Genomic DNA, 72,089 nt, shown 5'->3' with positions numbered 1-72,089 from the left:
TTACTTGAACGATGCTTGACAAATCTTCAATGTTATAGCCAAGGTTGCTATTACATTACTTGCTTAAATTGTAAACTTTAATCAATCTATTAAGGACTAAACAAATGATTACGAGCAAGAGTATATATAATATAAGGTACACACTTGTCATTATCAAAACTAATCATATGTCAATATGGTCCAACAAATTCCCCCTTTTTGATAATGACAAGTCTCTTACGATTTGTGACTAAGTGTAAGGTCCCCCTCAACATAATACTATAAAAGTCATAGTCAGTTGAACGCAAGAACAATCCACTTATAAACAAAGTATAACATCGAAGGACCTTAAGAGATTAAAGGTTTTGACAAGGAGCAAGCTTAGGCAAATACTTAAGTCACGGACATTTTCTTCACCCTCTTGACATCATCGAAAAGACGAGAAAAGACATAAAACAACTAGAATAATATAGATCGAGACACGTATTAATCATGCAAAGAAAGATTATAAAACGAGAAAGTAATCTACGATAAGCATGTAAAATATAAAATACGTCTACTACAAACCATGGAGTCTAATGCCAAAGGGCCAAATAGGTAACAAGATTAATGCCTAATGGGCCGAATAGAGAATTAAGCCAAAATGGGCCTAATTAGACAAAGTATCCAAAATATAAAGTTTAATAAAGGCTAATAAGGAAAAGAGCAAGGAAGAGGATTTTGGGGCGGGTTTAGGGATAGTCGCATTTCACAATATTGGGGTTCACATAAACGGGACGAGTCCTAAACTCAAGAGAGTCGAGACGATCGAAGCAAGAACGCAGATTATTGGCTTATGCCGTGAGACACGCCTCAAAATTAAGCACCTTCATCGACAAGGCCTTATTAGTTTCGAAAATTAGTCCCATTTCCGAACGCATAACTTTCCCTTCATGCCAAATAGCCCCTCCTTGACTAGCCAAGTTAGTCAATGATCCGGAATGACGAACACACTCATTAGACGCTCTAGCTGCATCACGGGCCATATCTTCAATACGCCCTTCTAACCCATTTAAATATGCAAGGACCTCGGCATTACCGAAACCCTTAGAAACCGCAGCCCCATCTTTTTCCTTTCCCATTCCCGCGACCAATTCCGCAATCAACTTATTTTTAACATCTATTTTTCACAAATACTCGTCATAAACGAGTCCAATTTCTGTTCCACAACCACCATGACATCCGGCGACTTTTCCACCACATTACCTTTAGACAAGAAGATCAAGTCGGGTCCAACCACAGCAATTTTCATTAATTTGAGATGAGTATCACACATCTCGTCCTTGACCATGATCCCCTAGCTAGTAGGACCGACAACCCCCTTGTGTTCCAAAATCCGAGAAATCCACATCCCAAAAGGTAAATCCAAGGTAGTATAGAATTTTTCCTGGGTGACGGAGATACTCATTTGGACAATGCGATGAAAAATAAGTCGGGGAAGACTAACTTTAACACCTTCGAGCCACTTAGAGACCAAAACCATCTCATAGCTCGACAATTTATCACGACCTCCTCTTCTCGGGACAACCGTATTCCAAAGAAAATTTAAAAATAACTTTAACTTAGGAGTAAACGGACCCGCCAACATGTTACTTGACCCCGTAGCATCGTCATCAAAAGACCTCTTAATTTGAAGTTTCTCCTCCTCCGTCACATCCCCCCATTCTGCACTTGGGTTGATTTCCATCCCATCTTCAGGGACGGAAAACAGAGTACAAAATCGTCAAGGGAGATGGTGACTTCAGACTCATTTACCATTGCATGCAACACATTCTTCTCTATAGAAACCGAAGCATAAAATTGAATTACCTCGATAGGATAGACGGGACCGATTAAGGAGAAAATCTTTGTCCATTGTTGATAAGTCAAGAAATCCTAGAAAAATTGTAAAGCTTCAACCTTTGTATACCACTTTTCGGAATAGGACCGTCCTCCATGAATACCGTATCTCATAACACAGTTTACCTGAGTCCTTTCCTCCGTGGTAAATCGAACCTTAACAAGACCCGTCATCGTTGCATTCGGCATATATTCACGGAACACGGTTCTTTGAGAACCATTGTAATAGCCGAAATATTTTGAGTAGTTTCCTCCTGAGTAAATATATTATTTTTAAATAATTTGTACATCATTCGATTTAGAATATTTTAAGTGATTTCTGAATTTTATTTTTGGGATCGTCATAATCAGATTTTCCGAAGCCCATAATCTCGATTTGGAGCCCTACTCATTTATGCTTATTTTAAACATTGGCTATCTAATTGTATATCAAACCCTTATTTGAATAGCAGGGGAACTTATATTCAATTCCTAAAAGTGCCGGCAGTCCGTCACACACTTTCACCTTGATTTCTATTGGTTTTCTATGAAATCGATGAAGGTCATGGTAATGATCACCATGAATGCCTCATAAAACAGAATTCCTATTTTTTCATTGACTTGTGCGCAGTATATATTCTTTCCATGTTTGTCTATCAAGTTTCCCATAATCGGCCGAAATTGGATTTGCTCTCAATCCCACGTGCAAATCTTCACTTTTCCCATCCAGTCTTGTTTGATCTCTGCTAAAATTCATAGTCATCGGCAACCTCCAGTCAGCCATATGAATTTATTTTGCGTCGGAAGGTAACACGATTCTACCGATCCTATTATTATTACTATTGTTCGGGGTTGTATGTATATATGCTAGATTTATCTGGGTTTATACGTTGAGATTTTGTTGTGATATGTTCCTTATATTGTTATTATTATGCATACTAATAGTCAAATTATCACTTATTTTTGTGTTCGTTTTCTTTGAGTTGGGTTTGGCGTAATTGTTCAATAGGTGGGTTATAGTTTGTGTGAAAAGGATTATGTGGGCAACCATGTTTACGTAAAGTATGGCTGGTAGCTAGATCTTTATACATGTTAGTTTATATATTACTTTATTGGAATATGTGAGAAAGAGGGTTAGGAAACTATAGTTTGCAGATCAGGAGCTAATGGAACGAGTGTATTAATGCTTGCACAAATTCTCCCTTATGACGGAGGGTATCCATCACAAACTTGTGACGGGTACCATATTGTCTAACAAAAAACCCATAAGGGTGAGAGAAGGAGCACATGGGGTGGGTGCCCACCTTGTCACCTCTACCCATCTCCACTCACAAAATACCCGTCGCAAGATCCGACCCGTCACAAGGGAGACCTACTGTAATGCTTGTGGGAGAATTTGGTAATCAGTTAATTTATTTATAATACGGAGTAATTGGGATTTGGATTTTCGATATTGTGTTTAAACTGTTGTTTTCCTTTGACCTTGACTCGTGGGTGAGTAGCTTAGAGTCTCGTACACTAAGTGTTGAGCAGTTCCTTTAATGGAATATTTGACAATTTCGATATTGAAATTGAGATGGGAATTGGTTATTGATATTGAGTTATGAGTTATGGGGCCTTTGAGCCGAGTTATGTTTATAGTCCAGTGTGACCATGGTTACTGAGTTATTTGAGTTTGAAATCGATATTGAAATAATTCGTTTAATCTTTTATTTATCGTATTCGTTATTCAATTTAATTCCCGAGTCATTTATATAATTAGAGACGGGTTTTGAGCCGGGTTGGTTAAAATGGAAAACTGCTATATCGGGGAATTTTCCATTTAAGGAAACTTTCCATGTTAGGAAGTTTCTATTTTTAGTAACCTTCTATTTTGGGAACGGGAATAGTTAAGTAATCCTTTATCATTTATTTATCTTTCAGAGGGCGAATTGTTGTGGAATATTACTGAGCACCCAACTATTTGACTGCGGTATTGAGGTAGGGAAATACACTCGACTTATTATCGTTGTTGTTGAATTGTGTTGACTTGTTTGTGTTTCATATGACCAAACTGTGAACGTTGACTGGATTCGTGGTTGTTGATTCATGTTATGATTCATATCCTGGAATGTGCTTGACTGAATTGATCGTATTGAGTATATTATCACAACATTCGGTAACCGGCATGATTCTATGATTTACCAGTTCAATGATATACATATTGTGTTGCATTAATTTCTTGAGCATTCACATGCATTGGAGATGGAGGATGTTGTGGTGACGTGGTGTGGTGATGATGATGTTGTGATAAGGCCCAGGCGGGTTCTCGCAGACTTGCCCTGTGTCCTCTCAAGCGGGCGATCGGCTTCGGTCGATATATAGTCTACCGGGGATCGGTATGGCTGGGTTGTCCGGGTTATGAGATATGAGTTGAGATGGAGGTGACGGAGGAGCATGCATATCATACTTTGTTGTTTCATTGTATTCCCTACTCAACCTCGTGGTTGACCCTGTATATTCGTGAACACCTGCGACGATCCAAATATTGGGGAGCAGACTTGACAGGTTTATGAGATAGGATGGGAGCTTGATGGGCGTGAGACACTGGATCAGAAGACTTAGTAGCTAGATTATCATTTAGAAGACTTTCACTTTTATTTATGTTAGTTCTTTGTAATTTGATGTAAATGAGGTTTGTAAAAAGTTAAGTTAAAGAAATTATGTAATTTGCCTCGGAGTTTAATTTGTTATTCACTACCTCGGGAAACCGAGATGGTAACAGTCCGGTTTATTAGGGAATGTATTGCTAGAGGCTCCTTTATAAATCGGGGTGTTATAAAGTGGTATCAGAGCGAACGATCCTCAGGCCTAAAAACAAATGAACAAAAATAATGAACATAGGAAGAGTCCAATAAAATGAACCCAGGCTAGTAACTGTTAGGAGCCCCCAGGATTGGAATGAGTTAGGGGGCCCCTCAAACCAAGCCACTGGCCCTTTCAGTCTAACCTGGTAACCTTTGAGTGATGCAGAGAGTGGGTAGTAACAAAATAAAGGATCAGACCTTGCTTATATTATACTAACAGTTTTGCAGGAGCGGAATGAGGTAAGTAATGATGTGATACACGGTTAAAGATGTGCAATGAAAGAATATGGTTGATATTGGCATGCTGACTTATTTGAATAATTGAGTGAAATTTTAGTGTATGGATGACATGAGTTGTGAATTATGAATTATATGATGATATGCATGCGGCTTTCTGATCCCTGAACCCTTAGGTAGAGATATGATATAATGATATGTTTAATGAGTTGATCATAGAGGCACCATAAGCTATAGCTACCTAAGAGGTTAGATGTAGGAGGGATATGACCCTGATTGACTGGAATGGTTAGTAGAGCCAACCAGGCTATGTTGTTACAGGATGAAGAATCAAGTTAAGCCCTATGTGTAAAGCTAGTAGACCGAAACGGGTGTCGTGTCCATTGATAATTGTTTTGTTGTTATTCTAAGTGTGTATATACTTCTTGTTGAATGTCTTATTCTTTGCAAGAGTTTACTGTTTTGCTTACTAGGCAAATGTGATCGAATTTTGAGATTTATGATTGTTATTATTTTACTAATTGCCTTAGCAATCCATGTCTAGTGGTATGTGGAATGTGTTGCCCTAAGCCATGAATGTATATAGTTGTGTGTTGAAAATTTCATGCCAATTTTTACGTCTAATTATATACATTTAATTTAGTTATAAGGTTAGTATTCAATAAGTAACACCTTAGTGATTTCTAGGATATATTTTCGTGTTTAAATAAGTTGTGATTGTTACGATGAGAAACTAATGCATTGTCTATACATACATGATTATTGAGTTATTTAGTTGATTTTATTTTCGGTTTCGCAATCTTTACCGTTTTCTAGATGGCAATTACATGTATATGGTACAACGTGATTTCTATGCCTCAAATGATATGGAACATGTGTTGGAGGAAGAATGGTTGTGTGATAATGTGAAGTAATTTAAAGGAACCTAAAATTTTAATAAATTCCAGAATGTTACCTTGTTTGTACAGGCTGCCATTTAAAATGTGTTCTCTATATGATGGTGAAAATTTTATGTGTGATAACATTCTGATTTAGCTTTTCAATGCTTTTAGTTTCATGCTAATATGAATTATATTTTGAGAGAAATAAATATTTTAGTTGACAGTGGTCAGATTGTTACTGCACAGTTCTGTTTCGACCCATGTTTTTGAAAAAGAAACCATTTAAAACGTGTTTATTGTTTATGCATAATTCCAACTCTACTGTTTAGAATATTCATTCACGTTTTCAAAATGATAAGCCACGTAAAATCTTAACGAGTCGTTATTTAATAGTGATTTTTGCAAGTTGCCCAATTTTCTGTCTAATTGCTGTAAAATGTTTTGTTCCGACCAACTGAGTTGTAAAATTTGTTATAAATAAATTCCTTAAGGTTTGCAATTGATTCTCTTTCCTATGATTAGTTAATTCATTATATTTCCTAAAAACGATAATAGCTCGCGAAATAGCTAAGCGGTTATTTAATTATGAATTTTGAAAGTTGTTGCATGATGTTTGATTGTTGAAATTGTAAGTTATGTGAGTTTCATATAAAAGTTTAATCAAATATGAATTATGTGATGTAACCATGTAATACTCTGATATGAATTCTATAGCATGAACGGTAGGCATATGATATGAGTATGAACCTTGTTATATGATAATATAATCTTATTTGTTTCGGTGAGTTTTATGTAAAGTAGTCTCAATTATACAAACGCTATTACATTGCTTGAATTTTGCCTAGTGTCTTTCTCTAAACCTTATTTGCAGAAATATGGATTTTACTTCGATGATATGATTACTGATATGAAATATTTTAATTCGTCAAGTATGACCTATGAGTTAGTTGATTGTCTACATTGATGTAAATGTGTTAATTTGGTGTCAAAGCATCCAAGTATTTGTTACCTTGATTTTGTGTAATGCGTAGCATGAAATTGACAAGTGTGTTTTGTTTCTTGAAAAGTCGGATGCTAGTTGCCAGTATAGAGTAATTAGCTTATCAGATGAATTGTGTCTATTGTTTCAGTAATCTTCTTGAACATTGGATGTGGAATTTTATAATGGGGTTACGGGGACGTAACCATGTTTTAAGGAGGATAGGATTGTAAAATCTTAATGGTTTACGATCTGGCTAAGTGGTATGTTATGATTGGCTGACTGAGAATTGACCAGGCATGGACTCTGCTGTTTTAATTTGTTATTATTCGGTCAATATTGTGGTTCTTTAAGTGCCACATACTTCTGTCGTATGTTCAACTTTGGGGACAAAGTTTCTTAAGGGGGATAGAATATAACATTTCGCGTTTTAGAGCTTATGTATATGTACTACTTGTGTTTGTCTTATGCTTGTGGATGTTTGGTTATCGTTACGGGGTGGCGAACTTCGGGGACGAAGTTTCTTTTAAGGGAGAAAGAGTGTAATACTCCTAATATTTTTAATATTTTCGTTAAGCAGGTATTGCTATTTTTATTAAAAACTGATTTATTTATATTATTTTACTATCTTAAAGTCCTAGCAACATTAGTTAAGCCGGAAATCCAACTTCTTTTTCTTATTTATAATCACGGTTACAATTCTATATATATATATATATCAAACCCTACATTGTATATAATCTAACATTAATCCTAAGTCTCCTCGTAATACCGCCTAACCCCTCATATGCTCCTACCCTCACCACGTACTGCATTATATTGGCCAAACTTTACCTTGTCATTTTATTCATTTTTGAAAATTTTACGTTCGAGGACGAACTTTATTTTTAAGGAGGGTAGAGTGTAATACCTCTCAAATTTTATAGTGTCTTTATTTTCAAATTCGAACTTCGGGACGAAGTTCCTTTTAAGGAGGGAATATTGTAATAGCCGAAATATTTTGAGTAGTTTCCTCCTGAGTAAATATATTATTTTTAAATAATTTGTACATCATTCGATTTAGAATATTTTAAGTGATTTCTGAATTTTATTTTTGGGATCGTCATAATCAGATTTTCCGAAGCCCATAATCTCGATTCGGAGCCCTACTCATTTATGCTTATTTTAAATATTGGCTATCTAATTATATATCAAACCCTTATTTGAATAGCAGAGGAACTTATATTCAATTCCTAAAAGTGCCGGCAGTCCGTCACACACTTTCACCTTGATTTCTATTGGTTTTCTATGAAATCGATGATGGTCATGGTAATGATCACCATGAATGCCTCATAAAACAGAATTCCTATTTTTTCATTGACTTGTGCGCAGTATATATTCTTTCCATGTTTGTCTATCAAGTTTCCCATAATCGGCCGAAATTGGATTTGCTCTCAATCCCACGTGCAAATCTTCACTTTTCCCATCCATTCTTGTTTGATCTCTGCTAAAATTCATAGTCATCGGCAACCTCCAGTCAGCCATATGAATTTATTTTGCGTCGGAAGGTAACACGATTCTACCGATCCTATTATTATTACTATTGTTCGGGGTTGTATGTATATATGCTAATTGATTTATCTGGGTTTATACGTTGAGATTTAGTTGTGATATGTTCCTTATATTGTTATTATTATGCATACTAATAGTCAAATTATCACTTATTTTTGTGTTCGTTTTCTTTGAGTTGGGTTTGGCGTAATTGTTCAATAGGTGGGTTATAGTTTGTGTGAAAAGGATTATGTGGGCAACCATGTTTACGTAAAGTATGGCTGGTAGCTAGATCTTTATAGTTTATATATTACTTTATTGGAATATGTGAGAAAGAGGGTTAGGAAACTATAGTTTGCAGATCAGGAGCTAATGGAACTAGTGTATTAATGCTTGCACAAATTCTCCCTTATGACGGAGGGTATCCGTCACAAACTTGTGACGGGTACCATATTGTCTAACAAAAAACCCATAAGGGTGAGAGAAGGAGAACATGGGGTGGGTGCCCACCTTGTCACCTCTACCCATCTCCACTCACAAAATACCCGTCGCAAGATCCGACCCGTCACAAGGGAGACCTACTGTAATGCTTGTGGGAGAAGTTTGGTAATCAGTTAATTTATTTAAAATACGGAGTAATTGGGATTTGGATTTTCGATATTGTGTTTAAACTGTTGTTTTCCTTTGACCTTGACTCGTGGGTGAGTAGCTTAGAGTCTCGTACACTAAGTGTTGAGCAGTTCCTTTAATGGAATATTTGACAATATCGATATTGAAATTGAGATGGGAATTGGTTATTGATATTGAGTTATGAGTTATGGGGCCTTTGAGCCGAGTTATGTTTACAGTCCAGTGTGACCATGGTTACTGAGTTATTTGAGTTTGAAATCGATATTGAGATAATTCGTTTAATCTTTTATTTATCGTATTCGTTATTCAATTTAAATCCCGAGTCATTTATATAATTAGAGACGGGTTTTGAGTCGGGTTGGTTAAAATGGAAAACTTCTATATCGGGGAAGTTTCCATTTAAGGAAACTTTCCATGTTAGGAAGTTTCTATTTTTAGTAACCTTCTATTTTGGGAACGGGAATAGTTAAGTAATCCTTTATCGTTTATTTATCTTTCAGAGGGCGAATTGCTGTGGAATATTACTGAGCACCCAACTATTTGACTGCGGTATTGAGGTAGGGAAATACACTCGACTTATTATCGTTGTTGTTGAATTGTGTTGACTTGTTTGTGTTTCATATGACCAAACTGTGAACGTTGACTGGATTCGTGGTTGTTGATTCATGTTATGATTCATATCCTGGAATGTGCTTGACTGAATTGATCGTATTGAGTATATTATCACAACATTCGGTAACCGGCATGATTCTATGATTTACCAGTTCAATGATATACATATTGTGTTGCATTAATTTCTTGAGCATTCACATGCATTGGAGATGGAGGATGTTGTGGTGACGTGGTGTGGTGATGATGATGTTGTGATAAGGCCCAGCGGGTTCTCAGAGACTTGCCCTGGTGTCCTCAACGCGAGTGGTAGATCGGCTTTGGTCGATATATAGTCTACCGGGATCGGTATGGTCAGGGTTGTCCGGTTATGAGATATGAGTTGAGATGGAGATGGAGGTGACAGAGGAGCATGCATATCATACTTTGTTGTTTCATTGTATTCCCTACTCAACCTCGTGGTTGACCCTGTGTATTCGTGAACACCTGCGACGATCCAAATATTGGGGAGCATACTTGACAGGTTTATGAGATAGGATGTGAGCTTGATGGGCGTGAGACACTGGATCAGAAGACTTAGTAGCTAGATCATCATTTAGAAGACTTTCACTTTTATTTATGTTAGTTCTTTGTAATTTGATGTAAATGAGGTTTCTAAAAAGTTAAGTTAAAGAAATTATGTAATTTGTCTTGGAGTTTAATTTGTTATTCACTACCTCGGGAAACCGAGATGGTAACAGTCCGGTTTATTAGGGAATGTCTTGCTAGAGGATCCTTTATAAATCGGGGTGTTACAACCATCTCGGTTAACCACAACCTCGGTCTCATCAACGGAACCCTCGATACCAACAACCTTCTTCTTACCCTTGTTAAGCTTTCGACGCTTTCCATCGAGATTAGTATCAACCCGGTTATGATCGGGATTAGTAAGTTTGGGGTTTGATTGAGGTGAGGAAGTGTTTGTGGCTTGAATGGGTTTGTTGCATGGCGTTTTGGATGACCCGGTCTTAGTAGCGGACAGAGTTGATGGTGAGTTTAGGCGAGTTGTTGGTGGAGACATGATGATGATTGATGGCGAGGTTGAGTGTGGGAGAGTTTTAAGAAATTTTTAGAGAATTGTGAGGGCCATGGAGATGTGAGGGAGGTGGGGTATTTATGGGTTTTAGAGGCAATTTGCATTATGGTAAGTTTAGGTTAGGGTATAGATGGTTATAGATATGATTATGATTCTTTCCTTTCCTTTTTTTTATATACATAAGATATTAGGAAAGTGTGGGTAAATCTTTTTGAATATATGGTAAGATAATATAAGGTAAAAGGATAGAATTATGGTAGAGAATTTCGGTAAAGGAAATATGAAGGAATAATTTGTTACCGAAATTATGGTTTGTAATAAGACACAAGATATACATGACCAGCAAACGGAGTATTCTCGTAATATAATATAATATTTAACACAAATAAACTTGCAACGAAGAATACGGACACAGTCATACAATCTCGTCAAATCTAGTTAGTCATACGGAAAATAAAATATTTGTGACAAGTTTAGTTGCCACAAATTAAACCAATTTCCACTCGTAAAATCTCAAAGCGTTCCTTAGGCAATGCTTTGGTAAAAATGTAAGCCCATTATTTTTCTGTACTACAAAATTCCAGTCTTATGTTGCCCTTATCTATATGGTCACGTAGAAAATGGTGTCTAATGTCTGCGAGTACTGCGCAGGGTTCTTAAGATATAATTATATCTTAAGAAATATATATAATGGAACAAGGGATGAGAGAGAAAGTTAGAGAGAGAAAATTCTCTAATTTTTAGGGTTCTAAGTTTCTGTGCAATGGCGCGGAAAAAAGGCGTCTCTCCTCCTTGTTCTTCTGCCTCTACTTCTCAATTAGAAGATAATAATAATTCATCGATTAATAACAACAATATTAGTTCTAATACTCTTAATACTCAAAAAAATATCGTTTCTAGTAACAATAATTCTGAAATTTCTGGTTCTACTGAAGTTTATGTTGTTGATCTTAATATTGAATCTGCGAAGCAAGGCGTTGATGAGGTACTACAACCTCCGCTCACTTTGAAGGATGGTTTGGTGCTTTCTGACGACCCTAAGGACTGGACAGATGCGACTAAGAAGCAACCTGTTTTATCTTCTCCTACTGTCTCGATTAGAACCCATTGCTGAAAGTGAATTGGAGGCTGCTGAAAGTAAGCCACTCCCTAAACTTTCTGTTGATGATATGAAGGATGAGATAGCCTACTGGAAGTTAGCGGTTTATGGGTATGTGATGGGTGCTAATCCACCAAGGGAAGTTATGGATGTTTTTCTCTGGAACATCTGGGCTGCATATGAGATAACTAAGATTGCTTTCCTTCCAAATGGCTTGTTTGTGTTAAGATTTAACAAACCTGAGCTTCATAAACTCGTCCTTGCCAATGGAATGTTTATTTTTGATGGTAAGCCTCTTGTTTTTAAACCTTGGGATCCTGCTGTTAGAATTTCCAAAATTTATGTTAAAAAGCTTCCCATATGGATCAAGCTTGTTGGTTTAGATCTTAAATTCTGGGGGGCAGGGTGTTTAGAGAACTTGATGGGCTTGTTGGTCATTTTATTCGTATTGATGATGCTAATTTGGATAAATCTCTACTGGGCTTTGCACGTATTATGGTTGACTTAGAAATTGATCAACAATTCCCTAAACAAATTGTGTTTGAAGATGAGATGGGATGTGAGACTAGGGTGGCTCTGGAGTATGATTGGCTTCATATTACCTGTCAACAGTGTAAGGGGAGTGGTCATCGTACTAATGCTTGTCGCGAGAAGGTTATTGGTGCTAACATGCCTTATAAACACCAGCCTCAGAGGCAAGTCTGGAGGCCTAAACAGGCTGTGGGAGGGGTGGCAGTGGATCCAAAGGAGTTCCCTCCTTTACCTGGGACTGTCCAAAGTACTGCAGAGGGTACGTCTAGGGTGGCTGCCACTCCTATTGTGACACCTGCACCTCAATGTCCGGGATCTATTTTTACTCCTGCTAGAATTATTACACGCATGACTAGGCATGAGTCTAGAGTGACTGGGGACCCAACTTCTGGTTTTACAGTGAATTTTAATGCTGAATTGGCCAAAGAAAGTAGTAAAAATGGTTTAGTGGTTACAGAATTGGTTGATAAAGGAGGAGGGGGAGGGGATCCCTGCTCTTCTAATGATTAACTTTGGAATGTGGAATGTTAGAGGCCTTAACAGTGATACCAAACAAAAATACATTAAATGGTTTCTGCATCAATCTGGTGTGGACCTGTTTGGGATCCTTGAGACTAAGGTTAAACCTGAGTCTCTAAATAGGGTAGCTAGTAATGTTTGTCAGAATTGGAGTTATATTACTAATACTGCTTGTCACTCAGGTGGTAGAGTTTGGATTCTTTGGAAACAAAATAAACTGGATGTTGCTCTCATTGATATGGATGCACAATACATACATGTCTCTTTTACCAACAAGCTCGATGGTTCTGTTTTTTTTTTTTGCTACTTTTGTTTATGCTTTCAATAAATTAGAATATAGGGTGCCACTTTAGAATGCACTCATCAGGCTTGCTGGGTGTGGACCTTGGGTGGTGCTTGGGGACTTCAATAATGTTATGTTTGCTAATGAAAGAATAGGTAAAATATTTAAGGATGAGGAGATGCTACCTTTCCAGAGTACTGTGGCTCTCTGTGATCTTCAGGATATGAAGAGTACTGGGGCTTTTTTTACTTGGAACAACAAGCAGCCTAGTGAGACCAGAATCTTTGGTAGAATTGATAGAGTCTTGGTAAATGATGAATGGTTAAATAAGTGGCCTGATTGGTTTGCTCGCTTCCAACCTGAGGGTTCCTTTGACCACTGCCCTTGTCTTATTTCTAGTGGGGGTGGGTGTCAAGGGAGGAAGAAACCGTTTAAGTTCTTTAACATGTGGTCTAAGGTGCCTGACTTCCAGTAGTCCTGGCTGGGTGGAATGTTGGAGCCATTGGAACAACTATGTTCAGAGTTGTGAAAAAATTGAAGTTGCTGAAATCTTATCTCAAAGGGTTAAATAGAGGGTTGTTCTCTGATATTGAAAGGAATGCTGATGTTGCTTATAAGCTCCTTATGGATTGTCAACTGTCACTTCACCAGGATAAAACTAACAAAGAGCTTATGGATAAGGAAAGAGAGTTGAGGCAATCTTATTACCTTATGGCAACTGCTAAAGAGGATTTCCTAAGACAGAAAGCAAAGAGTTAATGGGCTAAGGATGGTGATACTAACTCTGTTATGTTCCATCAAGTAATCATGCAAAGGCATGTGCATAAAAAAGTACTACAAATTGAAGATAAGAATGACATTCTTTGTAAGGAGGCTGTTGAGGTCTTACAAGCCTTTGTTGATTACTATGAGGAACTCCTGGGAACAAATGGCCACACTACTCCAGTTCTTGAGCACATCATTAGGCAGGGTCCACTTGTGTATGATTCTGATTGGGATGGGCTTTGTAGGATACCTATTGAACAGGAGATTAGGGGTATCTTGTTTTCTATCCCTGAGGATAAAAGTCCAGGCCCAGATGGATACACTAGTGGCTTCTTTAAGGCTAGCTAGGATATCATTAAGGGGGACATTTGTGAAGCTATGCAAAACTTCTTTTTGAATAGTGCTTTACTCAAACAAATCAATTGTACCACTCTTGTTTTGCTTCAAAAGGTGGATAATCTTGTGAGTGTAAGAGAGTTCAGACCTATAACATGCTGTAATACCTTGTATAAGCTGATCTCTAAATTGTTATGTGACAGGCTGAGTGACCTCCTTCCTAGGCTAATTAATCCTGCTCAGTGTGCTTTTGTCAAAGGCAGGAGCATCCTTGGTAATATTTTGATTAGCCAGGATGTTGTGAGGTTATATGCAAGGAGGAGTATTTCACCTAGGTGCCTTATGAAAATTTACCTCAAGAAAGCATATGATTCCATTGAATGGGTGTTCATTGAGCACCTGTTGACCTTCCTTTACTTTCCACCTCATTGTATTAAACTGATTATGGCTTGTGTCAACATCATATCCTTTTCAATTTCTCTAAATGGCTACTTGCATGGTTTCTTTCCTGGTAAAAGGGGGTTGAGGCAAGGGGACCCTATCTCCCCCTTACTTTTCACCCTTTGTATAGAGTATCTGAGCAGATAATTGAATGTTGTGACTGAGTTGCCTGGCCTCCATTTTCACCCACTTTGCAAGCAACTGAAACTATGGCATTTGATGTTTGCAAATGATTTACTTTTGTTCTAAAAAGATGATGTTAAATCTATATTCATCATCAAAAGGTTCTCCTCTGCTTCTGGACTGTCCATTAACTCTGATAAATCTGATTTCTATTATAATGGTATTATTCAGCATGTGATCCAAAGGGTTCTCCAGGGCACTGGGTTCAAAAGAGGGGAGCTCTCTTTCAAATATCTTGGGGTTAAGATTTCACACAAGAGGCTTACTAAGATAGATTGTAATATATTAGTTGACAGGATGATTGCTAGAATCAGAGGGTGGAATAGCAGGAAGATTTCCTATTCTGGTAGATTGATTCTGGTTAAGTCTGTGTTGTCTACTATACATAACTATTGGTCTCAAATTTTCGTGCTACCTGTTGGCATTATGGATAGAGTTCAAGCTCTTTGTAGGACGTTTCTTTGGGAAGGATTTGATACTTATTTCAAGTCCCCATTGGTAGCTTGGAATGTTTTGTGTATAGACAAAGAGCATGGAGGGTTGGGGCTTACTGATAGCAAACTCTGGAATTTTGCAGCCATTGGTAAATTAGTTTGGTGGGTTGCTAGTAAGCAAGACCATCTCTGGATAAAATGGGTGGATCATATTTACCTTAAGGGAACCCCTTGGTTTCAATATGAACCTACCAATTATAGTTCTTGGGCTTGGAGAAAGGTTTGCCAAATTAAGTTTATGTTTCAGAGTGGTTATACAAATGGATTATGGAATGGGGATATCAAAGATTATACTATATCAGCGGGCTACAACTGGCTAAAGCAGAATGCATGAGCTAAAGTCCCTTGGTTTAATGTTTTTTGGAATCGTTATAATGTCCCAAAATGGAACTTCACTATGTGGTTAATGCAGCAGGAACAGTTACTTACTCTAGACAAATTAAGGAAATGGGTTATGGATGGGCCTCCTGAATGTTTCTTATGTGGTCAGGCACCTGAGGACCATCAACATCTATTTCAACATTGTCCATTTACACAACAATGCTTCCAGCTCCTGGCAAGCTGGTTGGGTATGTCCTATGGGATTTTACTAAAACCTGAAAGTCTTCTGAGACTAAGGCACTTCTCTGTGTATGTTAGAAAGGTGTGTTGTGCTGCTGTGGTTGGTCTTTATTATGGCATATGGAGATGCAGGAATGTTTGCAGACTGGAGGGGTTTGTTCCTACTCCTACTATTCTGGTGTTACAGATTCAAGAGGATTGCAAGCGTAGGATTCAGGGTTGCTTCCAAGGCTATATGAAACAAGCTTACAGTGATTGGAATAGGATGCGGAATATAAGCTTATAGTTCTTACCTCTGAATGATGTATAGCTTTTTTTGATAATCTTTAAGTCACTAGAGTGGTGTAAATGGTTGCGATTGACATTATTTTGAGATTAATGATATATTCACATTTCACCAAAAAAAATGGGAATACACCCAACACTAACACCGTAATCACATAACTGTTGCTTAAGCCTTAAAAGTTGAGAACATACCAATCCAGCGGCAATATACTCGGCTTCAGCTGTAGATAAGGCAACAAATTTTTTGTTCTTTGACCCCCATGTAATAATACACGGTCCAACAACCATAGCTATGCCGGAAGTACTTTTTCTGTCAAGTGAACAACCTGCATAATCTGTATCTGAATACCCTATGAGATCGAAATTACACTCAAGAGGATACCACATATATAATTTCGATGTACCAATTAAATACTTCAATATTCTCTTCACTGCAATCATATGCGAATCTTTTGGGCACGATTAAAATCGAGCACATACGCATACACTAAACATTATATCAGGACGACTTGCAGTTAATTAAATAAGTGAGCCAATCATACCTCGATAAGTTATCTCGTCGACAGACTTACCGTTTTCATCCTTAGTCAACTTCTTATCTGTAATCATAGGAGTTGGCTTAGAATCAGAATTTTCCATACCAAATTTCTTGATTAGCTCTTTAATGTATTTCTGTTGGTGTATCATAATTCCTTCAGTAGTTTGTTAAATTTGAAGCCCAATGAAGAACTTGAGTTCTCCCATCATGCTCATCTCGAATTCAGAGGTCATCAATTCTGAAAAATACTTACACAAACGATTATTAGTTGAACCAAAAATAGTATCGTCAACATAAATTTATACAACTAGTAAATCGGAATTTTCAGATTTCAAGAATAGGGTTTTGTCGACAGATCCTCTTTTAAAACCACTTTCAAGAAGATATTTGGACAATCTGTCATACCAAGACCTGGGAGAATGTTTCAAACCATACAAAGTTTTATCTAATTTGAAAACATGGTTTTTTAAACTTGCTATCGAGAAATCCTGGAGGTTGCTCAACAAAAACCCCCTTATTCAAATAACCGTTATAAAACGCAGTCTTAACATCCATTTGAAATAATTTCATTCTTTTGTGAGCTGCAAAAGCTATTAATAATCTAATAGCTTCAAGGCGAGCAACGGGAGTGAAGGTCTCGTTATAATCAATCTCTTCTTGTTGATTGTAACCTTGTACAACCAATCTATCTTTGTTTCGCACAATAACTCCCGTGTCATCTAGCTTGTTTCTGAACACCCATCTTGTGCCAATAACAGATCGATCGTTAGGTCTCGGAACTAAGTGCCACACTTTATTCCTTTCGAATTGTTGCAATTCTTCTTATATGGCAACGATCCAATCTGGCTCTGCAAGTGCTTCTTTGATATTTGTTGGCTCAATGGCTAAGAGGAAGGATTAAAAAGAGCAAAAGTTGTTATGCTTTCTACGAGTTCTAACCCCTTCATTTAAACTGCATAGAATGGTTTCCATTGGATGCGAATCCATATATCTCCACTTCTTAGTAACAGGAGGCACATCGTCATTTGAACTTGGCTCACCTTCTTCGAATGATCGAGGTTCAAGCCTCGTTCCCCCTGAATCCAATCCTGGGGTTGTAATAGAATCAGGTATAACTCTAGATCCTGTTCCTTGATTTGGATTTGATGTTATAGCATCATCAGTTATAACTTCAGTTTCCATCTGCTTGGATTGAGAAGAGGTTATAGTATCATCAACTATATTCTCAGTTCTCTTTCCTTTATCATTCGAAGGGATTCATTGTTCATCATTTGTGCCCTCAATTTCTTTATCATCTTCATCTAATTCTGGAAGATCATCCCTAGATAATCGAAAATCAGGTTCGTTCAAATCTTCTTCCTCATCCTATTCCGCTTTATCAAACACATTATTTTCATCAAAAATAACATGAACACTTTCTTCGATGCATAAGGTTCTCTTATTGAAAACCTTATATGCTTTGCTATGATTAGAATAACCGACAAATACAGCTTCGTCACTTCTGGGATCGAATTTGCTTAATCTATTTTTACCATTATTATGGACAAAACATTTACTCCCGAGGCAACGTAGATGTGATATGTTAGGTTTACGTCCCCTAAGAAGCTCATAAGGAGTCTTCTTGAGAATAGGTCTAATCAAAGCTCGATTATGAACATAACATGCAGTACTAACAACTTCAGCCCAAAAATTATGAGGTAGACCATTACAGAACAACATAGTGTGTGCCATATCCTCTAATGCTCTATTCATATGCTCAATAACATCGTTTTGTTGTGGGGTTCATGGTGCTGAGAAGTTGTGCCCAACACCATTCTGCCTACAATATTCTATAAAGGCATGGTTATCAAATTCAGTGCCATGATCCGTATGAATAGAAACTAATTTTGATTTGTACTTATTTTGGGCAAGCTTCATTAGAACTACAAACTCTTCGAAAGTTTCATCTTTTGAATTAAGAAAGATTGGCCAATCAAATCTAGAGTAATGATCAACTAGAATGAAGACATACCTGGATCCGCCTCTACTTCATACCTTCATTGGGCCACATAGATCCATGTGCACGAGTTCTAGTGGTTCATTGGTGCTTACCATTCTCTTAGGCTTGAACGATGATCTCACATGTTTGCAACGAGCACACGAGTCATATAAAGTTTCTTGATCAAATTTGATTGAGGGAAGTCCTTCAACCAAATCCCATCTCTTTAATTTATTCAAGGTAGTTAAATTAATGTGAGCAAATATTTTATGCCAAAGACAAGGATCGTCTGTTGTAACTTTCATGCATGTGAACGAGTTAGTGGGAATTTTATTTAAGTCAACCATATAGACGTTCCTTTTACGCTGTCCTTCAAGCACAACACTACTTGTTCCTTCAATTATTATTCGACAGGAATCTGAATGAAAAACAACTTTATTTCGTTTGTCACATAATTGAGAGATACTTAGTAAATTGTGCTTGAGACCACTAACAAGATAAACATCACTAATAACATGAGAAGAAGATATTCCAACTTTACCAATACCGATAACCTTACCCTTCTTATTGTCACCAAATGTAACTATACCTCCATCGAAGGGTTCAAGTGAAAGAAATAAATTTACATCTCCAGTTATGTGCCTTGAGCATCCACTATGAAGGTACCATAGATTGTTTTCTTTCACTACAACCTGCAAAATGATTAGATATAGTTTTTAGGTACCCAAGCTAAGTTGGATCCCTTCACGTTAGTCACTCTAAAAAATAAATCTTTTCTAATCCAAACTTGTCTAATAACCTTTCATTTTAGAAACAAATATGCTTGTCTGGGAACCGTCTTTGGTTGTGTTTTGGGTTCTCCATGACGTGGTTTTTCAGGTTGTTTTGGGGAAGCTTTATTTTTAAAGGACTCTTTAGGCTTAGGTGATTGTTTTGATTCGGTAGCCTTCTTAAAGTCAAAGCTCATATCATAGAACCAACGGTGATTATTATTACGTTCTTCACTCGTACTAGGTTTAGATGGGGAAAAGTCATTTTCCTCTAAACCAGTGTCAGTTGTTTTAACAAAGTTGATTCCTTTTCTTAAATCATGACCGTATTTAACATAGTTTTCTTGGATATGACCCTTATGACCACAGTAATTGGAAATCAAATATTCTGGTAGATTGACATATTTTCTCTTCCTGAAATCTTGTTCGGAAGGAGTTGATTTGCATTTAGAGTGGTCTCTACGACCATAGCACTCATGTCCTAATCCCATTTTCATATTATTATGTAATTGCTCAGTTAGGAAGTTTAGGACACTTGTGCTACCTTCCCACTTTTCGTGAACCTTTCTAGCATGTAAGAGTAAGTCTTTTAAAGACTGAATCTCTTTATTGCATTTGGAATGGTCTGAGTCAATAACCTTTGGAGGATGAGTCTCTTCATAATTGTCACGAAAGTTTTGGAATCTCTCGTTAAGAACTCGTACCATATCAGTATGCGTTCTTTTAGTATTTAAGAGAATGGTTTTAGATTTCTTCAATTGCTGAGTTAAAGAGTCAACTTCCTTCTTTTGATCTGAGATCATAGCTTCTCTAGCTGTAGCCTTTAAGTCAAGAAGCTCTTTGACTTTCCTCAATTATAAGGTTATAGCTTCACTAGCTCTAACCTTGGCTTGAAGATTCTTAATGTTGAGTTTCAGATCTGAGGTTATATCTTCATTAGCTATAGGTTTAGACTCAAGAACCTTTTGCTCAGCATTTGTCACATCTGAAGTTGTAGACATAATGGCTGTAACTTTATATTTTAGCTTCTTGGCCTTGGCTTTAAGGAGATGATTCTCTTCTGCAATATCGAGAATTTATTCTTTTAAATCTTTCAACTCCAAATCTTGTTCACGGCACTTATCATGAGATTGCTCAAAATATTCGATTAAAGCATTCTTAGGCAATTTCTTAACACTTTTCTTAAGTTCAAGATAGCTTACCTCTTCTTCTTCTTCTTTTGAATCTGAATCTCCTAGGAAGCAGCAATAGGAGTCCACGCTATCTTTATCTTCATCTGAAAATAGGTCAAGACTTACGTTGCATACGCATAGATTAGAAACTTCTTCTTCTTCATATCCTTCGTCGTCCTCTGTGTCATGATCTCCCCAGCACGATGACATCATTACTTGCTTGAACTCTTTCTTAGTCTTCTCACGCTTTGCTTTGTCTTTAATTTTCTCCCATGTAGGACAATCCTTAATCATATGACTGGATTCTCCGCACTTGAAGCATCCTCTATTAGCAAACATGTTCTTAGACTCAGAGGTTTTCTTATTATGGGACTTGTTGTTGTTATTAAACGATTTTGCTTGCTTATTTCTAAAAATTCTTTTATTGAATCGTTTAGCAAACAAAACCGTTTCGTCCTCTATTTTAACATCGACATCTTCCTTAGCAGAAACTTGTAGAGCCATGCTCTTACTGTTACTGGACTCGGCTTCATCGTCATCCAGGACGAGTTCATGAGCTATAAGAGCTCCAATAAGTTCTGCATAAGGTAGAGTGGTAAGATCTCTAACTTCCTCCATAACCGTGTCCTTGGGACACCATTTCTTGGTCAAACTGGTAAGTACCTTTCGAGCAATATTCTCAGAGTTAAACGTTCTACCAAGATTTTTAAGCTCATAAATTATAGTAAAAAATCGTGCTGACATACTATCGAGTGATTCATTCTTTTCTATTTTAAAAAGTTCTTATTTTTGATTTAGTAGTTCAATACGATATTTTCTAACACCGGGCGTTCCTTCATAGGAAAGTTCAAGACCATCCCATATTTCCTTGGCCGAAGTGCAAGAAGAAAAACGATCGAATTCGGTCGATGTCATGCCGTTTTGCAAGAGGCATATCGCTTTCGAGTGTTTCTCTGTTTTCTTGTGATCAGCCTCAATATAGTCTTCTTCCTTTTTCTCATAGGTAGTGCCTTCCGAAGATGCGACCAAAATTTTGTGTGGTCCATTCTTAATAATCGTCCAGCACTCCCAATCATGTCCTTTTATATAATGTGTCATCATGTTCTTCCAAAGCCCATAATTCTTCCCATAAAAGACTGGACACTTAAGGTATTCGGAATCCATTTCACACGAGTAAAGCAGCGGAGTTAAAATAAAATAAAAAGATAAAAAGATAGACGGATCAGCCTCTTTGCGGTTAGGCAATCAAGAGCAAGAGGCTCTGATACCAATTGAAGAGTCTATCAAGGTCGAAATACTCGAGGGGGAGGGGGGGGTGAATTGAGTATTTAAAAACTTATGCCCACTTTTTATTTTATGTCTAAGTAATTAATTATTTAAAGTTTATTGATTAAACTCTAACTAATTAACTAAACGATTATAAACGTAATGAAATTAACGATAAAGAAAACTGCAAGGACACACGATATTTAAAGTGGTTCAGCTTCACACGTCAAAGGGTACGTCCACTATTCTCGATTACTAACTTTAGTACCTTTCTCCGGCTTACAAAATTATCAACCCACTCGTATAACTAACTCTAGTTATAACTCGACTTGAATATCACTAGATATTCGATTTGACTATCTTAAGTTAATAAGAAAGCATGTGATTGTTCCTCTAAGTGTTCACACAATTGAACGAGTAAAAACAATATGAAGTACTATTATCTTATAACGTAATCATAAGAATAACACGCAAATTAAAGTGCACGACTTTTCGTAAATGATTTTCAATTGCAAAACAATAAAAATACTTATTTGAAATTTAAACTCAATTTGTTTGCAAGGGATTTTTATATTTCTAAAAGCTTATTTGAGTTAATGAATATCATGAGTATATGTAGTAGAAGAGAAACACTAGGGTTTTCATCGAAACCCTAGAGGTGTCGTGAGGCAAGGTGAACTGTTTCATAAGAAACAAATCTTATCTCTTCTTAATTTAATCTACTAAATATTTTGATTAAGTAAATAAGGTAAATCTGATATATTTGATAAGATATGAAGATATCTTATGGTAATAAAATATAGATTTGACCTAATACGATTTACTTGCATTGGGAGTAAGTTCGGCCTCCACACGGCTCATAAGCCTTCCTTGGACGAAACCCTAGATCAAAATATCAAGGGGTAGATTAGGGTTAGGTTTAGATAATTTAGCAAAACCCTAGGTAGGATGACGACTCATAAGTCGTTTTACTAACCAATAATGGTTTAGATAACTTGTCGGTCCTACTAGCTATGGGGTCATGGTCATGGATGAGATGTGTGATACTCATCTCAAATTAATGAAAATTGATGCGGTTGGACCCGACTTGATCTTCTTGTCTAAAGGTAATGTGGTGGAAAAATCGTCGGATGTGATGGTGGTTGTGGAACAGAAATTGGACTCGTTTATGACAAGTATTTGTGAAAAAAAGATGTTCAAAATAAGTTGATTGCGGAATGAGGGGATGTGACGGAGGAGGAGAAACTTCAAATTAAGAGGTCTTTTGATGACGGTGCTACGGGGTCAAGTAACATGTTGGTGGGTCCATTTACTCCTAAGTTAAAGTTATTTTTAAATTTTCTTTGAAATACGGTTGTCCCGAGGAGAGGAGGTCGTGATAAATTGTCGAGCTATGATATGTTTTTGGTCTCCAAGTGATTCGAAGGTGTTAAGGTTAGTCTTTCCCGACTTTTTTTTCATCGCATTGTCCAAACGAGTATCTCCGTCACCAAGGAAAAATTCTATACTACCTTGGATTTACCTTCTGGGATGTGGATTTCTCGAATTTTGGAACACAATGTGGTTATCGGTCCTACTAGCTATGGGGTCATGGTCAAGGACGAGATGTGTGATACTCATTTCAAATTAATGAAAATTGCTGCGGTTGGACCAGATTTGATCTTCTTGTCTAAAGGTAATGTGGTGGAAAAGTCGTCGGATGTGATGGTGGTTGTGGAACAGAAATTGGACTCGTTTATGACGAGTATTTGTGAAAAATAGTTGTTCAAAATAAGTTTATTGCGGAATTGGTCGCGGGAATGGGAAAGAAAAAAGATGGGGCTGCGGTTTCTAAGGGTTGGGATAATGCCAAGGTCCTTGCCTATTTAAATAGGTTAGAAGGGCGTATTGAAGCTATGGCTCGTGATGCGGCTAGAGCGGCTAAGGAGTGTATTCGTCATTCGGGATCATTGACTAACTTGGCTAGTCAAGGAGGGGCTATTTGGCGTGAAGGGAAAGCTATGCGTGCGGAAATGGGACTTATTTTCGAAGCTACTAAGGCCTTGTCGATGAAGGTACTTAATTTTGAGGCGTGTCTCACGGCACAAGCCAATCATCTGCATTCTTGATTCGATTGTCTCGACTCCCTTATGTTTAGGACTCGTCCCGGTTATGTGAACCCCAATGTCGTGAAACGCGACTATCCCTAAACCCGCCCCAAAATCCTCTTCCTTGCTCTTTTCCTTATTAGCCTTTATTAAACTTTATATTTTGGATACTTTGTCTAACTTGGCGGACTTTGTCATTGTTGATATGGAGAAGGATTGTTGGACCATATTGATATATGATTAGTTTTGATAATGACAAGTGTGTACCTTATATTATATATACTCTTGCTCGTATTCGTTTGTTTAATCCTTAATAGATTGATTAAAGTTTACAATTTAAGCAAGTAATGTTATATAAACCTTGGCTATAACAATGAAGATTTGTGAAGCATCGTTCAAGTAATGTTATAGCAGCTTGAGCTATAACATTGAAGATTCTTACAGCGTCATAGTAACTGTAACAAGTTTCAAGTATGATGATCACTCAAGCTAAAGGCTCGATTAAGTCTATAACAAGCTCAAGATGAAGAGCTTATGATCAAGATAAAAAGAACACCCTACCACTGAAGATCTCCAGGAAGATTAGCTAGTATAGGACTTCATCTAATAACGGTATCTTAAGAAGAAATATTGAGAAGTTAAAGTTATTTCACCTATAACTTTACTTACCAAACATAAAGTTATAGCCATTTGTACTATAGCTTTGGGTTGCATTTTAAAGCACGATTTTAATAGTTTTAAAATAATTTATCAAAAGATAAAATTCTTTAAATATGTTTCCAATTCATGTGTATATATGATAGAGGTGAAATACGGGTTGTTTAGAGTGAATAATTGACGTTAACCTATTGGTTAGTAAAACGACTTATGAGTCGTCATGCTACCTAGGGTTTTGCTAAATTATCTAAACCTAACCCTAATCTACCACTTGATATTTTGACCTAGGGTTTCGGCCAAGGAAGGCTTATAAGCCGTGTGGAGGCCGAACTTACTCCCTATGCAAGTAAATCCTATTAGGTCAAATCTATATTTTATTGCCATAAGATATCTTCATATCTTATCAAATATATCAGATTTACCTTATTTACTTAATCAAAATATTTAGTAGATTAAATTAAGAAGAGATAAGATTTGTTTCTTATGAAATAATTCACCTTGCCACACGACACCTCTAGGGTTTCGATCAAAACCCTAGTGTTTCTCTTCTACTATATATACTCATGATATTCATTAAGTCAAATAAGCTTTTCGAAATATAAAAATCTTGCAAACAATTTGAATTTAAATTTAAATTAAGTATTTTTACTGTTTTGCAATTGAAAATCTTTTACGAAAAGTTGTGCTCTTTAATTTGCATGTTATTCTTAAGATTACGTTATAAGATAATAGTACTTCATATTGTTTCTACTCGTTCAATTGTGTGAACACTTTGTGGAACAATCAAGTGCTTTCTTAGTAACTTAAGATAGTCAAATCGAATATCTAGTGATACTCAAGTCGAGTTATAACTAGAGTTAGTTGTACGAGTGGGTTGATAATTTTGTAATCCGGAGAAAGGTACTAAAATTATTAATCAAGAATAGTGGACGTACGCTTCGACGTGTGAAGCTGAACCACTTCGAATATCGTGTGTCCTTGCAGTTTTCTTTATCGTTCATTTCATTACGTTTATAATCGTTTAGTTAATTAGTTAGAGTTTAATCAATAAACTTTGAATAATTAATTACTTAGACATAAAATAAAAAGTGGACATAAGTTTTTAAATACTCAATTCACCCCTCCCTCCCCCCCCCTCTCTCTCGAGTATTTCGACCTTGATAGACTTTTCAAGGATTTCAACATTCCAATCATTCTAGGAAGACCATTCCTACACACCGCGAGAGCGATGATCGATGTGAAACATGGAGAGCTCACACTTGAAGTAGGTGATGAAACAATCACCTTCAACATTGATAAGACTATGAGAGCTCCCAACTTGTTTGAGCCATGCTTTATGGTTGATCACTATACTCGGAAGGGTGACAAGAAGAAGATGGAATCGCCACTCAAAGAACAAGGTATAGATGCGAATCTCAAAGAGAAGGGCAAAGACACACCACCCAATTGGAAGAAAGGTATTGATGATGTTGAAATGGCTCTATTCAAAGAGCATGGAATTCTTCACAACAAGAATGAGAGCTTGCAAAGCTCACTCATGACAAGTAAAGATGGAGGCCTCATTTACCATGATAACAAGGAAGGAGAGTTGCTCTTGTCAACTCATGGTCCACCCAACATAAGGGATAAAGCAAATGAAGTATTTGGTCTATGGGGCGATGGATTTGAAGGATTGGTTAATCCCTACATAGGGAATTCTATGACTCTAGACCATGGCTTGATGGATCCATGTTAACACTTTGCCTCGGATTACAACAATGAAGACAACAATGTGCAAGAGTCTATGCTAGACCTTTACCTTGAAAATGAACAAGCCTTTGACTACTTCTACAAGGTGTTGAGCAACATCAACAAAACCTTGGCTTTGCCCCCTTGACACCTCTCAAAAGGAGATTTTGGTGGAGTCCTCCCTAAACCACCACTTGTAAATATTCTAACCCTTTCACTTGCATTTCTTTTAACTTGTACATTACTCATTTTTGCATTGCATTTTACATGCTTTGTTTGACGAATTTGTGTGACATGAGAGCAAGTGAGGAGGGATTTTAACGTGCTTTAAATGTGTAGTGTTTGATGATCAAGTGTGGGGAAGTACACACCTAGGCTAAACCAAGCCTTTGTAATGGTATCCAAGAAGAAATGATGAAGAAAAGAAGAAGGATTGATGCGGGACAAAAATCCCCACGAGCAGACCTGAGCTCGTGGGGGCTAGAAGAAAGGCAAAAAGTGGAAATCTGCTCTGAAAAGAGATCTGCCCGAGCCAACCTCAAGTCGAGCGACCCAACGCCAAAGTCGCCCGACCTCAGCTCAAGTCGTGGGGACTGAAGGGGTTCTCAATTGTTATGTTTTTCATTGGAAGGCAATGTTAGGTTCATATACCTATTATTAGACATTTCTAATAGTGATTTAGTAACATTTTAATATAGTCATTATGGATCTAGTACATGCATAACAAAATAAAGAGATTAAGAAGAAAATAATTCTCCTTACATTGTAGTATGGTTCGAAATAGGCACTACTACAAATCCAGGCAACCACAACGGCCCTTTAACAACGCTTATTCATGAAAATCACCATAAGACGTTGTAGAATGGATAATTATCTTTGCGCGAAATTTTTACTAAACTTAATTACAACGGTTATGTGCTGTTAACCGTTGTTATTGGTTTTAATAACGGGTCAAGCTTGAAAAACCGTTGTTAATATAAAAACTAATAACAACAGTTTACTCTGTAATACATTATAACCGTTGTTAATAATTTGGCGCAAAATTAGTGAAAAGTAATTACAACGGTTATATTAGTACCCATTGTTATTAGGTTTTAACAACGGTTCTAGATGCAATAACCGTTGTTATGGAAGTTAGTTCTAAAGAACAACAGATCGCCTTATTCTGCTATATGCTACAAAACACAAACACAAGCTAATTAATACTGCTACACAAATATCATCCTCCATTCCTCCCTGATCGTCTCTCTCTGTCTTCATCTCCATCACTGTAGTCACCGTCTTCTCTCCCTCACCGTGTTTATCAATCAGGTATATATGTTTCTTAGCTTATTAACTATTTCTTATTAAGATTTTCAAGCTATATATAGATATAGGATTGTTCAATTTCCTGGCCTATGAATGTCGATTTTTTTTGAATTTGTGAATTTGTTGGGTTATTATCTAATTTGTTGATAATTTAGCTTAATGGTGATGATGATCAGGATGTCGTTTTTGAGGGAATGGATCACTCTACCACTGTATCTTATTTCGACGATGTTGACACTGATCATGAGGACACTGAAAGCATCTATATGTGTGATGACCATGGTGAAGGTATTTGGGTTAACGAAGAAACTATGACATCCAAGAAACGTCCCCGATCCTGAGATGGTCCATAATGTAAGTTATTACTTCCCCCGTTCTCATATGATCTACCCACTGTATCTTATAATGAAATAATAGCTTTTATTTTTATTTTTATTTTTATTTTTAAATATATATATATATATATATATATATATATATATATATATATATATATATATATATATATATATATATATATATCTTCCTTTTAGTTTTTTTTTTTTTTAAATAACTATCTCTACTGAACAGATTAGTAGAAGGAACTGCATATTTAATACAAACGTACTGGTGTAGATACCCAGTTTCTGCTTAGACTCCGACAAACACCCGATGATTATCGGACTAAAACATGCTTTGGAATCGCGACGTTTGATCGACAGTTTGTGTACAACTTTACGTCGGAAAACTTAAAACGATTTCGAAAATAAAATATCTCAAAACATTTCAAAAATACCTCGAGTGTTTAATGCACGACAACGGGGTCGCAATGACACTAATTAGTGTCAAAACCGACACTGCACCAAAAACCGACTTAAAAATTCAAATCCCGACTCCAACAATGAGTCAAACCGAGTCAACCACCAAAAACAAAACATTTCAAACCTTCTACCTTAAGTTTTCCCAGATTTATGTTTGGTTAAGTACCAAACATATGACTACAAAACCTAGGATAGAACAAATCATGATTGTTTTTGTGTGAAAGCGACAACTCACCTCGAAGACCCGCGACGTGGCTCGCGTCTCTTTGAGCAGCCCAGGTGGCCACGTTGCTCAAAACTCACACAACCACTCATTTCCCTATAAATACCCCTCAAATGCCCCCCATTTGAGAGTTACGCGAGTGTCCGCCCCCTCTTTTCTCCCTTAAAATTCTCGACTCGACTTCTCAAGCCACAATCCGACGCGTATTTACGACCGACCGATCGTAAATACAAGCCTTACACATTGTTTGCTACCGTCATTGTGCATTAAATCACTTGACCGACCACTTCGACCACTACACCATCACTAATCTTAAAACACTCTTTTTACTTACCAAAACGGTTTTAAACCGAGTGTTTTCCGACCAAATGAGTTGTTGCAGTTACGTCGGTCACTCGCCATAACCAAACATGTAAGTATGAGGGTGTAAAAATCCTCTTTTTATCATGTTTTCATTTGTTTCATGGCTATAACATGCTAAAACGTGCATAACATGAACCGAAACATGGGATAAACGAGCCAAAACTGATTTTTGGCCTGAGACAGAAGCCCCTTAGGTTGCAGGCTTACCCGCGGCTAAATGGGGTGTTCAAGTCAGAGATCAACCGTGTTTGTTCTCGTCTCTCCCCTTTAAATCGTTTTCATATTTGTAATCGGTTTTTACCATTTCAAATATTTTCAAACCCTTTTTTATTCTATTTCATTTTTTTTAACCATAAAGCATTTTTCACCCTTGGTTCCTCATACCATGACGGTTAAATCCGTGTTTCGGTGATAATATTTTGTTAATGACATTTAGAAGGTATTTAAAACCTTTTATTTCATATCTTTACATTTTGGGAGGTATTCTAAAGCCTTTCATCTTTTCTTTACATTTTCGAAACAAATATATTAGTCACCAACACAAAGTCATCCTTGGTTCTACATACCATGCCGGATTTTAACCCGGGTACGATCATGAGTATCGACTAATTATAGTCAAATGAACTTAAAATAATTAGTTCATAATCACTTTCAAAACTATTCATGTCAAGCTTGTCAAGTCAAACCTGACACCGAATATTATCAAAATAATGATTATTATTCGAGTCTAGTTCTTCAAATCAACAAATGCAGTCTAAATGACCCTTTCAAACCAAATGGGGTTCAAATACCCATTTCTCAACACGTTTTGTAACGTTATCAAAAGGTCAGAACGCGGCATACAACCGTAGGCTGACCCGCCCCTCAAGCAGGCCTTTTCTGACTCATTTTCAGAATTAGGGGAGGCCCCTTGTATCGCCGGCTGGCTCGCGCCTCATGTAGCCGTCTAGTACAAGGCCTGTTCCCTTCCCAGCATTAGTCTAGGATGATCCCGACTACGGTTAGCCCGGATATAGGACGGATCAAATGACTATTTGCTCATTCAAAATCACATTTGCAAAATGCCTTACTAAGACAAATGGATCACGTTATGTACCCTAAACCTAATACGGTAAATGGATGTTTAATTTCCGTCTTGCATGCAAATCAATCATTAATCCAACCCGACATCTTATACTTGATACTTGGATTAAATCAACCGACTTAGAAAGCTCTCACATGTTAGATTTAAATTATTGGATGCGCATTCATGCATTTAAACCGTTTTATCAACTTTTGCATTCAACCAACCAAGATCGATCAGTAGAGGCCGCTACCCGGGCGGGATTGGGTGTCTGATTAAAGGGCTTCCCAATACGTACCTTCACCTCTTACTCAGAAACTTTGGATAGTGGACGACCTTATCCAGGGCGTACGAGAGTCATTCTAGAGATAGGATGCTAAAGAGGGACGATTTCCTTATCTTTAGTACCTATGTCAAACGCTGCTTTGTGCTTCGATTTGACCGAGGTATAAAGTGGATTTCGAACGGGTTCCAAGCATCCCACAAATGCTTGGTGGCGACTCCAAACATCTCTAATCGTTTCGAGACCCTTACCGAGATGAAACCGACCGATCTAAAACGATCCGGTCGAAAGCATTTTTACGCCGCCGAGTGTGACTTTCAAAAGACCGCTGCCATTGTCCACAGCTCGGCTGGGCATACGCAGGTGGGCCATGTCCACAGATTGGCGACTCTGCTGGGGAGAACTAGGACACTTCCGTCTTTGTGATCCCTAGATGGTGAGACTCGAACGAGGTTTTGGTTGGAATGTATTAATTGATATTACGGTCACGGTCGGGTTCCTTATCCGGGCCCATAACCTAACCCTTTTCGACCAGTTGGCTCGTCTCGTCGGCGTGAGTTTTCTCATACCCGCGTTTCGAATCCCGATTGAGTCAAGCATACCATTGACGTCACACATTTCTGTTTCGTCAAAGAGCTTTCATCACTTTCGAGCACGAGGCTAGGGCACCCTCCTTACACATTTTGTTTGGATTGGTAACCCTCTCGCAAATCGGGGTTTGATCGCTTGGTGTGTAACCCACCCTTCTAAGCCAAAACCCGTGTCAGCATAATGTATAATATAATGAACTGTGAGTGCTTATGTGCTACTTTATCATAAGTCCTTCCGCGTCATTTTCAAACTTTCAAAAACACCCTTTTGCGCCGTCATAATGGCCGTTTCAAACCTCGGTCTTTCGCCGACCGTTGCACGCCTTTCTAGGCCGTCGTAATGACGATTTTCAAACCCGGTTTTTATAACCATTTCAACACGCCTTTCTAGGCCGTCGTAATGACGATTTTTAAACCCAGTTTTTATAACCATTTCAACACGCCTTTCTAGGCCGTCGTAATGACGATTTTCAAACCCGGTATTTATAACCATTTCAACACGCCTCTCTAGGCCGTCGTAATGACGATATTCAAACCCGGTTTTTATAACCATTTCAACAAGCCTTTCTAGGCCGTCATAATGACGATTTTCAAACCCGGTTTTTCACAACCATTTCAAATCACCTTTTTACGCCGTTATAATCGCAGCGTCTTGACACGGATTTTAACCCGTTTCACGCCGATAATGGTTCTTTCAAAACCCGAGAAAAGCACACACCCTTTTCTCGAGACACTCTCGAGATCCCGAGGACCACGCACTGTCCCCGAGACCTCTTCAAACATTTTAAACTCGATTTTCAAAAACCGTCTTGGGAGACAATAAACTGTTTTCCGAGCCGACTCAAACTCAAACCGTCTTTTGCAAATAAACTTAAGAAAACCCTTTCAACTGGTCGACTTGCGGAGATCTCTATCTTCGGAAGCCGTCCACAAAGTGACAAATAAATCTTTTTGAAAATTTCTATTTTCGAAAATTTCAGTCCACCATTCCAATCCTGCCTCGTGTCTATCGAGTCGAAGCAAACGTACATATGGGTCTTTACTTATGAGTCGTCTCACCACGAGACCCGCCCAATGGCGTCGCGCCGTTATGTTGGACTCGTGTCAAAAGTTCGGTCGACACCGTCACGTCATAAATCGAGTCAGCACAGAGGAACCATACACGGTCACCCTCATCTTGTTGAGTCTGATCTTTGTCTCGTCCTTTGCGTTGTCTGCGTTCAGTCTTCGAACCGTGTCAGATTGAGTTATAATGTGAGCCATTTTTCTACCTCAGAGCCATGGCTCCGTCTTCACCTTCGTCCAAGAACAACAATGATAACAACAGAGATGTCACGACTGATCAGCTAGCCAGCCTGCTTACCGCTCCTAAGGTCACCCTGGATCGCATTGAGACCCGTATCGACACCCTAGAGAACAAGGAAACTGGAGAACATAATGCTCCGCCTCTGACTGAAATTGAGAAGAGGCTAAAGCTCTTGGAAGAACAGCTCCTAGCCCGGGGTAACAATATCCATCTTGAGAACAACCAAAGGTTCGAGCCTGTTGGGGAGCAATTACCCGACAACTTTACCCTGATTGACGTACCTAAGTTCAAAGGAGTGGAGGACCCGCTCAATCATATTCATGCCTTCAAAGACTACATGGCCATTAAAGGGGTCAAATAGGAGCTTTCCACTCGGATATTTCCGTCCTCTTTGGAACCGATCCCTCGCCAGTGGTATTACTCCCTCGATCCGAAAAACCTTACCACTTGGGATGAGGTCGTATTCGAATTTGGTAAACAATATGCCGACAATGTTGAAATCCAAGCCAATACCCGTACTCTTGAGGTTCTAACCCAGAACGATAAGGAATGGTTCACCGAGTTCTTAACCCGTTGGAGGAGGGTGAGTACTCAATTGGTCAGTAAACCGAGTGAATCAACTTTGGTGGAAAAGTTCGTCAACAATCTCCTGCCAACTTACTCAGGTATCAAAATATCAAGACCTTCCAGGATCTGCATGCATTGAAGATGACCTCCGGAAGGGTGTCTTGGCCAAGACTACTGGCAGAGGCTACAAAGGATCCACCTCAACCGGATCCCGTCCCTATGGCCATACAAACAAAATCGATGAGGTCAACCTCGTTGAACCATCTGCTAAGTGAGCTGAGCGCCCCCAGAGAGTGTTCACTAATATAGGGTTAACTTACGCAAGTGCTCTGAAGAGGCTCATGGATCAGGGAAAGTTACAACCAATCGGCCCACCCCGGATCCGACCGATGCTAAGAAGTCCCGGTTCTGGAACCCCAATGCCTACTGTTGGTACCATCAAGGGAAGGGGCATGATACTGAAACCTGCTTCAACCTGAAACACATCATCCAAGACATGATTGAGAAAGGGGATTTGCCTTTACCCCCGCCGACTAAGCCAAACAAAAAAACAAAGCCTCTGGGGATCCACGCCATCTCCGACGATGAGCCAACTCTGGACTGCTCACACCTCATCCTGCCAGTTGATGACGAGGTGAATGCTTTGGAGAAAGATCCCTCAGACGGAGTGTTTGTGTTCAGTGCTGCCACTATGCTCCCTATGTTCCAACAAGTTGAGGAAGCCATAGCTAGTCTCTCCGAGAGGATCACCCGACTTGACGATGCCTACCGTCGACTTATCTTCAATCCTCCGCCACCACGCCCGAGGGAAAGTCCCCCGAGCGCCCAAACTACCCACACCAGGACGGATTGCTCCCGCGACCATTCTGACATGCACCTCATAATAATCAACCTCATAGTAATCAATCCCACAAAAATTACCCTCACAAAAATTACCCTCACAAAAATATCCCTCACAAAAACTACTCACCAAGGAATACCCCTCCAAGGTGCCTTCAAGATCCTGAAATCAACGGCATCTGGAGAGACGACGTTGAAGATGTCTACCTTGTCCCAAAGAAAGAGAAACGGGCAAAAGAGATCAGTCACCTTACCCGGTCCGGACGCCCTATCGGAATCCGAGCAATCCAACGATCGTTTTAATGATGAATGACCATGTCGTTCCGGAAGTAGACACTCAACCGAGGGCTCCTGAGAATTCAATCCTCAAACAGCTTCAGAAGGCAAAAGCCGAGATCTCAATCTGGCAACTGATCGCAACGTCCTTTGAGCATCGACAAGCTTTGCTACAGGCCTTGGGGAAACTTATTGTGCCCTCAACCTCTTCCCCTGAAGAAATAGTGGCGTACATGACGAGGGACGCCCCTGATTTGAACAACCCAGTCGTCTTCTCCGACGTAGATATCCCTCCCTTCGGAGCCAATCATTGTTGGAATATGTGTCCTCCGACAATAATGCGATCACAACTGTCGATCATGATGATCACATGTTTAAGTCTCATTTTAAAAAATACAATTGGGAAGTAATATTTTACTGTCAACTGGTCCACACATATCGGTAATGATTGGCTGACTAGAGTTTGACATTACTGTCGTGCGACGGTGGAGATCAGTTGATCCCCTTAGGTCATACCTAAAGGGTAACACTCTTAATTGATCATTTAATTGATCGTATGACGATACGGGTTAATTAAATTACTTAAAATTGACGGACGATTTTAGAAGTAATATTTACGTGTCTCATTATATTTTGATTAAATAAGATACGGTCTAAGTAATCGAATTGTTTTATTGCTTAGATGAAATTATTGTTTAAGGAAACAATTACATTTGAATGAATAAATTATTATAAATACAAGATATTGTCATTTATAATTGGTAAATTATTTTGGTACAAGTAATTATGAATTACTAAGTCGATTTTGTATGTGACGTATTTTTATTAATGCGTTGATTTTTAATATGTTAAAAATACAGAACAATTTTACATGACATGTGACATGTGACAATTTGACAATTTGACAAAGATAAAATGGAGTCCATTTTATCTATAATAACCGAAATAATGGGAGGATTAGGAAAATATTATGTTTATTATGTGAGTGGTAAGCATAATCATTTTACCTAAACCTAGCCATGCAAACCTAGTGGTTATTGTGAAGGGCACTTTGATCATGCATTGGGCATAAAAACCTCCCCCCTTCCACCCGGTTTTGAGAAGAGAAAAACCATGGGTTTTTCTTCTTATTTTACCTAATATACACTATCAAAAATATTGGTGTATTATTATTCATTCAACATCTAAAAATAAGAGTTTTTAGAGAGATTAAAAATCCTTCCTTTTCTCCCTGCTCTTAGCCGAAATATTAAGAGATCAAATATACTTTGGTCAATTTTATAAAAAAATTAAAATTGTTCAAGTAATAATAATATTAATTTTATTAAGTTGTTACTTTGGGTATTAATCCTTGGGAGGGATTCTCTACTTGAATCCTTGTTCATCCACTTAAGGAAGCTCAAGAACAAGTGAGTAGGAGAACTCACTTGTGCCCATAAAATCTGAAATCTTCAATGTAAGATGATGATTTCTTCTTTAATTTTATTATTGTTTGCATGCATAAGATCAACATTTAATTTTATGACTAAATTAAATCAACACATATATGAATAAGTCAAGAAATGAGATATATATTTTGAACAAGCGGTATCAAGAGCCAGGGTTGTTTGCATGCAAATCGGTTATAGTTTTTCCGAGTTATACGATTAACATATAAAACTTGTAAATTTATGTTATTATGATATATCACGAAATAAATTATGCATGTTAAAGTTTCTGATCCTAAAATGAATTTAAGATATTTTGGTTAATTTATGGATTATTATTGTTCATCTTATATAATACTGACATTAAAAATGTGATTTTATGATTAAAATGTCATTTTCGGACTAAAATTAGCTAAACTTCGAATTTTCCAGTGGTTTTTGGATATGTTATCACTTGTATTATTTTTAGATGACCTGTAAATTTGCAGAATTTGTGGAGTTTTTATGCTCGAAATATGGATTTTTCATGACATAAATCCTATTTAGATGAAAAATAGGTTAATATGAGATAAATTTCGAATCTGGTCATAGAAATTTAGTATGTTGTCACATGCAATTTTACAAGATGTGTGTAAAATAATAGGCTATATTGAAGTTTTTATGCATGATTTATGAATTTTTGATGAAAAATAGCATAAATAGTGACTTAACTAGTGAATAATTGCTAAAACATACTTCATGACTAAGGAAAAACGTCACATGTTGCATTTTATTATCTTTTTCAGATCTAAACTTGAAAAGTTGATGAATATAATTTTTCTCATGTTTTTATGATTATAATTGATAAATCCGATAAACCGCAACATAGTTTTTCCGATAAATTTTTCGAAATTTTAACCTAAGTTTTTTGAACATTATGAGTGTCATGGTATTTTTCCAGAATGTTCATGAGTTTAAATTTCAAATTTTGAATTTATTTGAAATTTTTGTGATTTATTTGAAGTTTATAGCATTTTTTTGTAATTTTGGGTCCATTAATGAACAATTTTAAGAAATATGAGTTAATTATAGTCAAATAGTTAGTGGAGACTAATTTTGAGTCCTAAGAGGTTAGGGTAATTAACTTGTGCATAAATATGAATTTATGTAATTTATTGTGATTTTAAATGGTTGAATCACGCAAATCCGTATAAACCGTTTAGTATACGATATTGGCTCCTTAAAGGCGATTTAGCATAAAATTGGGCATATTCATACATATTATAGTGAAGCATTTTATTTATGATTGTCATAATTTTATTTTATATAATTTTTGAATTATGTAATTTTACTTAGTATGGCCTTAGTTTTTAATTGGTATTACCCGAAATGTATGGGAATATCGATTCGGTTGTAATTTATTGTGATCTCGCATCACCGTTTTGTAATTTAATAGATTTATTTTATTTTAATTACAAATGTATAATAGGAAATAATGTAATTTGTTATGTAATTTAATTATTCCAGAGTTCCATGAAGACGGTGTCACTCAAGAAGGCGATACATAAAGACGATGTTACCTCGAGATGCGTGCCATAACCAAAGTTCAAGGGACCAATGGAGTTGGTTTCCGGATATGTAATAGTTAATTTGATTTTTTATTTTAGGAAGGCCATACTAGGATTTATTTTATGCTTTGCATTTTATTTATATGTCGCATGCATCGCTAAATCGCCATAACTAAAACATGCATTTTTTTTAATCGAGTTCATCGACCGTGTCAATTAGAATTATAGTAGTTCACCGCTTTAGTTCACTTAAAACGTGATAGATAATAAATTGACATGACATCTCGCTAAAATAATCAATTGAGACATAGCCTTACCAAATAGTAGAAACCATGAAAACCTATTTCGCGAGGGAGTGCACTCGGCCACCCCGGGGTACAAACCTTGTTACGTAGGGGAAGTGGGTGATAAATGTCTATCCACCGAATTCATGTTGATGAGGGTTTCATCGGCTACCCCGTGCCCAAGTTAATGTGAATTTGGATCATGGACACATTTATTCGAAATTTGGATTGACCTCAACGGAAGTATTCGTGACCGTAGTCGCATGTGTTCCGGGCTATAGATAAACATTAGAGTAATTTTATCAACCAAGAGTTCTAAAAGTAGAATCGATTAAAAGGGTTAATCCACCGAGTTATATTGATAAGGGTTTCATCGGCTACCCCGTGCCTAAGTTGATATGAATTTGGGTCTTGGAATCATTTATCTAAGTTGGGTAGAGGTCACTAGATAAATGCAAATAAACTTGTTTAAATTAAAAATTTTTACGAGTATTATTATTTTGAAAACGACATATGTTTTATTCCTTCTATATTTTGTTTTTGTAGACCGCTTTTATTTCTCATAACAAATGGCCACTCCAAACACCAACGCCACACCTCTCACTAATCCTTCATGGCTCCGATCCTTCATGGACCGATGTAAACTTGAAAAGAATCGGTCAAATTTCTCCGATTGGGATGCCCAACTCAAATTAGCCGCCCAAGGTGACGACAAGCTTCGTTACCTTACCGAGGCCTCTCCACCCGAACCTAATACTAGGTCGACCGCCGCCACTAGGGAAGCATATGAGGCTTACCACAAGGAGTCCGCCGCAATGAAAAATGTGTTGATCTTTGCGATGGAGGCGGATCTCCAAAGGAGAGCCTTTAAGATGGGCACCGCTAATGAAATATATTTCAAGCTTGTGACAATGTTTTCACAAACTCCGCGGATCGTCCAAAATGAGGTGGCCGCGGCATTCCTTGATCTCGACTTCAAAGAGGGCCAAAAGGTTAGCACTCACGTGCTCAAATTAATGGAGCTAGTCGAGACTTTGAAGATTCAAAAAGTTGAAATCCCCAAAGAACTCATTGTAGATAGGATTCTACACTCTTTATCCAAAGTCAAAGCGTATGTTCAATTCCAGGTGAATTTTAACATGCAAGACAAGGACGTGTCTCTTGAAGAGTTGCACAAGTTACTTGTGCAAGCCGAAAGAGACATGGGGTTAAATGTTAACCCACCTAAGGATGTGCTTAACATAAGCACCAAAAGCAAGGGGAAGTTTAAGAAGAATGGGAAGAAGGGTAAGAAACAAGCTCCCATTCTCACCAAAGCTAAGACATATGAAGGTAGAACTTCCAAGATCAAGAAGGGTCCTCTTGATAAATGCCATTATTGTAATGGTGTTGGACATTGGAAAAGAAATTGTTCCAAATATCTTGGTGACATTAAGGCTGGAAAGATAACTCCGGTAGGTAAATGACTATCCTTTCTTTTATGTTTCTAATTCAACTATGGTATTGTGATACAAAGTTGTGATAATGTATCCCCTTTTTATTGTAAATAGGGCCTCCACCAAGCAAGGACAAGGGAAAAGAAAAGCAAGCTTGAGAAACCATCAAGAAGCTAGGAATAGCTTCTATGAAGCTTCGCTTTTTATTGTCTTATTTTAATTATGTGTCGGATTTTAGAACATTTTGATTTCCGTGTTCGACATGGAAATGTATTTTGGATAATGGTTGTATTTTGGATAATGGTGGCTTGGTTTGAAACCCAAGTCACCTGTTTTATCGTATTTTATCCTTGTTCTAAAATTCTTCTTTATCTGCTTGCTCATAGAAACGTATGATCATTCACTTAAAGTGATCTAATAGACAACTATAATGATGGGATTCATTATATTTCCACAAGCTTAAGGCTTGTGTATGATCAATTATAAAGTGATGATTGAGTAAATGAACTCTCCTAAAGGAATGATAATTACCAAGTACACTTATCAAATCTAAAACAATTAGTCAACCTATGAGATAGTCCTCCTTATAATTCAAAAATCATTATTTGTGTCTCATATGCTATCTTTTGAATCTCTAGTGTATTCATTCTAAAGATAGAGTGGGAGAAAATGAAGACACAAAGAACACCAAGCAAAATTTATGTACTTGTGTAAATGAGATCTACGCAAGAAAGAGTGATTTGTATACCTATACAGATAGTATACTCGAATAGATGAGATCTATGGTCTCAAATAGATGATATCTACATGAGAAAAGAGACCAAGTGAAGTAATCAAAAGAATATGTTCTCAAGATAACTACACGGGGAGACCAAAAGAAGGTTTTGGAATAAGAATGACTAATGTAAAGTCTCAACAAGAGTTTTGACTAGTTTATGAACAACATTTGACCAATAGTTTCAATATTTTACTTAAGAGCCTAAATGAAACAAAGTTGCATCCTCGAAAATAAATGAGATTTATGACCAAAAAGTTGCAAATGTTGATATGCCGATATCTACAAGAGCTGAGTTAAGTATTAACCTCGCTAATGTTATTACTTAACCTCATTATGAAAATGAAATGGTTAAACCACCTTCCGAAAAGGGTATTTTGAAGGACGTGTATTAGATATAATTCGCATTTGAATAATGACATTGCTACGCATCATCACAATATGAATGGGTTAAGAGATTAGAATCTCTTTTCATAAGGTTAAGATGAAACTTCTTCAAAATAGGTATTTTGAAAGGATATGATCGGAACATATATGGTTTTATCTTAATAACTTAGCAAAGCAATATATATTTCAATTCTTGAAATGTTTCGATTGAGTAGTCAATTGCGAAACATGTGGAATTAAGTGGGAGTTGGAAATTATCATGTGAAGACATGGAATTTAGTGGGAGCAATCATCTTGTAAAATTTATAACTCACTACTCATTGAGAATGACGAGCTAATACTTTCCTTCACAAAGAAGTATTTGAGTTTTCAATTCTGGATGAAAATGGACTATGATGAATCCAATTACATCATGAGATGTTGGATAAGTATTGAGATATACACATCGAATCAACAAGAAACGTAGGTTATTGATGTAAATGAAAATGGAATTGCCATTAGCAGTCATGGTCGTTCATTGAACCTAAGAATGGTTGATCACATGATTATTAGTTACTAATGTTTCTGCCATTAGAATAATCATGCACATGTCTAATAATGAATCATATGCATAAGAGCATGATGGATCATTGGCAAGCCATAGAAGAATCGTCATGAATTCTCAAGGAGAATCCGATGAGCGATTTCAGTGTTGGACAGAACACTCTGTTATGTGTCAAGAGGTTGCACATATAAAAAGTTCGAACACGCGTAAGGATTTATGAAAATCCTAAGCTTTTCAAGCTAAAAGGAGAAATAAAAGGTTAGGAAAGATACTTAGTTGAAGTAAGAAGTTACTCAAAACTAATATTTTATAATATGCTAGGACTTGTGAGAAGTGCTAGGCTAATCATCTTGACAATTGTTGCAAGACTCTACAAAACATTTACCTAGTGCATTGTGAGTGGGTGGAGTACTTGATGAGTGCAAGTTATATCATTCACCGCAAATTCATTGGTTATGTGATAATCGACAGGGAAGTTCCTTCAAGATAAAGAACCCAAACCAAGGTTGGGAACCCTATATGTGTACTTGGTAAGGTTCATGATATGAAAGATAACATGAATGTAAAGGAAAATGCGATTATAAGAAGTTTGAACACATGGACAAATGGTATGTTAAACTTCTATTGCAATCAACTAGTGTTTACACACTTACGATATGCATCACAAGGTTGTAATACTGTATTGACTACCCGAATGTGATGTCGACATTTGTCGTTTGAGTTATTATTAACTCACCTTATACTTTGTTACATCCAAACGGGTTGTAGAGACAATTGAACCCCATTAAAGTGAACACGGATTAGCATTGTATTCGCCCTTAGTTACTTATATGAGGTGACGTCTCGAAGTGACTAGAGTGTGATGCGATTGATGACAAGTTCAAGTGCCATGGAGTCATATGAGAATGGCTAGTCGATCACATAGGCAGACTGTTAGGAACACTTTGTCGGGCCTTATGACCGCTTATAGAGTTCTGGCAAATTTATATAGCCTGGTCGTGGCGAGAGCTACTATAGTATTCTAATGAGTCTATTCTTTTGACTAAAGACTATTCGCCTAAGATGGCACAGTTTCAGATTAACTTTGATTTGTGTTACTACGATCTTCGTAAATGGGGTCAAATGGGCATATTTTGGGTTATGATGGCTGTGGCTAGTCGAAGGGAATGAGTGCGATAGGAATTGTACACCCCCAGTCAGGGTTATAACAATATCCCAGGGCCACTCGAGGAGTAATGAACTGGAAATGTGTGGCCACGCTCGGAAGATATCTATGGTAGATAAATCCGGTGAATCAGTTATTCTCCAGATCGAGGGAACCCACTCTCGATATGATCACTTGCAAGTACGACTTGAAAGACACCTTGCATTGAGTGGAAGATAGTAATAGGACAAGAGAATTGGTGACGCACACTTGTCGAGGACAAGTGGTGGTTGGAATATGTGTCCTCCGACAATAATGCAATCACAACTGTCGATCATGATGATCACATGTTTAAGTCTCATTTTAAAGAATACAATTGGGAAGTAATACTTTACTGTCAACTGGTCCACACATATCGGTAATGATTGACTGACTAGAGTTTGACATTACTGTCGTGCGACGGTGGTGATCAGTTGATCCCCATAGGTCATACCTAAAGGATAACACTCCTAATTGATCATTTAATTGATCGTATGACGATACGGGTTAATTAAATTACTTAAAATTGACGGACGATTTTGGAAGTAATATTTACGTGTCTCATTATAATTTGATTAAATAAGATACGGTCTAAGTAATCGAATTGTTTTATTCCTTAGATGAAATTATTGTTTAAGGAAACAATTACATTTGAATGAATAAATTATTATAAATACAAGATGTTGTCATTTATAATTGGTAAATTATTTTGGTACAAGTAATTATGAATTACTAAGTCGATTTTGTATGTGACGTATTTTTATTAATGCGTTGATTTTTAATATGTTAAAAATACATAACAATTTTACATGACATGTGACATGTGACAAATTGACAAATTGACAAAGATAAAATGGAGTCCATTTTATCTATAATATTCGAAATAATGGGAGGATTAGGAAAATATTATGTTTATTATGTGAGTGGTAAGCATAATCATTTTACCTAAACCTAGCCATGCAAACCTAGTGGTTATTGTGAAGAGCACTTTGATCATGCATTGGGCATAAAAACCTCCCCCCTTCCACCCGGTTTTGAGAAGAGAAAAACCATGGGTTTTTCTTCTTATTTTACTTAATATACACTATCAAAAATATTGGTGTATTATTATTCATTCAACATCTAAAAATAAGAGTTTTTAGAGAGATAAAAAATCCTTCCTTTTCTCCCTTCTCTTAGCCGAAATATTAAGAGATCAAATAATACTTTGGTCAATTTTATACAAAATTAATATTGTTCTAGTAATAATAATATTAATTTTATTAAGTTGTTACTTTAGGTATTAATCCTTGGGAGGGATTCTCTACTTGAATCCTTGTTCATCCACTTAAGGAAGCTCAAGAACAAGTGAGTAGGAGAACTCACTTGCGCCCATAAAATCCGAAATCTTCAATGTAAGATGATGATTTCTTCTTTAATTTTATTATTGTTTGCATGCATAAGATCAACATTTAATTTTATGACTAAATTAAATCAACACATATAAGAATATGTCAAGTAATGAGATATAGATTTTAAACAATCATAACCTTGCCCTGTACATTACCGTACAATGTCTCAAGAAGAATTTGCCCATGGTCCTTGTGGATGACGGATCCGCGGTGAATGTCATTCCCCTCAAGACTACTCACAATCTGGGTATTAAGGACGCTGATTTGGTCCCGACAAATCAAGGAGTACGAGCCTACGACGGCAGTCGTCGCAAGGTCGCGGGACTCATCACTCTGACCGTCGTAACCGGACCACTGGAAAGACAAACCAGTTTTCAAGTGGTCGACATCGACGCCTCTTTAAAGATTCTCTTGGGACGTCCCTGGATTCACGCCGTCAAGGCGGTTACCTCAACTCTCCACCAGAAGATCAGGGTCCCCTTCAACGGGAAAACAATCACAATTCCTGCTTCCCCGATCAAAGCTATCATGAGAAAGGGAATAGCCTCCCAGGCCATTGAGGAAGATGATAATGAAATGTGGGGATTCCAAGCTGTGAATGCCATAACTGATGAATCAACACCCTTTGATTGTGACCCGTTTGCCAACCTCACAGTCAACCGCATCATGATGCGCCAGGGTTACTTCTCGGATTTCCCCCTCAATCCACTGAAGAGCACCTTACCTCCCTTGAAACAGGCTAAGGTCCCCAACATTCCCTTCGGGCTGGGATTTGAACCTACCGATGAAGATATCCAGGAGATGAACCTCCTAGTCCCAAAACGCAAGAAGCACGGAGTTATTCTCCGTCCCTATCATCCATGTTCTACCACATTTTTGTCATCAAAGGGAATGGGCACAAAAAGAAATTGATTTGAGTTCAATGAAATAAAATGTGAAAGAAAGTTTGCAAAATGCATCAAATGAAAATAGGAGCAAAAATAGACTCATAATGCTTCAAATATAAGGCACCCTCACTTCATATGGGGTGACATTGAAAATGTTCAAAAACAAATGCAAAGAAAAGTTGAAAAGTTGTCAAGTATTGAAATGCCAAACATCAAAGAAATGGCAAAAGAAAGTGTTCTCAAATGTTATATGCCACAAGAAATTGGGGGGAAAAACAACAACAAATCAAACTCCCAAATGAAACTCAAATACTATTGATCCCTTTATCCATCGTATCCATTTTTGTGCATGGTAGAGAGGGGACGACCCTTCTTCTTGTCTAGGCAAGAGGGGGAATTCCGCGATCCTCCAGTGTTTCTAACACCATAGGAGTCTACTCTTGACAAAAGCATTTAACGATTGAGGACAAAGGTACCCTAGCTTGACACAACTTCGAGGTGATTTATTGGTATCCTTCTAGGCTTAGTAGTTTGAAGAAATTGCATCTATGAAGGAGTGTGTACCCTTGAATTGTTTCCCTTGTAGATAATTTCCGCCACTTAGATGAGGAAAGTGGCTATTCTTTTGTAAATGCATCCATTACTTGATTTTATGTGCTTAATGTTTGGATGTGTCACCATTTTGGCAAGACCCACCTTGCCTTGCAAGAAGGCATCCTACCTCATGGTTGTCTTGTTGTGAGTTGAAGGGGCGGAGTGAGACCCGCTAATTGTCTCATATCTGCTATGCTATTAGGTTAGTTTAAATAATGGTCCTAGTCTTTGTCACCTCTTTACTCGGGATGAGCAAAGGTTCGGTTCGGGAATATTTGATGTGACCATAATTAGAGCATATTTAGTCCCCGAATTAGCCTTGTTCCCATCCTTTTTAGTGCATATTTGGGTCATTTATTGTCTTTTGTCCTTTGTTTTGCATATTCTTTGAGGTTTTGTGTCCTTGGTAGGAAAGGAGTGCAAACCTTGCATTTTCATGGCAAAATGAAGCTAAATTGATTGAATTCAATGACCAAGCATCAAAGAGAAGACAAGCTTAGAAGGCCTTTGTACATACTGTAGTAGATGGGCAATGATGAGAAAAGATCCTTGCATCCCCGAGGAAATCCTCAAGGATTTTATGAAGAAAAAGGAAGAAAAGAAGAAAGAAAGAAGTTGTAAGAAATTCCGAGCGGATTGTCCACAAGACGCCCGTCCAGCAGCCACAATCCGAGCGTCTTCCCCCTGTGGACGCCCGTCCAAAACACCCCAAATCCGCCCGTCTTCCCCATCTGGACGCCCGTCCAGAATCACCAGAATCCGCCCGTCTCGTGCCCTGGACGCCCCGATTCTCTAACATCTATTTCATCTTCTACAAGCTTCAAGGAAGGATGCGCATATTTTTCTAAGACCGGCAAAAAGGAGACCGGAGTCTCCCTAGAGACCGGCGATTCGTCAAGGACTTAATCGTCATTTAAGCCATTAGTAAACCCTAATCTATGTAACTAATCCCCACTATAAATACCCCATTAGGCTAATTAGAAGAGCATGTTCTTCTTAGTAATCTCTAGTGTAGTTAATATCAATCAAATCTCTATTTAATCTTGTAATCAACATTTAATCAAGTTTTAATACAAGTTTCATTTCCTTAATCTCTCTCTTGTTCATCCTTTGGTTTGGGTAATTGAAGATTATTTGGGTTATTATTGGGAGATTGACAACCTTCCAATCTATCATCAAGTACTTCTATTATTCTTTGCTTTATTATTGGAATCATTAGTAGGTATAATTCTCTTAACCCTTTTTAATTATTGTTAATTATCTTCATTTATTCGTCATGTTTCACTTTGTTGGTATGATTTACAATCTTGCTAGCATGTTCAACATGATAATGAGTGAGTAGTTTCCTTAGCTAGGGTTAATGGGTAATTAGGGGAAACCAACATGGGGGATGATTCATGCTTAATTTAATATGTTTTCATAGTTTATTTGCTTTCTTGTTGTGATCTCAACTTATGCACATGTTATGTTTGATGAAATACGAGCCTATGAATCCTTGCATATTTTACCCATCACCTATGAAATGCGAGCCTATGAATCCTTGCATTTTTTACCCATCACCTATCATTTCAATGAGACTTGTAAGACATAAACCAACTCGAGTCTCATTAGACCATGCATATAGTTGAGTAGGGAATATTAAGTCGACTTGTAGGTGTTGTACAATCTAATCGATTCGGCTCCGGGACCCAAACTTTCCTAGGATTGTAAGATATAAACCAACTCGATCCATTACAACAATAATTGCTTGCTTGTAATTTGAGAATATGTTTGTATGATCAATTCCCATGGATCCCCTATGACCCCATGACACCCTAGTGCCTTTTATAAATTGTTTACATCCCTTTTTAATCATCTTGCTTGTTTACTTTCATTGCTACTTAGTTTAGTGATGTTCTACTTCAAACCCCAAATTGTGACACCCTTAAACACCACTAGTTGCAATAGAAAATCTCATTTCAATTCCCGCCCTTGGGATCCGACCTTTACTTGCCTCTTTACTAATTGTAGAGTTGTTTGTGAAGTTATAAACTGTGTTTTGGTCTAGGTGCTCCTAACGACAAGTACCGAAAACTAAACCTCCTCGAGAGTCCGACCAAAAATGGCGCCGTTACCGGGGACGGTGTTAACTTGAGTTAGATTTTCTTATATTGTTATTAGTTGTGTCTTTCTTTGCCATGGGGAAGTAAAACTCCTCAAGGTTTGTTCTAATTATTTTCGAGTTGTTTGATATTTTGCATGTCTAGAAGATCACAAGGTAACTTGTTACCCTTTGATCACGAAATTGAAAGGACTTTGACAACCAATAGAAGACTTGCTAGGAGAACTTTGAGAGGTATTGGTGAGGTTGTAGATATTCAACCAAACACTATTGTGTTCATCAACCCTTTTGCAAGAGAAGGTGAGGAGAACCCAACACAAAATCAACCCACAATGCCTAAATTTTAATCACATTCCGTACCAACCGAGGAGAACCTACCCAATGGTACTCCCACACCACACCACTTAACCGGAAATTTTATTGCCAAATCCGCATTTATCCAATTAGTCGAAAGAAGCCAATTTGGGGGGATGCCTAGTGAAGACCCTCACTCTCACATGGAGACTTTTTGTGACTATTGTGATGCAATATCTCAAACCGGCGTAACTCTAGACCAAATTCGATGGGTCTTATTTCCTTTTTCTCTAATTGGCACCGCAAAACAATGGTTGAAAGGCCTTGATAAGGCTACTCTCGGAATTGATTCTTGGAAGAAATTGGCTCTAGCTTTCTACAAAAAGTTCTATCCACCGGAAAAGACTAACATGCTTAGAGCTCAAATTACGGGCTTTAAGCAAAGAGATGAAGAATCTTTGTATGAAGCTTGGGAGAGATTCAAGGGAAATTGTCGCTCATGTCCTCACCATGGACTTAGCGAGTGGTTCTTGATACAACAATTTTGGAACGGTCTTTATGAAGACTCAAGAAACATTCTCAACATGGGATCAAATGGAATGTTCACCGAAGTTGACGACAATCAAACTTGGAACAAAATTGACGAAATGGGGGTCCATATCTCACAATATAGTAGACCTCGCAAGGCTACTAGAGGAGGAAAGCATGAAGTGGACTCTATTACTCAATTGGGTGCTCAACTTAGTGCTCACATTGATACCATCAATTTGAAGATTGAAAAAGCTATGGCTAGGCTTGAAGAAGCCTTAAAATCACCAAAGCATCATGTTAATGCCATGATGGCATCTTCATGAATCCCAAGTGGGATATGTGAGAATTGTGGAACTTTGGGACATGACCAAAGTGAATGTAGGGGAACAAATGAACAAGTAAAAGGTTTTCAAGCATACAAGAGTGGTACCCCTTATTCCAACTATTACAATGAAAACACCAAATTCCACCAAAATCTCTCATACAACAGCCAAAATGTTCAAAACCCTCAACCAACATACACCTCACCTCCCATGAGAAACCAAAATCAAAGACCCTTTTACAACCAAAACCAAGGCTACCAAAATCAAACTCCATACAATCAACAAAATGACCAAGGTTTTGATGTTCAAAAAGTGGTCTTCCAAATGCAAAAGAATCAATAAGTGTTTTTCACTCAAATGCAAAAGGACAGTCAAGAAAAGGAAATCACCATCAACAACATCCTAGCCCACACCAAAATGTTGGAAACCCAATTGACTCAACTAGCATCTTCAAGCTCACAAAGACAAAAGGGGCAATTACCACCTCAAATTAATCCCCCAAGACATGAAACGGTTAGTTCCATTCACTTGAGGAGTGGTACAAGGTATGAAGCACCGAAGAAGCAAGTTGAGGATGAAGTTGTGGAAGCTAGTGACAAAGAAGAGATTGTGCAAAACTCCAAGGATGGAGAACCATCAAAAGAAGAAGTTTCAAAGAAAAATGAAGACAAGGCCAAGGAGAAGGAGCCCATTGTGATTAGACTTCCTTTTCCAAGTCGTCAAGCCAAGCCCAAATTTGATGACCAACTTGGAAAATTTATGGAGATTGTGAAGAATTTGGAAGTCTCGATTCCTTTCACGGAATTAATCAATCACGTGCCAGCCTATGCAAAATACATGAAAGACATCCTCACGAAGAAGAAGTCAATCCGGAAGTTTGAGACTATCGCCTTCACTAAGGTGAGTAGTGAAACACTTCAAGGGAGTTCACCTCCAAAACTTAAAGATCCGGGAAGCTTCTCAATACCGTGTACCATTGGCGACACCACGATCAACAAAGCCTTGTGTGATCTAGGGGCTAGTGTGAGTGTTATGCCGTACTCGGTGAGTAAAAGGTTAAGTATGGGAGAGCTTAAATGCACCAATATCACACTCCAAATGGCTGATAGATCGACGAATACACCATTAGGGATATGGGAAGATGTTCCCGTAAGAGTTGGGAAAATTTTCATCCCGATGGACTTTGTCATTGTTGACATGGAAGAAGACTCCAATATTCCGATCATTCTAGATAGACCTTTCTTACACACCGCGGGTGTGGTAATTGATGTGAAGCATGGAGAGCTCACTCTAGAAGTGAGAGATGGGAGCATAACTTTCAATCTTGACTTGACCATGAGAGCTCCCCGTTTGCATGAACCATGTTTTATGGTTTATCATTATAGCCGGAAGGATGATAGGAAGAAGTCGGAATTCCAATGGAAGAAGAAAGTTGATGATGCTCCATTCAAAGAGCAAGTGAATTGTAACAAAGAGAGCTTGAAAAGCTCACCAAAGTCAAGCAATGAAGAGGATGGCCTCATTGGCCAAGATAAGAAAGTGGGAGAGTTATCTCTATCAACTCAAGAGATCTTTAGTGACCAAGTAGATGAAGTTTGTGGTCTTTGGGACGATGAGTATGAAGGGATTTTCAATCCCTATATTGGTAATGCTATCGATAAAGACCAACATGAAGGACATCAAGGGCAAAGATCTATTGAGGATCTTTATCATGACAATGAACAAGCTTTTGACTACTTCTTCAAGGTGTTGAGTAACATCAACAACACCTTGGACATGCCTCCATGACATCTCACTAAGGATGAGAGTTTGGTGGAGTCCTCTCCAAACCACCATATGTAAATATTTCTAACTCCCTAACTCGCATTTTAATTCTTACATTGCATTTTTGTTATTTTTAGATTTTTATGCTTTGATCAAGATATTTATCATTTTAGAGATAAGTGAGGGAGGGACTAATGATTTAATTGATGTGTAGTGATTTAGCTTAGTGTGGGGATAGCAATTGCCTAGGTTATTCATGCCTTAGTAGTGCCCCTACAATGAAGAACACGGGATTTGACGAATGAAAATGACACGGGATATGCAAGTACACGAATGGAACTGAATCCGGGTAGACTAGGAGGAATCCGAGCGTCCTTAAGGGGAATCCGCTCGTCTCTAGGGAATCCGGGCGCCTGTTGCAGAATCCATCCGCCAATTTAACTGAAAAATTGAAAATTTGGGACTGTTGAAGAATCCAAGCGTCCCAGCACAGAAGACGCTCGTCTGGAAGAATCCGCTCGTCTTTGCAGAAAGACGCCCATCTTTTTGCCTGTGCAAAATAAGAAAACTCGCTGTAACAGAATCCGCCCGTCTTTATTGGAATCCGCTCGTCCTGCAACTGAAGAATCCGAGTGTCCCAGCTGAAAGACGCTCGTCTTTAGGCGAGAATTCCTAAATCCAGATTAGGCAGAATCCGAGCGTCCCGAAGGGAATCCGCTCGTCTTCCCCCTACAGTTCGAAAATTTCGGGTGTTTTTAAATACCCCTCCTACATTCATTCATTCATTCATACATCCAAAACACTACCATAAACCCCAAAACCCTCATCCTCTCCATCACCAAAACAAGATTTCCTCAACCAAATTCAATAAAATCAAATCCAAACTTCCTTTCAACAACAATTAATCACTCCTTTTCCAACAATAATCAATCCAAGCACCAAAATATTCAACCTTTGAGTCGATTTTTGAAATACATAGGCAAATCCTTTCATCTTAAACTCGATTTGGTTGTAATTGGAAATTGAAGATTTTCAATATTTTCTTGGTATAATCATCAATGACAAGAACAAAAGGATCAACAAAGGCACTCAAGGCAAAGGCACTCTCAAAAAGGCAACAATGCCTTCAAGCAAAGAAAGCCTCAATGGCTATGATGGTTGCTAGTGCAAGTTTGGAAGTTCAACAACAAAAAAATCCTCCCTTGGAAGCAACAACATCAACAACTCCGAAAATTGCTCAATTATCAAACTATCCAGAGGTAATTTTCATTTCTACTCCCATAGGGATTCATTTGCCAAGTATGCTAAGAAATCCATTCTACCCACCAAATTAATATGTGAAGATGCCTTGAACAAATTGGGTGTCCTTGAACAAACGAAAGCCTTCTTTGAAGCCATGAGGTTTGGAAAATTGTTTACTACAAGAGAATTGACATACCCCTCCCTTACCTTAGAATTCTTACGTTCATTGAAAGTGACTAAGGTAGAGACTAGAGAATACATCGAGTTTCTCCTTGCCAATGTGAATAGGCGCATCACCTTTGATGTTTTGAGTAAAGCATTAGGTCTTAGTGATACACCTCGTTATTATAAGAAGCCCGAAAAATATGACCCCGCTCCTCTTTAGGAGGCGATTTCCGGGAAGAAATTTGAGAACTTTCATGCTTGTCGCGCTCTATTAGTCCACCATCCGGGCATTAGAGTGTGGCACAAGGTCATCGGGAATACTATCATTGCAAGAAAAGACACTAACCACTTCACCAAGCTCAATTGTGTTCTACTTGAGTCGGCCTTAAATATTGGAAGGGAATTCACCAACCCTTACAATGCTCTAAGGCTTTTGGTGGAAAGATGGCTCAATGTTGATTGTGGAAAGGAAGGCACCGGTTTTATCGTAAATGGAGGTCTAGTTACTCTCTTGGCCAAGTACTTTGATCCGAATTTCAACAAGGATAGCAAGTATGTGGCGAAAAGAGGGGGTCATCTCATTGACATGGATGCCATGATTAACAAGTACAAGTGCGTCAAGCATAATCTTCTTGACACCAAATATGGGTGGCTCACCAATGATGCTAGATCTTTTACTTTACCTTCGAAGATATGCCGTTTGAGTGTCCATCGAACAAACTACCTTCTTCCCCTCTTAAAGGAAGCCGAATACATCATCCGTCAACGAAGGGGTGAAATTGAAATGCCCTCCTCCTCCATTGTCACACCACCCTATCCATTCAAATATCAATAGTTCAAACCCAAAGGTGTTGAAGTGGGCAATGACTACATGACTCTACTTATGCAAGAGATGCACAAACAAGCTTATAAGGATCGGGAAGATGCATACTTGGCCCAATATCCACCCTCCTTCATTTAGCTAGGCAAGGACTACTTGATCCTTCATGTCCTTTGCCTAGTTGGGCGGATAGGGAAGTTTTCTTTCCAAGTGCATCTAGGGGTCAAAGACCGGGTGACGATGAGGTTGTCGGTGATGAGGTTGTTGATGATGAGGGCATTGTTGAAGAGGTAAATGAAGAAGAAGAGGCTAATGAAGATGATGAAGAAAGTGATGAAGGGAGTGAGCAAGGAAGTGAAGAGGGGAGTGGTGATGAGTCCACTGCTATTGAGGAAGATGATGACAATGATGATATGGTGGAAGACTAGCAAGCTTTGGAGGCTCCTACCCTCTTGAGTTTTGTCTACTTCTTTCTTTGTTTTATTTATTTTTATCTTGATCATAGTTGGAGAGTCCTAGAAACATAGAGGACTAACACCTCGGCCCCATTGAGGTGTTCTTATTTCATTGTTCCCATTTTGAAAATCCAAAATGACAATTTAGTTTCATGCATTGCATCTTGTGTGCATGAACTACCCCCAACTTTAGGACATTAGAAATAATGTCTATCTCGGTTTGGGGAAGTACATGCATACGCAACGGGAGGTAATCTAAATTACGCTCTCCGTCATAAACAAAAACCCATGCGTCATGTAGTGTAGATTAGTGTAGCTTGCATTTAGTGTAGAATTCATGCATCATGCTTGCATAGTTTCCCATCATTTTGGCCATTGAGGACAATGGCCATATTAGTGTGGGGATGGGGAATTCTAACTTAACTTTTATTCAAAAACCCAAAAAAAAAATCAAAAAAATTTCGAAAAATCAAAAAATTTGAAAAATTTGAAAATCCAAAAACAAGTTCATTTCCTTTGTAGTGTATACTTGTATATATTGTTGGATATATTGTATTTGTTCTATCCTTGTTCACATGGAATGACTACGCCACATCCGAGACACGAGGATATTGAAGACCGCATGGTATGATCTTTCCAATCTCCTTTTTCCTTTTTATGTTAATGACTATGTGGCTTTATTTTGATTGATGCGGCATAACAATGTGAATTTAGGACTTGCATTTATTTTATATGGCATATTAGTTGGTAGAATCATTTGCATTAGATGTGTATATGCTAGTTGAATCATGGCATGTAGTTTGCATGTTAGAAAATTTTGCGAAACCGTCTACTTGGGAAGCTTGACAAGTGTATATAGGTCCTAGTAGATGCTTTTTCTTCTTAAGACTTTGCTTGTTAGAATACTTGTAAAACACCCTAGGATGTGTCATGCTAGTATCCTTTGACCCATGGATTAAGGCCTAGTCAAGAGTATCTTGTGGTGTGATAACTCCTTGGCTACCGTTTATTCCAAGGTGACCCTTGAAACCATGCATCCGTCATCCATGTTCTACCACATTTTTGTCATCAAAGGGAATGGGCACAAAAAGAAATTGATTTGAGTTCAATGAAATGAAATGTGAAAGAAAGTTTGCAAAATGCATCAAATGAAAAGAGGAGCAAAAATAGACTCCTAATGCAAAGAAAAGTTACCCTAGCTTGACACAACTTGGAAAGAAAAGTTACCCTAGCTTGACACAACTTGACTCCTAATGCAAAAATAGACTCCTAATGCAAAGAAAAGTTACCCTAGCAAAAATAGACTACATATGAGGTGACTTTGAAAATGTTCAAAAAGAAATGCAAAGAAAAGTTGAAAAGTTGAAAAGTTGTCAAGTATTAAAATGCCAAACATCAAAGAAATGGCAAAAGAAAGTGTTCTCAAATGTTATATGCCACAAGAAATTGGGGGGAAAAACAACAAAGCAAACTCCTAAATGAAATTCAAATACTATTGATCCCTTTATCCATCGTATCCATTTTTGTGCTTGGTAGAGAGGGGACGACCCTTCTTCTTGTCTAGGCAAGAGGGGAAATTCCGCGATCCTCCAGTGTTTCTAACACCATAGGGAGTCTACTCTTGACAAAAGCATTTAACGATTGAGGACAAAGGTACCCTAGCTTGACACAACTTGGAGGTGATTTATTGGTATCCTTCTAGGCTTAGTAGTTTGAAGAAATTGCATCTATGAAGGAGTGTGTACCCTTGAATTGTTTCCCTTGTAGATAATTTCCGCCACTTAGATGAGGAAAGTGGCTATTCTTTTGTAAATGCATCCATTACTTGATTTTGCGTGCTTAATGTTTGGATGTGTCGCCATTTTGGCAAGACCCACCTTGCCTTGCAAGAAGGCATCCTACCTCATGGTTGTCTTGTTGTGAGTTGAAGGGGCGGAGTGAGACCCGCTAATTGTCTCATATCTGCTATGCTATTAGGTTAGTTTAAATAATGGTCCTAGTCTTTGTCACCTCTTTACTCGGGACGAGCAAAGGTTCGGTTTGGGGATATTTGATGTGACCATAATTAGAGCATATTCAGTCCCCGAATTAGGCTTGTTCCCATGCTTTTTAGTGCATATTTGGGTCATTTATTGTCTTTAGTCCTTTGTTTTGCATATTCTTTGAGGTTTTGTGTCCTTGGTAGGAAAGGAGTGCAAACCTTGCATTTTCATGGCAAAATGAAGCTAAATTGATTGAATTCAATGACCAAGCATCAAAGAGAAAACAAGATTAGAAGGCCTTTGTACATACTATAGTAGATGGGCAATGATGAGAAAAGATCCTTGCATCCCCGAGGAAATCCTCAAGGATTTTATGAAGAAAAAGGAAGAAAAGAAGAAATAAAGAACCTGTAAGACAATCCGAGCGGATTATCCACAAGACGCCCGTCCAGTAGCCACAATCCGAGCGTCTTCCCCCTGTGGACGCCCGTCCAAAACACCCCAAATCCGCCCGTCTTCCCCATTTGGACACCCGTCCAGAATCACCAGAATTCGCCCGTCCCGTGCCCTGGACGCCCGGATTCTCTAACAGCTATTTCGCCTTCTACAAGCTTCAAGGAAGGATGCACATATTTTTCTAAGATCGGCAAAAAGGAGACCGGAGTCTCCCTAGAGACCGGCGATTCCTCAAGGACTTAATCGTAATTTAAGCCCTTAGTAAACCCTAATCTATGTAACTAATCCCCACTATAAATACCCCATTAGGCTAATTAGAAGAGCATGTTCTTCTTAGCAATCTCTAGTGTAGTTAATATCAATCAAATCTCTCTTTAATCTTGTAATCAACATTTAATCAAGTTTTAATACAAGTTTTATTTCCTTAATCTCTCTTGTTCATCCTCTGTTTTGGGTAATTGAAGATTATTTGGGTTATTATTGGGAGATTGACAACCTTCCAATCTATCATCAAGTACTTCTATTATTCTTTGCTTTATTATTGGAATCATTAGTAGGTATAATTCTCTTAATCCCTTTTTAATTATTGTTAATTATCTTTATTTATTCGTCATGTTTCACTTTGTTGGTATGATTGACAACCTTGCTAGCATGTTCAACATGATAATGAGTGAGTAGTTTCCTTAGCTAGGGTTAATGGGTAATTAGGGGAAACCAACATGGGGGATGATTCATGCTTAATTTAATATGTTTTCATAGTTTATTTGCTTGCTTGTTGTGATCTCAACTTATGCACATGTTATGTTTGATGAAATACGAGCCTATGAATCCTTGCATTTTTTACCTATCACCTATCTTTTCAATGAGACTTGTAAGACATAAACCAACTCGAGTCTCATTAGACCATGCATATAGTTGAGTAGGGAAGATTAAGACGACTTGTAGGTGTTGTACAATCTAATCGATTCAGCTCCGGGACCCAAACTTTCCTAGGATTGTAAGATATAAACCAACTCGATCCATCACAACAATAATTGCTTGCTTATAATTTGAGAATATGTTTGTATGATCAATTCCCATGAATCCCCTATGACCCCATGACACCCTAGTGCCTTTTATCAATTGTTTACATCCCTTTTTAACCATCTTGCTTGTTTACTTTCATTGCTACTTAGTTTAGTGATCTTCTACTTCAAACCCCAAATTGTGACACCCTTAGACAACACTAGTTGCAATAGAATATCTCATTTCAATTCCCGTCCCTTGGGATCCGACCTTTACTTGCCTCTTTACTAATTGTAGAGTTGTTTGTGAAGTTATAAATTGTGTTTTGGTCTAGGTGCTCCTAACGACAAGTACCTAAAACTAAACCTCCTTGAGAGTCCGACCAACCCTATGTTCAAGGAGGGAAGTGAAGAAGAATCTGAATCTGAGTCTGAGTCGGAGTCAGAGTTTGTCATAGCTCCTAACACTCCTGATGACCCAGTCAAGGTCCCCTTCCCACTGTTCTATCATAAAGTCGTGGCTGATTCAGAGGCTGAGTCTACTAGGGTCACCCACACTCCCATGAAAGGTGACAACCTGGAGCCTGTTCCAGGGGCCAACTCCTCTGCTGTGTCGCCTTTGACTGACCACGAGATGTTTGTCCTCTCCGACCTTTTCGCTCGTGTCAACTTAATAAACGCTAAGTTTGCTTATGACTCGTCTCAATTTAACTGCAATGCAATTCTGAATGACTATGAGGAATTTGACTTGAGTGACTACCCACCTCACCTAGCCAAAGAAGTTGATAAACGGGAAACCAGAACCCCCATCATTGAGGAGACCGAACCTATTAACGTAGGGACCGACAATAAACCTCAATAACTTAGGATAGGGACAACCCTGGACCCCTCGGAAAGACAACAATTCATTGACCTCCTCCACGAATACAAGGACGTATTCGCCTGGTCTTACAGAGATATGCCTGGGATTGACAGGGAAATTGCAGACCACCGGATACCCATTAAGCCCGGAGCTAAACCTGTGAAGCAGAAGCTACACCGAATGCGTCCTGAATGGGCCCTAAATATCAAGGAAGAAGTGGATAAATAGTTCAAGGCTGGTTTCATCAAAGTGTCTGAATACTCTGATTGGGTGGCCAACATTGTGCCCGTACCAAAGAAAGACGGAAGAATTCGGGTTTACGTCGACTTCAGGGATCTGAACAAGGCGAGTCCAAAGGACGACTTCCCTTTACCACATGTTGACATTCTGGTGGACAACACCGCCGAACATGCCCTCCTATCATTCATGGACGGGTATGCTGGGTAGAACCAGATTAAAATGGCTGAGGAAGACATGCACAAGACAGCATTCACTACACAGTGGGGTACATATTGCTACACGGTCATGCCCTTCGGTCTTATCAACGCCGGGGCTACTTATCAAAGAACCGCTACCACTCTCCTACATGATATGATGAACAAGGGGGTAGAGGTGTATGTCGATGACATGATCGTCAAATCAAAAGAACGGGACGGCCACATCGGCGCCCATCGGAAATTCTTCGCCCGTCTGCGGAAATATAACATGAGACTAAATCCTCAGAAGTGTGCGTTCGGGGTTACCTCCGGAAAACTCTTGGGACATGTCATCAGCAAAAGAGGCATTGAAATTCATCCAACCAAAATCAATGCCTTTCAGCAAATGCCTCGGCCTAGGAACGAGAAGAAGATTCGGGGATTTCTCGGCCAGGTCCAATACATCAACCGCTTCATTTCCAAGCTCACCATGATTTGTGAACCGATATTCAAGAAGCTTCGCGCCTCCGATCACACCGATTGGGACGACGATTGTCAAAAGGCCTTCGACAGGATAAAGGAATCCTATCCGAACCTCCTGTCCTCATGCCACCTCAACCGGTGATTCCTTTATCCCTATACCTGACTGTTACCAACACAGCCATGGGAGCAATGTTAGCACAAACAGTCGACGGCGAAGAACGAGCCATCTACTACATCAGCAAAAAGTTCATTGAGTACGAGACGAGGTATACCCAACTGGAAAAGACATGCCTTGCCCTAGTATGGTCAACAAAGAAGCTGCGGTATTACATGCTCAGCTACACGGTCCACATCTGCTCCAAGATGGACCCGGTCAAATACATCTTCGAAAAACCCGTACTAAACGGAAGGCTGTCTAGGTGGACGCTCATGCTGTCTGAGTTTGATCTCAAGTTTGTGCCCTCAAGGTTATCAAGGGAAGAGCGATTGCCGATTTCCTAGCTAAAAATCCCGTCAACGAGGATCCAACGACCGATACGTGGTCACTTCCTGACGAAGACATCCTTTGTGCCGATTGCGACGCATGAGACCTATACTTCGACGGTGCATCTAATCTGAGAGGCTTCGGGGTAGGAATCCTTCTAATATCACAAGAGGGAGAACATGTTCCGATCTCGGTCAAACTTGACTTTGTCGTCACCAACAACGCTGCTGAATATGAAGCATGTCTCATCGGCCTACAAGCAGCCATCACGCTTGGCATCAAGAGACAGAGGGTCCACGGCGATTCCTCGCTCATCATCAATCAGGTGTCCGGATCATAGAAAATCCGATCCGACAGCTTAGCTCCCTACCGAGCAAAGATCAATCAAGATGCCGAGTTCTTCGACGAAATCGATTATTTCCACTTGCCGCGAGAGGAAAATCAATTTGTCGATGCCCTGGCAAAGCTCGCCGCACTCGTCAACATACCTGACGACATGACATCGATTCCCCTATGTGTCGAGAGAAGGAGCGAGCCAGCTCACGTTTGTGCCACCATCGACGACGAGGAAAGCCATGATGAACCTTGGTACCAAGCCATCCTCAACTACAAAACCAAAAACGAATCCCCTCCCCACTCTGATCAAAGAGGACAAAGAGCCATCCGCTTACTTGCATCACAATTCGTGATGAACCAAGATCAACTATACAAGAGAACACCCCAAGGAATTCTCCTCCTTTGCATTGACCATCACAAAGCTAAAAAAGTCATGGGAGAGGTTCACGACGGAGAATGTGGCCCTCACATTAGCGCAATGATGCTTACTCGAAAAATCACACGGCTAGGTTACTACTGGACCACCATGGAAGCCGACTGTCGTAACTACATCAAACATTGCCACAATTGCCAAATCTTCGCCAACATACAACACATACCACCGTCCCTTTTATACACCATGACGTCACCCTGGCCTTTCTCAACCTAGGGCATCGACATCATCGGGAAAGTCAACCCGGTAGGCACCAAGGGGCATTGCTTCGTCCTCGTCACCATCGACTACTTCACCAAATGGGTGGAAGCACAGTCATATGCAGTCTTGACCGCCAAACAAGTGGCCAAGTTCATTCAAAACAACATCATCTGCCGGTATGAGGTACCCCATGAAATCATCAGCGATCAAGGCTCACACTTCCGGGCGGAAACTCAAGCTTTGTTGGACAAATACAAAATCAAACGACATCGATCATCCCCCTACTGTCCCCAAACCAACGGAGCGGTGGAGGCAGCGAACAAAACTCTTGTCATCATTATCAAGAAAATGCAAGACAATTACCGCGATTGGCCGAGCAAACTCCCATTCGCACTCTGGGATACCGAACCTCCATTCGAACACCGACAGGCGCCACGCCCTTCTACCTAGCATACGGTATGGAGGCGGATCAACCGGTAGAGTTAGAGGTCCCTTCTCTACGCATCCTACTGGAGAGTCAAGTCCCTGAGGCGGAATGGACCCGTCAAAGGTACGCGCAACTCACTCTTCTAGACGAACGGCGACTCAACGCCTTGCACAACGTCCAGCTATACCAACGACGTATACAACGGGCATTCAACAAGAAGGTTAAACCCATGAACATCAAGGAGGGCGACTTGGTCCTCAATTCAGCTCGAGCACCATTACCCGTCGATCCGAGGGGAAAATTTAAACCCAACTGGGCCAGGCCATACCTGGTCAGTAAAATACTTTCGGGGGGTGCAGTGAGACTGAGTGACCTAGACGGGGAGGATTTTACAAACCCGACCAACCTAGACCAACTCAAGAAATACTACCCTTGAACCATAGCAATCAACGACCTAGCCTAGTTTTACGACTAGCAACCAACTCAACTCCTTTTCAAGTCAAGTTCCTCAACATGTTCTGATTTGAAATCGCATGTTTTATCGAGTCTAAGTTGCGGCACCTTGCCCGTTTCGAATGTCCTTTGACCTGTGAAAGGCAACATCCATTTGCACTTAAACAAAAACCCCTGAACTACGATCATGGTTTGATTTCACCTATTCAGGTGAATACGTAGGCAGTCCCTCTTATACCTGAGGGATACAACCACAAAACCCAATCAAATCTACAAAACATTTCGAACTACGATCATGGTTTGATTTCACCTATTCAGGGGAATACATAGGCAGTCCTTTCTTACACAAAAAGGATACAACCAACCCCACAATCAAAAACAACCGTCCCCATAATAAAAAAAAACATCCGCATCAAAAAAAGGAAAGGGAACAACATTCCCTTTTCTCTACAAAATAAAATATAAGCCTTTCTCCCTTCCTCATAAAATACCACTTTCCCAAGTGCAAACGTTTACGACGATTCGAATCGAATCGCCTTCACCAAATGGATGGAAGAAACAAGCGTTCAAAATTTTCAACACGGGCAATCCCCTTATTTAATTAATAATGGGAGGGATTACATTTCCAACAACAAATAAAGCTCGGCGAGTCTAGAACTTATCATAGCTAAGGTGTCAACTAAAACGCCTCACATAATAAAACTAGCACAAAACACACAATAACTAGCTAGTACAACATAATAAAAACTCACAACAATAATACAACATAATAATAAAACGGGTAATGGAGGTCTTCACTCTTCCATTCTACCCTTGCCTATTCCCTCGGGGTACATCTTCCCCTTGTTCTTCTTGTTGGCCCGCCTAGCGTGGACTTCCTCCTCGGAACGGATCCTCAACGGATCTAAGACGGCGACGGCCTTCGGTCTAGCACAAGACACCGCATTCGACCCAAAAAGAGCCAATGCACGGCCCACCATATTCTTGGGGCCGGAACTCCTCCTCTTCGGTGGTCTCATCACGTCGGGGGTAGCTCCATCAACATACTCCTCAAAGAAGGCACGGTTAGCCTTGCCAACCTCTTGATACTTCAAGTCAACAACCTCGTCCTTACAGAATTTGGATCTCTCTTCCAAGGACGGAGCTCATGACTACTTGACATAAGCGGGAAACACCCATGTCGTGGCAATGGGGTTTGGTACCTCCCAAAGCGGCCGAGTGGCCCACCATCTTTCGAAGACCTCCACAAGCTCGGAGTTCCGGAAAACATTCTCTTGGACAACAGTATCTTGAGCGGGCACCTTTTGTTGACGCCCCATTTGCCTCATGAGCCTTTCGGGATAAATGAAGGAAGCAACCTTCAAACCCACCACCATCAAAGAACGAGGACTAGCACCCGAAGCTGGCAATCCCGTGAAGGACCTCAAGTATCACCACGGCACCACCCAACGGATGTGAGGACCACCCTCCTCCGCCAATCTTGCAGCCCAATAAGCCTCGGTAGAAGCAAAACTATCCGGGTACAACTTCTTCCACATGGTAAGGTGACGGAAGGAATAAGAAGAAGGATTAACCGGAGGCTCCACATACCTTAGTCTCTCCAATACCCACACTTGAAGGATCATTGGGGACCCAAATAAGGGAACTTCTCCACAAGAGCCTTCCTTGTCCAAAGCTTGGATGATTTCTCCAAGCACAAACCATGATGGATCTCTACCATGCTCCATTTGCTCAACCACATGAATAAGGGTCATGCTACCATAGCATTTTGGCCCCTCCTTCTTCAAAACATCATCAAAGAGGTACACATGGACAAGGCAAAAGGCAAGAGCCCTTCTCCTAACCACTTCCGAGACATTGACATCTAATCGGTTTGAAAAGATGTTGATAAGAGCCAACATATCCACACCATGTGGAACAAGAAGAAAGTTGACTTGACTTGTCGACAAACCCAACATGGAACGGAATTTCTCCTTGTAGCACAACCGAGACGGAGGAAGCACAGGAACACAACCCGGCCACCCACCAATGGCTCCAACTTCTTCGGCAAGAGTACAAATCTCACCCTTCGGGAAAACAAAAACATGGTGTTTCGAATCCCAAAACCGAGAACATGCTTCGAGAAATGAAGGTTGCACCTTGACTTGACGGAGCACCAATAATTGACCAACTCCCATGCAAATGAGTTGATACTTTTCGGGAGGCGACAAATCCCGGCACCATTGTCGCAATGCATTCTCAAAAGCGTCCATAAAATATTTTTGTGGAAAAAGAAGAAGTTTTGTAGAGATGTTTTTTTTTTTTGTTGCGGATGATGAAACAATGAAGCACAAACATCACTATTTATATAAAAACGATCAGCGCATTTTTCAGAAAATAAGGGAAAGCTGGCTTCCATCGCCAGGCTGCTCGCGCCTCTTTGGACCTTCCCCAGGATTCCCGCTGTTGACTTGTCTCTTTCAACTTGTGTTTTATCCTGACACCTCAAACCTCCCGCCAGAATGCTCGCGCCTCTTCGGGATGATCCAGGACGTTTTTGTCTTTCCTCACACTCACATTTCCTTCTTTTCGCGTTTTACGAAATCCGACACGGTTTCCATGACGCAGCTTTAAACATACGAATTTTTTCTTTCTTTTTTTAAGGGGGGAAGGGCTAGTCGCCCCGATCCGCGACGGATCGTGTCCATGCCAGTCGAAATTCCGAAATTTTTTTCGCCTTTTCGCAATTATCCATCCAATAAAATTTGAAAATTGATAACACGACGTCAATTTCCTCAAATTTTCAAGCACTCACAAATTCGAGTCTTGACTTCAAAAATCAAATACACTCATAAAAATTGTCTTCTAAAATTTATCCGTGACGATTTGAGTTTGAATTTTTCGAATCACAAATCAATTACAATAATTTTGACGCAATTTAATTCACGACACGAGTTAATTGCTCAAGTTTCCAAATCAATTCCTTTTGAATTCCGAACATGACGACTTATCGCGGAATTTTTCAAAATTCATTTCAATCTTTCAAACTTCAATTTTAACTTCACGCCATCTTGGTTAATTTTTGTTTAAATGCTTCTACGTGTTTACGTTTATGCATATGTGCTATCTGTTGCCTATTTTCTACACTAACGATGCAGAAACTAGTGCAAAACAAAAGGAGAATCAACAACCGACAGCGCTCCTCCGAAACACAACACAAAAAAGCCAAAAATTAGAAAATGAGATACAACCCAAAAACACATATATACAAACCACCTCACGCAAAATGTAAATATGAACAGACAAGAATCCAAGACACGGACAACCTACTACAACTACTCAGCGTCTCCCGTCGGACTGGTCCTGATCTCACAAGAAGTCGCCGCCAATGAAGATACCACCACCTGCTCAGGTTCCCTCTCCGGAGAACTCTCCAGCGTCTCCTGCTCCATCACGACGCGAAGCTCCTCCGCTGCAGCCAACTGAGCCCTGAAAGAGGCAATCTCCGCGTCTCGGCTCCGCAGCTCGTCCTTATCTCGACGGATGATCCCCAACTCCTGGGCCTCGATCGTCGACCTGGCTGCTTCCAACTCAGCACGTACCCGAGCAAGCTCCGCCGGATCCGCAGTACCCTACAAAACACAACACTGATCATCAAGATCTAAAAACATGAAATGCAACACAAAATACACAAAAAAATAGCACAAAAAGTACCTGAGAAAGCCGAGCCACCCTCGCAGCCAGGTCACCAACAAGCACCCTCCAGCGGTTAGCCTTCGGCCATAAATCCTGATGACTAACAGTCGTCACCTACAAATCAAAAATGTCCTTCAATACAATGTAAGGCAAAGTGTAACCGAGGAAAGTGTTCAAGTCAAGAACTCACCCTCAGTACGATCAACCTCGACTCCATGCAAGCCTCGGTCACCTCGGCAACCGCAGGCTTCGGTAAGTGCAGCTGAAGCTCCTCGCCACCCGGCCCCTGAAAGGTGGTCTCCGTCGGGAAAGCTGGGGGCTGAGTCCTCATCAGCAAGTCGACTCCCAACCATTTGGATCCGTATCAAAGATGACAAACCCACTTATCAAAAGGGGGCAATGAAAACAAGAAAAATAGCGGAAAACATAACTCGATCGGGTACCAGGCAAGTCTCGACAACCGGAAGATGTCGTAGTCGATGTCCCGCAACAGCAGCTCCTCACCTCCCTAGACGTGAAGGTTCTCCTCAACCTCATCAGGGGTCGACTCCTGGAATAACACCCTAGGCGGGTCGACCGGCACGACGAAAATCTCGGTGAAGCACTGACGAGCTAAACGCTCGCCCAAGTACCAAACGGCTCTATCGCCGTCTCCAAGTACAAACTCAGGGAGCTGTGAGGCCGCAAACGCTCCCTAATGGCAGCCGGTATGTTAGAAATATACATCTCATTACTTAACATATTCTTATATATTACAAATTAATTTAGTCATAAAATTAACTTTGATCTTATGCATGCAAACTAAATAAGAAAAGATAAGAAAATCGATTTCTCACCATCTAAATTTCGGTCATCATATGGGCACCAACAAGATCTCCTTCTTGTTAGTTCTTGAGCTTTCCAATAATGGATGAACATTCATGACTTCAAAATAGAAGCCCTCCAATTACTAGCACCCAAGACTATCCCAAAATCCCACAAACTAATATGTACTAGATATTTGTAATGTGGTTTACCTTAAAATTGATTACTAATACTCATATACTACTACTAGTATTATTAGTTATTGATTCATACAAATTAGATTCATAAAAGGGACTTTTATGAAGAACAAGAGAGAGAGAGAGAGGTATTTTCATAAAAATATGTAAGAATGAATTAAAAATGAGAAAAATCTCTCTATTATCTACACAAAAAACCGGTGGCCTCTTGTAGTCTATAGACCATAATTCTTTTTCTTTTTGTCTTCACAAGACAAATGTGTAAGTCTTTGTCCATAGTCATGTCACTATCAAGCATATTGGACAAATGAATAAGACAAATTGAAAAAGACAAAACATCTCACAATGCCCACTAATTTCGGTTTATGTGTGTAATATGGAGTCCATTTTATTTTTGTCAATTGTACAATTGTATGTCATGTGACATGTGACATGTATGTCATGTTTTAATTTAAAATACATATTTAACAAATTAAATATCATTTACAAATTAAATAAATCATATTTAACAAATTGACTAATAATTTAAAATTACTTTCTCATAAAATGGTCATTTAATTATTAGTTAGTATAATTTACAATATCTTGTAATTATAACTAACTTATCATTCTCATCTCGCGTGTTTCGCAAACACCGATTAATTTTAGTAATATAACTTCTTAAATTACTAAATGAAATCTCATTTAATCACATTATAATAAGATGTCATTTCTCTCTCTTATAATAATTTGTTCAATTTTAAGGAATTAATTAATCTGTATCGTCATACAATTAATTAACCTTTTCAATTAAGGGAATCGTCCTTTAGGTGTGACCTCAAGGGATCAACTGATCACCACCGTCACATGACAGTAATGTCAAACTCTAGTCAGCCAATCATTACCAATATGTGTGGACCAGTTGACTATATATGTAATGTATCATCCCTTTCGTATTCTCGGTATGAGATATAAATATGTGATCAATATGATCAACAATTGTGATCGCATTATTGTCGGGGACACTTACTCCAACAATCTCCCACTTATCCTCGACAAGTGTGCATCACCAATTCTCTTGTCCTATTACTATCTCCCACTCAATGCAAGGTGTCTTTCGGGTCGTACTTGCAAGTGATCATATCGAGAGTGGTTTCCTCGATCTGGAGAATAACTGATTGACCGGAGTTATCTACCATAGATACCATCCGAGCGTGGCCACGCATTTCCAGTTCATTACTCCTCGAGTGGCCCTGAGATATTGTTTTAACCCTGACAAAGGGGTGGACAATTCATATCGCACTTATTCCCTTCGACTAGCCACAGCCATCATAACCCAAAATATGCCCATTTGACCCCATTTACGAAGGTCGTAGTAACACAAATAAAAGTTAATCTGAAACTGTGCCATCTTAGGCGAACAGTCTTTAGTCAAAAGAATCGACTCATTAGAATACTATAGTAGCTCTCGCCACGACCAGGCTATATAAATTTGCCAGAACTCTATAAGCGGTCACTGCCCGACAAAGTGTTCCTAACAGTCTGCCTATGTGATCGACTAGTCATCTCACATGACTCTATGGCACTTGAACTTGCCATCAATCGCATCACACTCTAGTCACTTCGAGACGTCACCTCATACAAGTGACTATGGGCAAATACAATGCTAATCCGTGTTCACTTTAACGGGGTTCAATGTTGTCTCTACAACCCGTTTGGATGTAACAAAGTATAAAAGGAGTTTTTAAAGTAAAAACTCGAACGACAAATGCGATTATCACATATGAATAGTCAGTGCCTGATTACTATTTCATGTTCTATAATCTAATTTGATCTTGTATGTAGTTGTTCATTTCAATTCAATTGAAATTACATGACTCATCATGTTTAGCCTATGAGAAGGCTTTGGTTAGTAGGTTTTATCAACTTCTTGTACCTTACGGAACCTTACTACATACTCGTTTTACTTTGTAATGTATACATTTGCATCACAAAACTTTCTGAGTACGTGTCGAGATCCAATCAAGACATAGGCCCTCTAGCCTAAGAATAGCTCCCACAGTTTTCACAGTGTTCGGGATTCATCCTTCTTGCACATCCCATGATTGCAAGTGTACTCAAACTCCGTTGTAAATATTCCTCATTGTTCTTTATTGCCTAGAACGATTCTAGAAAATCTATTTCTTAAATAACATAGCCACAATGGTATCTTAACCATCCTAATGTGTTTTGATTATGGTTTTGTCGCAAACCATGCGCAATCTCAATTGTCAATTATCTCTTGTGTAACACTCTTACACAAAATTGCATCAAAAACACTTTGCATTATATCCTTAATGCTTTTGCAAACACTTAAGGGTAATCAATATGGCTACTTAAATTTCGATTTTGAAACAATTCATCATACTCAAAGTATATGAAGTGTTTGTACATCATTTCCTATTTAATTGATTCGGCAGCGGAAGCAGAATGGAATCAATCAAATTTGTTCAACTTGATTGAACTAGTCATGAATCTTATAAACATAAGACTTCTTATTTGACGCTAATATCATGTATATTTATCTCCATAAATCCCGATATTAAAGATGTATTATAATACTCCAAAAGTCTTAAATCATTCGCAATGATCAATATGTCATCCACATATAAGACTACTAAAATTTCCGTAACTCCCACTAAACTCCATGTATAAACACAACTTCTCGACTTATCGAGAAAAGTTTTATAACATGACAACTCATTGATGTCCTACTTAAGACCCTCTCTTAAGTTTCACGTTATCTTAGGATTGTAAGAATCTATAAAACTCATGACATGTATTGAATACATTCCTTCTAATTGAAGAAGTGGGTTTTAGATTCACTCGCTATGTATTTCATAACGAAACACAATCCCTAAGAAGATCCAAATAGACTTAAGCATTTTAACTAGTGCAAAACCCTTTGCTACCAATCAAGCTTTGAAATTTCTCTTTATTAGTGCAAAACCCTTTGTCACTAAGTAAACCTTTTATTTCGGATTTTTATGGCTCTAAGCCTTGTATTGAGTTGTGACTTTAAACACTTTCATGTAAGTCATATGTTCATTACTTTCTAGAAGTAATCAACTTGAATCAAACGATTTCTTTTGTAAGTTTATAAGCTCTTTACTTTCTTAAAAGTAGCATGAATTCATCATTTTCAACAAGTGACGAGTTTAACCTCCTAGGTTTTAAAGAACAACATCTTACACAAAACGTCTCATGTAGCTAAGAAAGACCAGTTTCTTGCGACATAACATTCTTTGTGGCATTCTTTGTGGCTCTTGAATAATTTCTCCCACTCTGTCTTCTAGAAATAAACTTGTATTTTAGAAAGACAGCTTCACGAGCCGCAAACCCGTCGTACTCGTGATAATTGAAAGGGAAAAATGAGCATTTGTTTCTTGTGAAAACTAACAAACATGGTACCCTACCATTTCATATCTCATATGATTCGTTTAGATTTAGTGGAAAAACAACTTAGACAAAATGATAAAATCCCCAAAAGAATCAAGTAATTCAAAGTAACTTGATTGAAGTCCAAACCATACCGAATAGCATTTGATTTCTTATCCAACCACACATCATCCCATAATGCGTGCTAAGAGATATTAACTTGTGATACTATATCACATTTCCTTTAACTTATATCAAAGTCTTCACTTCGATAATCCCATCACGACTAAATCGTGAATCTTTGAACACTTTGAACTTCTTCAAAGATTTCTTTATTTACCTTATTAAGTGAACATTTTAGCGTCAACTTAAATCGTTGGTAAAAGAGAATGATCAACCTATTTTGGATCAATGATTTACAACCTCGATCTCCTTTTCAACCAAAAAGCACGAGACATCTTCCTTTGAATACAAGATATGCATATACCATAAGATCTAATGGTTTCAAGAGTACTCGATAACTCTTTGCGTTCATCATTCCAAAATCTAAGGTTTAATCTTAGGTTACCAATTTGAGTCTTGCATCATCTTCAAGACATATCATTCTAGTTTGGTTTAGAATATAATCACCTTGATAATGGGCTAGCCCTACATCAAAATATGGTGTATAGGGTCATAAAAGTGAAACCTCTTTTGTATCTTAACAAGTTTATATTCTTATTTAGAGTTTATGCACTTAATAGTCACAATTAAGTACAACTTTGAATCCAAAAACTAGATTGAGTACACAATTACTCTATCTCTCGACATTATTGTTTCTAGTCGTCATATTCTGATCATCTTATGTGTCGAATACAATGATGAAAACCTCCACTGGTTTCTAATATTGACGAAGTAGTACTAGCAAAATTTATGTTTAATCAAATAAACATTTAAAGAAGAAGGTCCCATTATATGTCTCACAACTAACTTGTTGATTCTTCAATAATTTGGGGTAGTTTCCTTTCTAGTGTCCAACATTTAAGACAGTGGAAACTTTATCGGTCGGGATTGATAGGTTTAGTATCGTTATTCTCAATAACTTTACTTTTAACATTACCTTGTATCAATTCCATTCTAATTTTACTTCTTTGAACCTCATTCCTTTCTTAACGGTTTAAGAGAATGCTCCCACTTATTTCAATGAGTCTTTGCTTTGAGAAACAAAATTATATTCATGAAGACTACTCCTCATTCGTTTATTTAGTCTTAAAACTTTCATTGAAGTGGTTGCGGTATTTTGGTCTATTACGATTTCCGACAAATCTAATTACCAAAACAATTTATCGCTTCAAGGTACTTAATTTAATTAAGTATATGAAAAACAATCCATTGTAAGTAGATGTGTTAGTCAAGAATCAAAAACCTGTTTGATAATGAATAACTTTAATCTATACTCTTTACAAGAGATCCTTAGCAATGGTTCATTTGAGGTTTTAGAAGCAAATTCATATTTGTCTTTAGTTACGATGTTTTAATGGAGATTTGAATCAAAAATCGAAATGATATCGTATATGAATTGTGGTGAAGAAATAGAACAATATGATAACGGAATAATGAAAACAAAAACATTCATCGTTATAATAATACTTGTAAATAACAAGTAAAGCATTTACATAGTGACCTCTACCCAACTATGATAAATGATTCCAAGATCCAAATTCATATTAACATGGGGCACGGTGTGCCGAAATACCCTTTATTAATATAACTCGGTGGATTAACTCTTTAATCGATTCTATTTTTAGAACTCTTGGTCGATAAAATTACATTAATATTTATCTCTAGCCCGAAACACATCCGGAAATACGTCGTGAATACTTTCATTGAGTTCAACCCAAATTTCGAATAAATGTGTCCATGATCCAAACTCATATCAACTTAGGGCACGGTGTGCCGAAATACCCTTCATTAACATAAATTCGGTGGATAGACATTTATCACCCACTTCCCCTACGTAACAAGGTTTGTACCCCGGTGTGGCCGAGTGCACTCCCTCACGAAATAGGTTTTCATGGTTTCTACTTTTTGGTAAGGCTATGTCTCAATTGATTATTTTAGCGAGAGGTCATGTCAATTTATTATCTATCACGTTTTAAGTGAACTAAAGCGGTGAACTACGATAATTCTAATTGACACGGTCGATAAACTCGATTAAAATGACAATGCATGTTTTAGTTATGGCGATTTAGCGATGCATGCGACATATAAATAAAATGCAAAGCATAAAAATAAATCCTAGTATGGCCTTCCTAAAATAGAAAATCGAATTTACTATTACATATTTGGAAACCAACTCCATTGGTCCCTTGAACTTCGGTTCTTGGCACGCATCTCGAGGTAACACCGTCTTTATGTATCGCCTTCTTGAGTGACACCGTCTTCAAGGAACTCCGGAAAAAATAAGTTACATAACAAATTACATAATTTCCTATTATACATTTGTAATTAAAATAAAATAAATCTATTAAATTACAAAACGGTAATACGAGATCACAATAAATTACAACCGAATAGATATTCCCATACATTTCGGGTAATACCAATTAAAAACTAAGGCCATACTAAGTGAAAATTACATAAAATAAAATTATGACAATCATAAATAAAATGCAGCATTATAATATGTATGAACATGCCCAATTTTTATGCTAAATTGCCTTTAAGGAGCCAATATCGTATATTAAACGGTTTTTACGGATTTGCGTGATTTAACATTTTATAATCACAATAATTACATAAATTCATATTTATGCACAAGTTAATTACCCTAACCAACTTAGGACTCAAAATTAGTCTCCACTAACCATTTGACTATAATTAACTTATATATCTTAAAATTGTTCATTAATGGACTCAAAATTACCAATAAAATGGTATAAACTTCAAATAAATCACAAAAATTTCAGATAAATTCAAAATTTGAAATTTAAACTCATGAACATTCTGGAAAAATACCATGACACTCATAACGTCCAAAAACATAGGTTAAAATTTCGAAATTTATCGGGAAAAACTATGTTGCGGTTTATCGGATTTATCAATTAAAATCATAAAAACATGCGAAAAAATATATTCATCAACTTTTCAATTTTAGATCTGAAAACGATAATAAAATGCAACATGTGACGTTTTTCCCTAGTCATGAAGTATGTTTTAGCAATTTTTCACTAATTAAGTCACTATTTATGCTATTTTTCATCAAAAATTCATAAATCATGCATGAAGACTTCATTATAGCCTATTATTTTACACACATCTTGTAAAATTTCATGTGACAACATACTAAGTTTCTATGACCAGATTCGAAATTTATCTCATATTAACCTATTTTTCATTAAAATTCGATTTTTATCATGAAAAATCCATATTTCGAGCATAAAAACTCCAAAACTTCTGAAAATTTCCTGATCATCTAAAAATAATATATGTGAAAACATATCCAAAAGCCCATGGAAAATTCGAAGTTTAGCTATTTTTCGTCCAAAAATGACATTTTTATCATAAAAATCACATTTTAATGCCATTATTATATAAAATGAACAATAAAATCCATAAATTATACCAAAATATCCTAAAACATTTTAGGACCAGAAACTTTAACATGCATAATAAATTTCGTGATATGTCATAATAAACACAAATTTATAAGTTTTATATGTTAATCGTATAACTCGGAAAAACAATAACCGATTTGCATGTAAACAACCTTGTGCTCTGATACCACTTGTTAGAAATCTACATCTCATTACTGAACATATTCTTATATGTTACAAATTAATTTAGTCACAAAATTAACTTAGATCTTATGCATGCAAACTAAATAAGAAAAGATAAGAAAATCGATTTCTCACCATCTAAATTTCGGTCATCAAATTGGCACCAATAAGATCTCCTTCTTGTTAGTTCTTGAGCTTTCCAATAATGGATGAACATTCATGACTTCAAAATAGAAGCCCTCCAATTAGTAGCACCCATGACTATCCCAAAATCCCACAAACTAATATGTACTAGATATTTGTAATGTGGTTTACCTTAAAATTGATTACTAATACTCATATACTACTACTAGTATTATTAGTTATTGATTCATATAAATTAGATTCATAAAAGGTACTTTTATGAAGAACAAGAGAGAGAGAGAGAGAGAGAGAGAGAGAGAGAGAGAGAGAGAGAGAGAGAGAGAGAGAGGTATTTTCATAAAAATATGTAAGAATGAATAAAAAATGAGAAAAATCTCTCTATTATCTACACAAAAAACCGGTGGCCTCTTGTAGTCTATAGACCATAATTCTTTTTCTTTTTGTCTTCACAAGACAAATGTGTAAGCCTTTGTCCATAGTCATGTCACTATCA

General features: G+C 38.2%; 2 protein-coding genes and 1 non-coding gene across 3 annotated transcripts; 2 read left to right on the top strand and 1 right to left on the bottom strand.

Moving 5' to 3' along the window:
• The first annotated feature begins 12,770 nt into the window (after positions 1-12,770).
• Positions 12,771-13,814, top strand: LOC141618494 (uncharacterized). Its single transcript, XM_074435608.1, has 3 exons — positions 12,771-13,031; positions 13,126-13,420; positions 13,528-13,814. The coding sequence occupies exons 1-3, from the start codon at positions 12,771-12,773 to the stop codon at positions 13,812-13,814; spliced, it is 843 nt and encodes a 280-aa protein (XP_074291709.1).
• A 1,857-nt stretch (positions 13,815-15,671) lies between these two features.
• On the top strand, positions 15,672-16,121 carry LOC141618493 (uncharacterized). Its single transcript, XM_074435607.1, has one exon. It carries the CDS (start codon positions 15,672-15,674, stop codon positions 16,119-16,121), a length of 450 nt encoding a protein of 149 aa, XP_074291708.1.
• A 31,074-nt stretch (positions 16,122-47,195) lies between these two features.
• Positions 47,196-47,302, bottom strand: LOC141625360 (small nucleolar RNA R71). The gene has a single exon (XR_012535145.1). It is a non-coding gene; the product is annotated as a small nucleolar RNA R71 (small nucleolar RNA).
• Positions 47,303-72,089: the final 24,787 nt, after the last annotated feature.

This window comes from Silene latifolia, chromosome X (genome assembly GCF_048544455.1).
Source record: "Silene latifolia isolate original U9 population chromosome X, ASM4854445v1, whole genome shotgun sequence".
NCBI lineage: Eukaryota > Viridiplantae > Streptophyta > Magnoliopsida > Caryophyllales > Caryophyllaceae > Silene > Silene latifolia.
This window is presented reverse-complemented; position numbering and strand designations above follow the sequence as displayed.

Coding starts and splice junctions, on each gene's coding strand:
- LOC141618493 (XM_074435607.1), top strand. CDS start 15,672: ATGTGGTTAATGCAGCAGGAACAGTTACTTACTCTAGACAAATTAAGG.
- LOC141618494 (XM_074435608.1), top strand. CDS start 12,771: ATGTGGAATGTTAGAGGCCTTAACAGTGATACCAAACAAAAATACATT. Junction 13,032..13,125: donor TGGATGCACAATACATACAT/GTCTCTTTTACC, acceptor GTGCCACTTTAG/AATGCACTCATCAGGCTTGC. Junction 13,421..13,527: donor TGCTCGCTTCCAACCTGAGG/GTTCCTTTGACC, acceptor CCTGACTTCCAG/TAGTCCTGGCTGGGTGGAAT.